Source organism: Mesoplodon densirostris, chromosome 13 (genome assembly GCF_025265405.1).
Source record: "Mesoplodon densirostris isolate mMesDen1 chromosome 13, mMesDen1 primary haplotype, whole genome shotgun sequence".
NCBI lineage: Eukaryota > Metazoa > Chordata > Mammalia > Artiodactyla > Ziphiidae > Mesoplodon > Mesoplodon densirostris.
The window spans coordinates 56037996-56098936 of record NC_082673.1 but is presented as its reverse complement, the minus strand read 5'-3'; the positions used below and the strand labels follow the sequence as shown (position 1 = coordinate 56098936).

The following is a 60941-nucleotide window of genomic DNA, read 5'->3' as shown; positions in this document are numbered from 1 at the left end:
TGAGGTGGACGTTAATATTATTTCCATTTGAACGAAATAAAATGGAAGTGGTGGATCCAACCGCTTAAGGGACCTGCCCGGGGCCTTTCGGCAGAGGGGAGGCCAGGACTTGAACCCAAGTCTTGTTGTTCTTGCTAGCTTTCCAGGCAGCTCCTGGAAGAAGAGATGCAGAGGGCAGAACTGCCAAAGAAAAGTTGGGGGCATCACAGGAGAGGAAGAAAGAGTAGCTGCGGAACTTGAGTGCAGCATAGACCTGCTCCACTCTCCTGTGGATGTTAGATTCTTTCTGGAAAAAGTTTTAGTTTAAGAGATGGTCCTGAGAAGCACCTGGCCCTGTCAGGAGACCTGGGCTCTGGTCCCAGCTGTGACTGGGTGACAGTGCGACGTCCCCTCGTCGGCAAAATGAGCGAGGGGGTTGGCCAAGACGTCTCTCAGGGCCTTTCAGCTCCCAACCTGTCCCTGGACAGCCTGCCTTGCAGAGATCCAGTATGTGTCCAGGGTCGGGGGTCATTGCCGTTGTCCCTCAGAGACCTCGAATGGAAGGTAAGGAGGACACCAAGCTCCGGCCTGGGGGGTGACAGACGGAAAGGATAACTCAACTCACTCTCATGAACAGGAGATTAACATTAATCCTCATTGGGACGGCAGGGCTGGGCCCGAAGAGGCCCACACAAGCGGCCGGGGGAGAAGCAAGGCTCGCAGGGGTGCAGGCAGGGGAGCTGGGCCCACTGACTGGGGGGCAAGATGACAAGAATCAGATGATCTGAGGCTTCGAAGACCAACACTGGGCAGAGCGGGAGGAGAGGCACGTGCTGGGAGACCACCTCTCTGGGTTCAGAAAGACCATGCTGTGCTGTGTACCCACTCCTCTCTGGGAGGAAGAGTGGCTGTTTTTTTTATTGCTTTGCTTTTTGGCCGATATTTCAAACGTGAGCAGGCCAATTGGGAGATGTAATCACGGGCCTTCCATACATGCCTATCAATGGCAAGATGAATGGTCTGGGTGGTGCTCGAATCATAAATAACAGCAGCATATCGGGGCAAAATGAAGAGAGAAATAAATCTATTGGGACTCCAGGGCCATCTTTCCTAGGAAAACATCAGGATGAGAAAGACTTGATTCCTATGCCAGACCAAGAGCCAAAAGTCTGAACGCTCTTCACGTGGCACCAAAGGAGCAAGTTGTTGACCTTGAATGGCTTCAGGACGTGCCCACGTCTGATTCACGCTTGTGTCTGACCCTCCGGTGCCTGGCACAGAACACACACGACTCTGATGGTCCAAATGGGTGAAGGACGGGGGGGCAGCACAGCCTGGCAACCAGACCCCGAATCTGTATCTTTCCAGCAAATTACTGAATTTCTCTAAACCTCAGTTTCCTCATCTGTAAAATGGAGACATAGTAAGAGTGTGGTTGTAAATAGTAACTAGAATATTACACACAAAGCCTAGTGTACCGTGAGCACTCTGTCAGTGACTCTTTGGTACTGCTAATGACTGAAGGAAGTAGCTGGAAACTGAAAATCCATCCCACATGCCACGCTGGTAGAATTAAGTTTTTTCATACCACGGGGAGATACAGGCTGAGGAAGCACGGGTGATGATGATGAGGGAGACGTTATGCTGGGGTTTGGGGCTCCCTAGCCACCCCTGCTCCCCTCTTTCCTCTCTCCACTCCCCCTCAGACTCGGGGAGGTGTCCGCTGATTCAGGCTGCAAACGTGGCAGACACGCAGCCCATGGCCCCCCTCAACTCTGGCCTCTGGGAGGGTGGGGTGGGCAGAGCTGTCTGTGATGATGCTGGCCCAGGAAAAACAAACCCCAGACCCCAGACCCACATTGACCCCAGGCTGAAGGCCAGCTTCCTCTTGGCTACCACTTCCTTCCCCGTCCAGGGTACCCTGTCCCCAGTGTGTTCAGCTAAACGAATGGCAAGCTTTTGGGGGAGCCAAGCTCTGCCCTTAGGGAAAAACAATTCCTACCTTCTCTCCTCTCTGTTCCAAAGGGATGGCTCTGCCTGCCACAGAGAGGCAGAAAACCATGAATGACACATCAAGGAATTTAATGGGGTGAGATATTAGGCTTTGCATGAGAGCCCAAGTTCCAGGAGGACCTTTGAAGGAAATCTTTCTTTCGGTTTGGTGCCTCCTGCCATCCGGCTGGGGTGCCCGAAGGTCTTCAGACGCTGCAGTGCTCTGTGCTCCGGGGACATTTAGTGCCAAGCCAGCCAAGCTCCTCTCCACATGAGGTGCCACCACAGATGCCCCCACCAAGGCGCCCATGGCGAAGGATTGTAGCTGCTTCTCAAAGGCTGCTCAGGCTTGCGTGGGCATGAGGTCGGTGGACAGGACCAACTCGGGGCATCCGAGACGCCTGATGAGACCAAATGCAATCAGACACCCTGACTTCTCTCCGTAGGTGCTTCGGGCTCCATCTCTCAATAGCATCACCAGGGAGTCCGGACCGGGCATCTCAGGCACGGCATCCAGCGCTTAACGCCTGAGGGGCTGAGGCAAAATGCCATCCCAGGCGCCACTGGAGTGTCTCCAGTGGGAGCTTGCAGGGCTTGGCAAAGTACCCATGAGTTACTTAAAGGGACATCAGGACACTGGGACTCCAGGGCCATTAGATGTTGGACGAAAGACAAGTTCCTGACCAGAATATTCAGAAATTAGAAACCAGGCCTGTTTAAAACACACACACACACACACACACACACACACATACACACAAAAACCTTAGGTCCTGCTAATTCATAACACCCAAAAAGAGCGACATTCAAATTTGTGAAAAGTCAGTGAGCGGCAAAAATGTCAGAATCTTAGAAGTGGAAAAAAACCAAAAGTTGCCTGTTCTGGTGATTCTCAGACATGATCCCACGAATGGCCTGTGTTGGAATCACAAAGGGAGCTTAATAAAAATTGCAGATTTCAGGGCCACTGATGCTCAGAAATTTGTGGGGTTTTTTGTTCGTTTTTTTGTGGGGGGTGGGGTTGTGGTACGCGGGCCTCTCACTGTTGTGGCCTCTCCCGTTGTGGAGCACAGGCTCTGGACGCACAGGCTCAGTGGCCATGGCTCACGGGCCCAGCCGCTCCGCGGCATGTGGGATCTTCCCGGACCAGGGCACGAACCTGTGTCCCCTGCATCGGCAGGCGGACTCTCAACCACTGTGCCACCAGGGAAGCCTGAAATTTGTGTTTTTATCAAACTCCTCAGGTGCTTCTAATGACAACCAGGTTTAGAAACCACTGAATCGATCTGCTGCTCCTGCAACTTTCCTGTGGACGTGAATCCCCTAGTGACTTTCTTCAAATGCAAACTCATTTCAGGAGGTCTGGGGTACGGCCTGAGACCCTGCATTTCTAATGCTGATGCAAGACTGTTCTCCAACCTCCCCTTTATTGAAACCGGCAGAACGTGTCTCGGGACTTAGTAGAGCGTCAGTTCTTCTGTCTTAGGGCTGAAGGAATTCAGGGGGAGGCAGATGACAGGTAAGGAAAGAATTTATTAGTACAGGATGCTTGTGAGAGATACAAGCGGGCGGGCAAAGGAGTGGTGCCCTGAGAACTTAGTGGGCTACAGTTTTATAATCAAAGGGAAAGTTGGGGGGAGGGGAAGACCACCTTCTTCCTCATTCTTGAGTAGACGTCACCGTTGCATCATCGGTTCCTCCCGCACATCGGGCAGGGGAGTTTTCTTGGTCCCTACATGGTCAAACTGCGACTGTCAGTGGCACAACAGAAATGAGCAAAAAGGCAAGTAACGTATACTAAAATATGATAAACCATCTCAGGTTTCGGTCTAATTTCATCTTTTCCTTGTATTTTTGTTTTTAGTGTGCACAGAGGAGCATGTCCTAGGAATCATTAACTTACTGACCTCACTGGGCAGGATGTGGGTCTCAGGTTACCATTGTTTTGTTGTTTTGGGGCATGTCTCATGCTTCTGTTGCATGTTTTGTTGCTAAGCAAGCCTGCTTGGTTTTGTTGTTAAGCAAGCCTGCTTTCTCGAGTGATCATTAATTTACAGGGGTCTCCCATACTTTTTTTTGTCTACTTGCAATCCCCCAGTGGGATTAATTATTTGATCACCTACTTTGGTCCTTTTCTCTGTCCCTATCAATATTACCGAGGAAACGGATAAACTGAGCTGCAGGAATGGGGGAGGCTGAGAGAGGAACCGCTGAGTTAGGAGGAAAACAATGAGGTGGGTGGGGATGAGCCAAAGGGAGCTGGAAGCTAGCTGGGCAAAAATGACGGGAGAGTCAGCCCTAGAGCCAGCAGAACACCTCCACTGGGGGATTTCCTTACCAGACAGGAGTCTTGGGACTTGTTTCCTAATGATGGTTGCAGGCGTACAATGGGGAATATTCAGAACCGTGCAAGGCGGGGCTCACCAAAGGAGAAAGGCTCTCCGCAGAGACACCCCACCCCCGGAAGGAGAGGTGGCAGCGGCTGGACCATAGCTGTCCCCACTTTGGCAAGATCAGCTTCAGAGTCTACACGCCAACTGCTGGCACTTATTCCAGAAAGCTCATCAAGCACCTCCCCCATACAAGCGTGCACATGCGTGCACCCACACCCACCCACACACACACACACCCCTTGGCTTCTCAAAAGTGGCACCGTGAGAGAGTCACCTATTCCAAGGGCTCTACCCCCAGGCACAGCTTTTGTTCAGCGCTTGCTGCAGCCCAGCCTTAGCTGCACCTCTTCTGCCTCGGGGCTTTGCACAGGCCTCCCTGGGATGCCCACAAGCAGACCTGGAGGTGCAAGGAAATGAAGACTCCCTGGGGCAGCCCTTGCCCAGGAGGAATGAGAGCTGATACAGAGATTTCCTCTCTCCTGGGCCTCACGTGGACAGTGCGAGGTGCCCTTACTGTCCAGCTGTAAGGGCATGCCTCCACGGGTGACCAGCTGAATAATGCACGCTTCATCGGCTCTCACGCCTTCTCCAGTTCCCTTTGCCCCGGCTCCGCATTCCCGTTCCCTTAGGTCACTTCCTAAAACAAACTACCTGCCCGTAAGCCATCCAGGCTCTGCTTTTGAGGAAAACCACGCTCACACACGCCTCAAGCAGTAGCGGCTAAATCCTGCAGGGCAAGGGAGGAGAAGGCTGGAGACTTCAGAGAGGACCCAGAGTGAGCCAGAATGTTCGAGGCGCTCCCTAAAGCCAGCAGCCCCTGCCCGAGGCTCATACAGCAGTGCAGGGGTGTTCTGAGAACAAATTATGTCTTGTCCAAAAAATAGTTTAAGGTCCTCTGTGAGATGCTGGAAACAAGAGAAGGGAAGATAAAAGAAATGAGGCTTGTTTAGCCTGGAGAAGAGAAAGCAAAAAGGTTAATAACTGACTTCCTAAACGTAAAGTGCTGGTTCTCAATGTTAGCCGACGGAAGCAGGGAGGAGGGGAGCAGGCTGAAGCTGGGGCTAAAGGACCAGGTCGCCCATCAGCATGCTGCCAAGGGGGAGAGGGCATCTTCAGGTGAAGTAATGAGCTCCCCGTCATGGGAGGCATTCAGCAAACTTATTGGGGATAATGTGTATGGGATTTATTCTTTAGATGAGAGCTTTTCAAGTTGTTTCTTCTCTAGGCCCCTCTTTAAAAATCACGGAGCCTTTTCAAAGTAGGATCTTGGGAGTAGGGGTCTGCCCCAGAAGAGGGAACATTGCTAGATCTGTAACCTCATAAACTCCCCCAAGTCCACAACACACACACACACACACACACACACACACACACACACACACACACGACTGAATTGTATTCCAGTTCTGATGTTATTCCACAGCAGGCGGTTTTCTCATGAGGTCTTGGCACCACCTAGTGGCTCCTTAGTCCATTACAACATATACTGGGGATAGATGGTATTGTAGTTTGAACACAAACACCCTCTTTGATTAAGACATCGATTCAACAAAAATATATTAAATACAAGATATGGGTGAGGAATTCCCTGACGGCGCAGTGGTTAAGAATCTGCCTGCCAATGCAGGGGACACGGGTTTGATCCCTGGTCCGGGAAGATCCCATGTGCCGTGGAGCAACTAAGCCCGTGCGCCACAACTACTGAGCCTGCGCTCTAGAGCCAGCGAGCCACAACTACTGAGCCCGCGTGCTGAAGCCTGCACACCTACAGCCCGTGCTCCACAACCAGAGAAGCCACAGCGCACCGCAACAATGACCCAACGCAGCCAAAAATAAATGAATGAATGAATTAAAAAAAAAAGATATGGGTGAGGGACTGTGTTAGAATCTGAGGTGCCAAGGTAACCAAATAAGACATGGTCTCCCCTTCATGAAGCTCACAGCCTCATGGAAAGACAACAAACAAGTAAACAACAAAATAATCATTACACATTGTGCTGTCATCAGGAAATAAATCCATTGTGTGATAGAAAATAATGTAGGCAGAAGCAAGTCTCCCTGAGAAACATTAGGCCAAGCTCAGCAGGATGGGATGAGAGGGACAGGGGTGCAGAAAGCATGGGGGAGGGGTGACAACATTCCATGAAGGCAAAGCACAGCACATATCTGGTGGCATCAAGAGCCTGGCTGGTCAAGGAGCCTAAAGATCAGTGTGTTCAGGGCAAAGTGAAGAGAACGAAGCGGGGTGCAGTGAGGCTGGGGCCAGGACCTAGGAGTGGTCCACGTTCGTAAACACTTCCTTAAGTGAAAGCACACAGGTGGTTAGGGTGGGTTCTTCCAGAACAGTAGCTGGTTGAATATTAATTTTAAAAAAAGAAGAAGGAAAATGCCATTATGTGAACTTGGCCATTGGCTCCAAGGCAGCAGGACCCCATCCGGGGACATCAGTGACAGCTGCATGCCCTGCTGAAGACAGGCTACATCTATCTGCTCCTGCCCTGCATGATAAGCTGATAAGCTTCTGTGTCCCTGGCTAATTGCATTGAACCTCATATTCAAGTCTAGACCACAGGTTCTCAATCCTGGCTGCAAGTCACCTGGAGCTCATAAGAATCCCAGAGTCAGGCAACACCCCTGACTCGTGAAGTCGGCATCCCTGGGGGTGGGCCTGAAGTAGGAGATAGGCCCCTGGACCAGACAGCTGGTGTTTGTCAAATGGAGCAAAACTGAAGTTTTGTCCTCAGCCAGACGAGAATGACACCCGTTTCCCTTCCTTCATTGATATGGAGGGAATGAACTAGCAGTGGGGAATTTCTTGCAGCAAAAATAGAAATGAATTTTCCTTTTCCTGAGAGCAAGGGAAAAAAAAAGGAACAGCGAACAGACTAGAGAAGAAACATAACCTGGCCTGAAAGAGTTAATCACTCATAGTTTGTTTTGTTTTTTAATAAATTTATTTATGTATTTATTTATTTGTGGCTGAGTTAGGTCTTTGTTGCTGCGCGTGGGCTTTCTCTAGCTGTGGTGAGTGGGGGCCACTCTTCGTTGCAGTGTGCAGGTTTCTCACTGCGGTGGCTTCTCTTGTTGCGGAGCACGGGCTCTAGAGCGCAGGCTCGGTAGTTGTGTGCACGGGCCCAGCCCTCCGCGGCATGTGGGATCTTCCCGGATCAGGGCTCGAACCCGTGTCCCCTGCACTGGCAGGCAGACTGTTACTAATCCATCCTGTCTGTAACTAGATTTGTACTTCACAAAGCTAACCTCACTCCCTGACACTATGTAAATTACACTCTGCACCTATCACCCCTAACTCTGTGTGAGTTACATCCTGTGCCTATCACTCCCTAACCTTATTACATCCTGGTGCTTACATTCCCTATGCCCCCTTCTAACAAATTGCCCCCTTCTAACAAATCACCCCCTGCAGGGTCACCATTTCAGAGAGAAGGTCGCCGGCCGATAAACCAGAGACAAATGGACCCAATTACCAGAATACCAGACCCAAGTTACCGGCCTGCCTGATGCCAGCTATGACTGTTTTGAAATAATGCAAAGGAAAAAGAATACAAAGCCTTCACTACTTTGATCCTTATCACATACCCCGGACTGCAAGCCCCGCGTATGAAAGCTCCGATTCCCCGAGGAGGGAGGTGCAGTTCTTGAGGCTCTAGCCTGCTGTGTCTTCCCTTCTGCCTGGCAGAAAAATAAAGCCATCTCTCTCACCCTCCAAAACCTCTGTCTCCCTATTTCTGTTCGGCATCAGTGCACAGAGAAGCCAAGATTTCAGCAACACCACCTGCCACTGGCTAGGAAGAAAGAACTCACCCTGGGCAGGTGGCGGCCAAGACAGCAGTGCAACATTGAGTACTAACTTCCGATAAAAGGAGGATGAACATTAGGGTCACGATAATCAAGCTCCATAAGGAACTGGCAACATGCACTTAAGCGGTGCATGTCCTGCATGGGTTTTTTATACATTATATATTGCTGATGCAATTTTCCTTAAAAGAAAACTGCCGACATACATGTCAATGCCTAGAAGGATATGCACCAGAAAGGTAACTGTGCCTACAACCTGGATGGTGAAAATCCAGGTGACTTAAGTTTTGTTATTGTTGTTGCTTATCTGCATTTTCTAGGTTTTTATGATGAATGTGGATTATTAATATAAAAACGTTACTTATGTAATATTTTTTAAAAGCAGAGCATTATCACATAGACAGAGTTCTGTTTCATGCACAATTCAGGCGTGTAGCTGGTCTCCGGGTGCTCAGCTCACAAATGGGCTGCTCAGGACACTTCCTGACTGAATGAAATCTCTGCTGCTCAACCAGAGGGCAGGAGCCACACTGTACTTATTCGGTTGCTCGGCAGACACCTAGTAGGATCACCATAAACACGTCCATTCATTTCATTGCTATAGAGAATAAGACCATTCCTATCAGTCTTTTTCACAACAGAAATGGACACTTTCCTGTTTATTTATTTATGCAAATTCTGTCATACTGGTTTGCAAGGTATATTTCCCAAAACTAGCATTCTCCAGACAATAGGTATGCAAAAAAAAAAAAAAAGTGGTGGTCTGTGAAAGACAGATTTCCTTCCTATAGGTATTTGCAGAGCCTCAACTATACAAATATTCATTGTGGATCTGCAATAGACGGGTACAGTATATGGCCTTTCCCAAATTTATGTAGCCATGAAACACTTTTTTCCCAGGAAACGTCTCCAGGGACCAGGGCTCCCAGGAATGTATTTTGGGAAATGCTAGTCTATCCTCTCAGCGCATAGTTCTTTGACCTGCCACGACAAAGCAGAGCAATTGTGCCCTGTCCCCTGTGATGAGGGCAGGGCAGCAGGGCCCACGCGGGGTGCTGTACGGAAAGAGACTCAGTGACACAGCTCGCTCAGACTTCTGTCATCAAGCGAGCTAAGCCACAGAAGTGGCTTAGAGCCTAGAAAACAAATGAGGAATGGCCCATCAACTATTAACAACCAAGCACCAGGTGACATTTTAATTTATTCTGCTTACAGAAACCAAAAAAACATTATACTGTTTTTTTCAGTCTCATCTGCGTTGGACACAGATACTTTCAGAGGCAGGGTGAGAGGGAAAATGACAGACGTTTCACTGGCTACTGTAATACTGCTGTATCTCTCCCCAACTTGTCACTCCCAAAGACAGTCGCTGCCAAACGCTACTGCAAAAACACAACGCATTTACGTCAATAACACCTAACTGTACATTTAAATAAAAAATTAATACTAATCCCACCTAAGCTCTGCTAGAAATGTATGGCAGAAAACGACGGAGTAAGAGTATGAGTGAGACATGCACAGCCACTAAAAGCTGATGAGCACCTAGCTTCCCTGCAAGTGACAAAAAGCAGTGATGACGCCACTCTTCCTATGGGGCAGGATGAGACCTCTCTTTTATACCCTGCTCAAAATGTCAGGTGGACAATGGGACTGCATGAACGTTTAAAAGCAGCTCGACATTTTAGCTATCACCTTGCAGAGGTCATCACTGCACTGCACGGTCGCACTTCCCAACATATGTCCCTAAGAACACTGGTCCTTGAAAACAGAATTTGGGGCTCAAAAAGATTTATAAGATACCATATTTAAAAAAAAAGATACTATAGACTATTATCCACTTCTTAGAGAATCACAGTGTAGATTATCACATGGAAGGTTCTAGAAGTCCTTTAAAAAGTGCTTAACTGTATTTATTTATTTATTTACTTATTTACTTATTTTTGGCTGCATTGGGTCTTTCTTGCTGAGTGCAGGCTTTCCCTAGTTGCGGGGAGCGAGGGCTACTCTTCATTGCGGTGCGCAGGCTTCTCATTACGGTGGCTGCTCTTGTTGCGGAGCACGGGCTCTAGCGCGCAGGCCTCAGCACTTGTGGCATGCAGGCTCAGTAGTTGTGGCTCGCAGGCTCTAGAGCGCAGGCTCAGTAGTTTGTGGCGCACAGGCTTAGTTGTTCTGCGGCATGTGGGATCTTCCCAAACCAGGGCTCAAACCCATGTTCCCTGCATTGGCAGGTGGATTCTTAACCACTGTGCCACCAAGGAAGTCCCGCTTAACTGTATTTAACCCAGAACTTCCCACTCTGTCCTTGGACTCTTTTCCTTAGGTAACATACGTCATAGAATATATTTTGAGAAATGCTCCTCTATGGCTTTGAAAAATTCTTTGCAGAAACAAAGCACAGAAAAATTAAGTAACTCCTGGAATCATGCGTTGGTCAACAACACAGAGGACGAGTGGTCATAAAACCACAGACCACCACTCTAGTGCCATCTCAACACTTTTGCCATAAACTGAACCTGCCTGAAGAGAGGCAACAATACATTTTCCACGATTTCCTTCTTTATGGTGTAAAGCGTTGGGCATGCTGATCACAGTACAGAACTGAACGTGGCCCACAGGGGCCCATACTTCATGCACAGAGACCAGATGTTTCTAGTCTTTTCCTCTTCTGTAACAATCAAATCATTAAACAACCGTCGTCGCTTATCACATGACTACAAGATTTTTCAAATAGCCTTGACAGCCCTTTGTTCTTGATAGGACACAAGAAAACAATAGAGCTTCTAATTATTTTCAGCAAGAATTACACAGACCAAGAAATCAAAATACAAAAGCTTTTGGCTATATATGCCAAAAAATTTTTAAGTATTACAGCAAGGACAGGGAAAGATGGAAATCAAGGGCATTACTGGAATGAGGTAAACACTTCATCCATTTGCATAAATACATAATTTTTTTAATTCTCGTTTCCAAGGAATTTAACATGATATACTGAAACGGAAGACAGCAAAAACAACTCTCCAGTTGTGGGACTTGGCAAACACGGTTCTTATCTGTGCCAGGATGTAAACCGACCTCACACCTCAATAGCGATTCTCGCAAATCGATACTGCAGAGAGGCAGGCGGCCTCAGCAACACGAGACCCCTCTCCACTCCTGGCTGGCTGGACAGCATATCCAGCAAGCCCGTCAAACTAACAAACCCCAGGGCTTCCCCACAGCCGACAGCCATGGAAAAATCTCCCTGTGTGACAAAGCCCAGGAGAACTCTGGAGCAGTGAGAAGTCACAACCGGGAGAGGGCCTGACCACAAGCCCAGGGTCAGAGGCTGGTGCCCAGCGGCAGGGTCCCCCTCTGCCAGGCCCTCAGATGCGGCACAGCCTCGCTTCTGCCTCTCCTCTAGTTTCTTCTTCTCCTTCTGTTTCCGGATCTGGCTCCTGAATGGGTCACTGTGCTTGGGCTCCTGGGGCCCACAGTACAGCCGATCCTGGCTGAGCTGGAGGAGGTCCTCCTCAGCTGGAACACAGATCATGGTGTGCGGCTCGGGGCTGCCCTTTCTGAGCAGGGACAGCCTGACCCACACCAGGGCCTTGGGGAAGCGGTCCAGGGCGGACAGGCAGGCCTCTCTGCTCAATTCTTGCCGCCCTGTGCCAGGAGCTCGTGGGGCCGCCCGACTGTCCCCAGAACTGGGTCCACACCAGGCTGACAGCTGCCTCAGTAATCTTCTACTCCTGCATGAAGTGGGAGACACACGTTTTGAGGATATTTTGTTCAAGGAGAAAATATGCAGTTAGAAGACTGGACATTGCTTAGAGTTCATTTGATTTTTTAATACTCTATGGGGGGAAAGGATCAAAACTTCGATTTTTTTAAAAATCAAAAATACACATTTACACACTTGTGTAATGATACTTTTCTTTTTATGTGTCTACTACTCTGAGACTCAAGGATTAAAGGTTTAAAGTTGAAGGCAGAGAAAAATAAGACAGTGGAGTAGAATCTATGGCTATATTCATAGTGAGAGGATTCGAGTAAAAAGGAACTGATGTTTTGATGAAAAAAGAAACTGTAAGGGACACTTATCTGAAAAGTAAGAAGGAAGGATATGAAATTACTGTACAGAAAAGTAAGTATAAAGCAAAGGGGTGGCACTCTTTTAAAATCAGAGCACAGAAGAAAGGGTCAATGATAAGCAGAATCGAATAGCCTGCAGCAGCACTGAGAGAAGAACACATTTTACACAGTAACCTCTGTGATATGACAATATCACAACGAATGGGAATCTAGTCGGCCACAAATGCAGATCATTCAAAAGCAATGGGAAGAAATCTAATTCAACGATGTAAAGAATACTTGCAGGGGTTCTTCATTACTTAAGATCACAATCGTGAGGGGACTGCTTTGTGAGCAAAGACTAAATAAAACAGGTCATAAACTGCCTTGGTTCAGGTCTATGGATGCGATATTTTAAATCATTTCGTCAGTTAGCATCATGCCCCAAATCAAATGTATGTGATTTAGCCTTTTCCCTGGGCCCTCTATGATTCACTGGCTTTCCCTTCCAGAAGGTCCATAAATTCACTTGGGCTTTGTGTAAAGGAACAATGATAACTTTTACTTCCTGTAGCCTGGTCAGTATCAAAAAACAGACAATCCAAAAACGTACCCGGAAGTCGTGTGCACTCACCTCAGAACGCAGAGGAGACCGCCGGTGGCACCCTGGTCCACTCCCCCCTCAGTGCCCGCCCAGGCTGCATCATCTGTGTCCATCACTCCCTTGGGCTCGCTGGAGTCGTTTAGGGGTGTGCCCTCGTCATCAGACAGCTGTCGAGTCCTTCCAGGCGTGGGAGCACAAGGCACCACATCTCTCCTCAGGCTACTCTCCTCACCACCTGGAGAGGAAGCTGCAGGTGATTTGTCTTGGGCCTGGACTCTTGATTCCCAGTCTCGAGTTAACTGCTCCCAGGGACAGCAGAAAGGTGCCAGGGTGCCAAGCTTAACGTAGTTGGGCCGTTTTGCCGGAGGGCGTCTAATGGAAATCAAAGAGGAGAACTAATTTTGAACAATTTAGGATGGATTATCAAAATAACCATGGCCACCGTACTGCATCTCTATTTTAAAAACAAACATACAAAAAAGTTTGCTAAGAAATACGATTTTAAAAAATAATAATAACCAACTCCACTGGCTGAGCTTTTTTGTTTTCTTCGGTTTTTACCGTAATAGATAACGCACCCACAAAGTCGCCCTATGTGCATCACTCCGGGGAGTGCCACTCCTGAAGAACTGCAGGTAAAAGGTGCTCCTGGAGCTGTGCAGTGATGCCCCTGAATACTCACAGGGTTTGAAGTTCAAAAGGTCCAAAAGGGGGACTTCCCTGGTGGTCCAGTGGTTAAGAATCTGCCTTCCAATGCAGGGGACGCGGGTTCGATCCCTGGTCAGGAAACTAAGATCCCACATGCCATGGGGCAACTAAGCAACTCTGAGCCCACGCACTCTGGAGCCCGCGTGCCCCAACTAGAAAGCCTACGCACCGCAACTAGAGAGCCTGCATGCTGCAACTACTGAGCCTGTGCACCACAACTAGAGAGAAGCCCGTGCACCACAACTAGAGAGAAGCCCACACGCTGCAACACAAGATCCCACGTGCTGCAACTAAGACCCGATGCAGCCAAAAATTTAGAAAAAAAAATTTTTAACAAGGTACAAAAGGGGTGATGGTGAAGTTTCTCTCTCACCCTTGACCTCTGGTGACCCAGCTGTCCTCCACAGAGACAATATCACCATCTGTTTCTTATATATCCTTCTAGAGACATTTTATAAACTTACAAGCAGATATGTACATATTTCTTTTTTTACCCATTTTACACAAATGGTGGCAAACCGATTCTGTACTCTTTTGCTTAACTTTATTCATTTAACAAAATATCTTGGAGGTCATTTTATATTAGCATATCAAGACATCCCTCACTCTTTTGCACAAGTCCTATCCCACTGGATGGTTATACCTTAAGTTATTTAGACAGTCCTCTCCTGCAGGACATTTTGGTTATTTTCAAGCTTTTGCTTCTATAAACGATGCTGCCATGAATGACCTTGAACATGTTGTACAAGTACAAGTATATCCACAGGATAAAGTCCTGGGAGTGGAAGTGCTAAGGCAACGAGTATTATTAGCACTTGCAAGTTTGACAGATATTTCCAAACTGCCCTCCACATGGGTGATACCAAATGACCTTTCCAGCAACATGTAAGTGAGGGAGAACCTTCAAAAAACCACAAACTAGTGGGAACCAGGGCCTGCTCTGGTATGTAATGACCCCAAGAGGTAGGGAGCAGCCTGGCCATGGGCCCTTCTGGGCTGGGGTACTCTGTGGGAGTCCCAGCCTGCACCCTCAGGCTGATGGTCTCCTCGGGGACAGGCCCAGACATTCCTTCCCCCCTTTGTTTCTTACTGTGTGCTATGCACTAGGACCTCAAATGGAAATGAACCTGTATGCTTAATCAGAGGTTCAGTTTGAGCCTATATTCTGGAGATTGAACCAAGTGTGTTCTGGCCTCCTGAGAGGGGCAGCTGGTGAAAAACCCTCTCAGGGTACTTGCCTCACCTGGAAACTTCTAAAAAGAGACATGGACAGTTTACAAAAAGAGAGACAAAAAATGGTGAAAACACTTAAGAGTACCCAACCTCACTTGTAAGCAAACAAACAAAAAATGAAAACGGTAAGATGCCATTTTTTCATCTGCTTTGTCAGTATTAAAAGATTGGTAAGGACTTCCCTGGTGGTGCAGTGGTTAAGAATCTGCCTGCCAATGAAGGGGACACGGGTTTGAGCCCTGGTCCGGGAAGATCCCACATGCTGTGGAGCAACTAAGCCCATGTGTCACAACTACTGAGCCTGCGCTCTAGAGCCCGCGAGCCACAACTACTGAAGCCTGCGCGCCTAGAGCCTGTGCTCCACAACAAAGAGAAGCCACCATAACTAGAGAAAGCCCGCATGCAGCGACAAAGACCCAACGCAGCCAAAAATAAATAAATAAATATTTTAAAATTAATTAAAAAAATAAAAGATTGGTAATAGCCCATGTTATCGAGACGTGAGGGAAAACAGGCACCCTCAGAACTAGAGGTAAAATTCTACACTAATACAAATAGCAATTTGTCAATAGTACATCAAATCCTCAAAGCATGCAGCTTTTTTTTTTTTTTTAACCAGAAATCTTATTTATGAGATTGAGCCTAAGGTCCTTCTTTGCCTTCTTTCGCCTACAGCTCCTCTCAAGTGATAGCTCTTTCTTTTTCACACTCCACAGGCCTAGGGGTGGGCACATTCCTCCCGATGCCCCCAGACTGCTTTTCTTCTCCTTCCTGCTCCCCTGAAGCACAAGCCATCAGATAAACCACTGGCTCTCCCTGCTCAGCCAGGGCCTCGGTCAACTCCCCAGGCACCCCATTCCCCGCCACTCTGCCTTCCCCTCCATCCCGACCCATTCTCCATGGCTTCAGCAGCTACATATATCATCCTTCTAGTACCCTGGCCCACCAGAAACTTCTCACACCTTTTACTTCACCCCATCTCAACCACCCAGCCTCCTGGTCGCACCTTACCTTTTGGTCACTGCCAACGCTTGCTCCACCTTAAAATCTCAATTTCAAGTATCCTTCACTCAGAATGATGCCTCCTATTTTGCCTGCCCATTTACCTCTCCACGGCAACAATTCCTCAACCACTGGAACTTACTACGGTAAGTCCCCTACATACGAATGAGTTCCGTTCCAAGAGCGAATTCCTAAGTCCAATTTGTTCGTTAAGTCCAACAAAGTTAGCCTAGGTACCCAACTAACACAATCGGCTATACAGTGCTGTAATAGGTTTATAATATCGATACTTTTCACACAAATAATACATAGAAAAAAGACACAAAAAATAAAGAAAACAGTTTTAATCTTACAGTACGATACCTTGAAAAGTACAGTAGTACAGTACAACAGCTGGCATACAGGTGCTGGCATCGAGTGACCAGGCAAGAAGAGTTACTGACTGGAGGAAGGAGAGGAGGTGGGAGATGATAGAACTGAAGGATCCTCAGCAATAGGAGATGGAGGGCAGGCTGCAATGTCACTCATACCTGATGTTGATGGAACACGTATTCGCATCGTTGAAAGTTCGCAACTTGAAGGTTCGTATGTAGGAGACTTACTGTATTCGTTTACCACTTCATCACTGCTCACTACCGTCCTCACATCTCTCTTCTTGGAAGCCTAGATGCCACAGTTCCTAAGAGAGGCACTCCCTTTACACACACCCCCAAGTCCCTCCCCCGGCAAAGGCCCTCCTGGTTACATTCAACCCTCCACTACCCCACGCCAGCACCTGACTGGCAGAACATGGCTGGAGAAGAACATGCAGTATCCCTGAAGCGTCTCACTCTCAACACAACTTAAGTGGACTCTTACATTTCTTACAAATCTGATACGTTTCTCCGGTCGATTCTATCTTCCACTCTCCCAGGACAGTGTTTATATCAATTCCTCTCTCCTCAAATCTCCAACAGCCTCTCTCCCCCTTATTCCTAGATGATAACCTTGCCTATTTTTCACTGAGAAGACGGTCACGATCAGACTACTACCCAACCTCTGCGCAGAGTCTAGCCTACCTAAATCTGTATGCACATTTTCAGAGTCAGCCTTCCAGCTTACTAAAATAAGACAGCTAAGCCTGATCCTAAGGAACGCCACCCCTCCCCTTATGCCCTGGACGCTACCCCGTCTTCCTCACTCAAGGGCTTTGCTCTTGCCATTTTAGCCTCCCTCCCCTTGCCTGGATCCCTCCCACTAGTGTAGAAACATGTACTTCCATCAGGAATAGGCTCCAGGCTTCCCTGGTGGCGCAGTGGTTGGGAGTCCGCCTGCCGATGCAGGGGACACGGGTTCGTGCCCCGGTCCGGGAGGATCCTACATGCTGCGGAGCGGCTGGGCCCGTGAGCCATGGCCGCTGAGCCTGCGCGTCCGGAGCCTGTGCTCCGCGGCAGGAGAGGCCACAACAGTGAGGGGACCGCGTACCGCAAAAAAAAAAAAAAAAAAAAAAAAAGAAGAAGAAGCCCCACAAGGGCAGAGCAGACTTTGCCCGTCCTGTCCCCTGCTGCAGCGTCAGTGCCTAGAAAGGTTTTGTGACACACGGCAAGTTCTAAGTAAACACGTGCTAATGAATAAATCAGACAAATATGTAGAGATACAAATGGAAAGCTGTTCACAGAAGCACAGAGCAAAAAATCAGAAAGAACCTAATGGGCCACTGATAAATCACACAACAGCCATACTGCATTGGCAAACTACACCTCACTGGGCAAACCTGGCCCCCTGCCTGTTTTTGTATGACCCACGAGCTAGGAATGGTTTTTACATTTTTCAATGGTTGAAAAAAAACACAAGAGGGAATTCCCTGAAGGTCCAGTGGTTAGGACTCCGCGCTTCCACTGCAGGGGGCCCGGGTTTCATTCCTGGTTGGGGAACTAAGATCCCACAAGCCGCGCGGTGCAGCCAAGAAAAAGAAAAAAACACAAGAGAATAATATCTTGTGGCACATGAAAATGCTATGAAATTCAAATAGGATTGTCCATAGCGTGAGCCTGGAACACAGCCGTGCTCACTCATTTATGCATCCTCTGAGGCTGCTTTTGTGCCACATGGCAGAGTTGAGCAGCTGCCATGGAGACCAAAGGGCCCACAAAGCCAGAAATAGTTATCATCTGGCCCTTTACAGAAAAAGTTTGCCAACTCTTGGTTTAGAGTCACATTTATTGATATGGGAAAACTTTCCATAATATACAGCTAAATGAAAAAAGCAGGTTTCAAAATAGTATATGTAATACAATGCCTTAAAAAAATTTGTGTCTATAAAAAAATCTAAAGGGTGAGAAATAAGTATTACTGTCAATTATTATTTAACAAGCATGGAGAAGCCCCTGCACACTATGGGAGGCATAGGATGTACAACACACAACGGCTGCCCTCAAAGGGCTTGTAAACCAGCAATCCAGGAACGTATCCCCGTTCACTCACTCACTCATTCATCCATCATTCAAACAATAGCTGGAAAGCCAAGCAGGGCCTGTCTCTGGGGTTGCAGCAGTGCACAGGAGAGCACAGCTGTGGAGCTCACCGTCAAGGAAATACAACATTCAATTAGTCACCCGTTCATCAGTCAACAAAAAAAAAGGTATTAAGGCCCACTGTGCACTAGGCACTGGCTAGATACTGCAGGTGCCACAACAAACAAGAGAGTTTTTGTGCTGCCAGAAGTCTACAGTTCAGTAGGAAAGACAGGTGCCCTATGTTTCCTTTCCAGAGTATAAAGGAAATAAAGCCCCTCACGGGCCACTCCTCCAATGGAAAAAGAAAAAAGTCTAGATGGATAGATACCAAAATGTAAAAACAGTGCTTATCTCTCTGGATAAAAGGGATACACCAGTTTATAAAGTATTTTTGTATGTTTCCATACTTTCATTAAAACTCCTAAGTATGTACTCCATCTATAGCCATTACGAAAAACACAATTTCCATTTTGACGAAGCAGGGCTCAGCAGCGGGAATCAAGTAACAAGCGCCTGGAACGCAGGTCCACAGCTTAGGTGTACACCATCACTAGTGAAGCAAATAACCAAGGGAAAGGTTTGTAACCTGCATGGGCTATAAAATCTAGATACAGGGCAATCTCCTGACCTAAGTGGTATCTTCTTAATTATGTCTTGGGAATGTTGACAAGTCTAGGAACTCCACATTATATAGTAAGAGTCCCTGAAGCCAGGACAAACATGATAGTTCAATGTGTCTTCCCCTTAAGACATCAAACTAGGGACTTCCCTGGTGGCGCAGTGGTTAAGAATCTGCCTGCCAATGCAGGGGACACAGGTTCGAGCCCTGGTCCAGGAAGATCCCACATGCTGCGGAGCAACTAAGCCTGTGCACCACAACTACTGAGCCTGCTCTCTAGAGCCCGTGAGCCACAACTACTGAAGCCTGCACGCCTAGAGCCCATGCTCCACAACAAGAGAAGGCAATGGAATGAGAAGCCCGCACACCACAATGAAGAGTAGCCCCAACTCACTGCAACTAGAGAAAGCCCGCACTCAGCAACAAAGACCCAACTCAGCCAAAACCAATTAAATAAATAAATAAGTTTATTTAAAAAAAAAAAGAATCTGCCTGACAATGTAGGGGACACGGGTTTGAGCCCTGGTCTGGGAAGATCCCACATGCTGCGGAGCAACTAAGCCCGTGCGCCACAAGTACTGAGCCTGTGCTCTAGAGCCCACAAGCCACAACTACTGAAGCCCGCGTGCCACAACTACTGAAGCCCGCGCGCCTAGAGCTCATGCTCTGCAACAATAGAAGCCACTGCAATAAGAAGACCGCGCACCTCAATGAAGAGTAGCCCCTGTTTGCCGCAACTAGACAAAGCCCACACTCAGCAATGAAGACCCAACGCAGCAAAAAATAAATAAATTTATTTAAAAAAAAAAAAAAAAGACATCAAACTAGAGAAGCCAGTTTCTTACCTTTTGTACTTCTCAAGAAGATTCTTAGCTTGCTCTTCAGCAAAGAGAATCCCAGCAGGGCAGTCTGGGAAATCACCTGGGACATTAGGTGACCTTTTATACTGAGAATGCATTACAGTCTCTTTTAATCCTCCAACTCTTGCACCTCGATAGATCTAAAAGAAATGCCAGAAAGATCCTGTCGTTACACCAACTTAAAGTGAAACTGCTAAATTCTTTGTATGGAGAAAAATGGGAAACCTAAATACCCATCAAAAATAGAATGGATAAATACACTGGGGAACTACCCCATAATGGGTTACCATACAATAGTAAAAATGAATGAAATAGAGCTTCACCAATCAACATGGAAAAATCAATGTTGAGTGAATATTGCAAGTTGCAAAAGCATTTATACAAGGAATAAAGTTTAAAAACATGTCAAATATAGCTATTTTATTTTAGGATATATACACACACTTAAGAAAGCTATAAAAACATAGTGACAAACACCAAAAACAGGACTAGTGATTCCTTTAGAAGGAGAGAGGGAAATGGGATTGGAGAGGGATACACAGAGCGCTTCCAATGAATCTATAATGTCTTATTTCTTAAGCTGGATGGCGGGTGAAAGGTACACAGGTATACCTTCTGTATGCTTAAAACAGTTCATAATTTTAAAGTTAGATTTAAAAATATTCCCACTCCTAAATGATTAACTGAATGTCCTTTGCACTATGCATAATCACTAAAATTAATTATCTGCCTGAATCTAACAGTCTTACATGTCATGTCCTTTATGCTCTCTAGCTCAAAGTAATTATTTAACCAGGAAAAAAAACCACACACATTAGATTTTTAATAAAATTTTTAGCTTCAGTTAACAAAAGAGGAATATATGGAACAGCACTATAAAAAAAAAATGTATTCTATACATCTATAAAAACTAAGTCTTTTGGCTTTTAAACTGTAACAAATTTCAAGTAAAGAAACCTCAACATTTTGTTGCCACTACTATTCAAAAATCAGGCCACTTTTAAAACCTCAAAAATTCAAAAAATGTCAGCACAACTCTTAGTAATGAAAACCGGGCTCCAGGGACTCTATGAAGTATCTCATATCCAGGATTATAGCTCAAAGGGCAGAAAACTAGCACTCAATTTCTAGGTCGTGCGTAAAGTCAGGAACATTTTCAGTGCTTGGCATTCACTAGGAATGTATTTTAAATGTTGTAACTGTTGGTCAGAATTGAAGAGTAACTTACAAATGGAATCCAGAAAGCCATGCCCCAGCCCTTTGGGAGGAGGACATCCCAGCCACTTCCCCAGCCTCGCTGGTCATCACCAGTCACTTTTCCTGGCTGTTGAATCAAAAGTATAGGAACCTTGGATTCATGGGGACCTAAAAAAAGCTGTGACCCGGGCACCAGCAATTCACTCCTCTTCCGGTTTAAATCCTGAAGTGGAAGAAAATTAATTCAAGACAAACAACCCTAGTCTTCCAGGAGATCCTACTGGGTCTCCCTATAGGCAGCTTTAGAAAGTTAAATGCTCTTTTAAAAAGCAAGAAAATGGTGTTCTCAATAAATAAATGCGAGCCATCTTAAGTACAAGGTATTCCTCCCAGGATGATTTTCCTCTATACAAGTGCTTTGGTAGAAAATGCCAAATTGTCTTAAATTAGAATATCCTAGGTGATTCAAAGTAATAAAATAATAAACATTCATTCTGCTAATTCCTTATCTATCAGGATTAATCTTACATTTTGATACTCTGGCCCTACATTTATTTTGGTTAAGATTGGTGGTCATGAAGTAAAAGGGCTATAAACAAGAACTTCTCAAGGAGGGGCAAGTGGGAAAATACTCCAGCTTTTAAGAAAATTTCTCAGCAGGTCTTAAAAGAGAAGATGCTACAAATTATCTATTAAGTGGACTGCAGGGAGTGGACAACAACATCCTTGCAGATTTTTCTTGCCAGCTGGAGACAGGCCTGCCGCTCAGTTGAGAAGACTACACAGGAGACCACCTCCACGCTACAAAGTCTAACTCATGAATACCCTTCATGCATAACCACGTCCCGAGTCTCCTTTTTTTACCTTTGGTCAAGTTTCCACTACCTTCTACATATTGGTAATTCCAAAACATCTATCTCTTTAGTCCCAACTTTTCCTCCTGGGATAGAAACCTGTCTCCTGGACATCTGCTCCTGGGACGTCCTGAGGCCCCTCCGTTTATCTGAGACTAAACTCATCTTCCCCGCTGCGTCACTCTCTTCCTGTGTGCCCCGGCTGGCTGAATGACATACAGTTCTCACAGTTCATTAGCTCATTCATTCATCCTTTCAAATATTTAGTCTTCATTCATTTACTTGTTCATTCACATATTTCCTAAGCACCTGGTATACGCCAGGCACTTAGCTAGAACGTGGGAAGACAGCAGTGACAAGCCAGACCTGCTCTGCCCCTCTTTTAGCTGAGCTCCTAAAGCCAAGCTAGACCATTAGGAGCTAACCCACAGGCCTCCTCCTGTCTCACTAACCATCTTCCAATCAACCACTGAGGCTAGTCAGTTTTACCTTCCAGGTATATGTATTAAACCCCAGCCCCTCCACTCCAGCCATACTGCCACACTTCAGGCCCCCATCATGCCATCTGGACTACTTCAAGGGTCTCTTCTAAGCCCTCTCCAACCACAAGCCCTTTCTCCAGCTCTTCCGCCCCCTTATCCCCATCCCTAGTCACCATAGCACTGCCAGAGTGAAATCTGATCATGTCATGGCCCAACTTAAAATCTTCAATGGCCCCTGCATCTTCAGTCCAAATCCAAAACTGCCTCAAGGTCTTTTATGCTATAGCCCCTTTTGATCTCCTCAGTTCCATCTCCTACCCTACCCTTAACTCCAAGATATGATCTACGTGGAGATTCCTGAACATGCCATCCTGTTTTTGGCCTGGGCCCTTGCCCTCGTTCTCAACTCCGACAATCCTTTCTCCACTGTAGCCTTGGCTCCGGGCCCCTGGACGCAAGAAGCCTGGTTACTTCTGACCACACACCTAAGAGTTAGCTCAAATACCAGCTCCTCCACCCAGGAAGCTTCCCCCAGTTTCCCTAGTCCGGGCTCAGTGCCCCTTCTTTGGGCTTCCTTTGTACTCTGTACTTGTTCAACCTAATCCTAGTCATCTACCTCATTATCTAATGCAATACCTGGTGCTGACAGGAGCTCAATCATTGCGAAATTAATGACAGAGAACATTTAAGGGGGAAAATAATAAAAGAAAAAAAATTTTAAACCATAAGATTATCATTTCAAGAAAAAGTCTTTGTATTAACCTTTTCTAGAGATTATTCTTCTCTAAGAACGGAAAATAGCATGGTATATATCGTAAGGGACCCAAAAATTGAAAATAAAAGGAAGTCTATGGGATTCTATAAAGTATGAAATAACGTTCATGGTCTCTAGAATGATGAATTTCAGCCTGTTTTCACGACTTTACCATTAGTTACCTGATCCGAGATTTTATTCTCTGTGACACTCTTACAGATATCTTGGTTCCAAAGAAAGCTATGCGAACACTCCACAGGCACACCCTCCAGAAGCAGCTGTCTAACTTTCTCATTATCTAAGAGGGAAAAGAAATAGCCTTAAACCACATTCCTTAGATCAGTGAGGTCAAATTCTAAACAAAGCCAGGTGACCTTTTGTTACAATAAACTATTTTATAGGCTCCTCTAGAAGCCTAACTTCTCTAGAGGAATTTATTTACTTGAGTAGAAACTTATTCTTACAGTTGGTTTCATAATCTGTGAAACAACAAAGGCTCCTAAACTTATTTCTTTGACATTTATTTTTAGTCTGTAAGATGCAAATATTACATTAAATTGCCTCTAAATATCTGCCTGATTCCACATTTAAGATAATCACGTTCTAGGCATCACTGCAGAGGCGAACCATTTCTTGATTATATGCTCTGACGGCACAAATCATATTTTAACTATTGGCTTCAGGGCTCTTTATATCATCCCTGACCCAATGGTCTTGAGCCAACAGATACCATCCTGTTCTTCTGTCCTATTACTTCAAGTCTCTGATAACCCCTTTTTATTGAATTGAATTTATTCCTTTCTGTAAAACGTATTTTTCTCAGTCCTTTAAAATGAATATATTTGTTGTGAAATATGTTGTTTCATCCCTTTAAATGAGCTACACCATGCCAGAAAGTACTCTAGTGGGGAAGGAGGAGGAATTTTTTCAGTTATAAACATATATATTGATAGAAGAGACTTCCTACATGCAATTACTTAAACACTAGGGGAAAAAAGTCTTTCAAATCTTATCTTGTTGGACTGAAGAATTAAAAGTAAAAAGTCAGACAACTCATGAGTTTAGGCTAAGGTCCTAAAATGCAACATAGAAAGTCACTCAACCTGCATGGGTCTGATGGCTGAAAAAAGTAAGTTGGAAGTGACTTGGCTATAATGTGACAGATATCAGGGATAAACAAGTTAGAAAAAACGAAACTGATGAAAAGATCTGAGATGAAAGCTCCTTAAAAGCAGCAACTGCTTCTAGTGCTGCTGGAGAGAATAACCAGCAGCATCTCAAGTGACAAGTCATGTACTGTAAAAATTCACACAGCCTCTCTAGGAGCAAAAAAGCCCCATCAAACACCTGTCTGCCGAGAAGGCTTTCTTGTGGAGTGCTGCCATAGATCTGAGTGACAGAGCTGGGATTTTATTCAGATTTGGCTGCAGACAAAAGAGATGGCTAGGGCTTCCCTGGTGGCACAGTGGTTGAGAGTCCGCCTGCCGATGCAGGGGACACGGGTTCGTGCCCCGGTCCGGGAAGATCCCACATGCCGCGGAGCGGCTGGGCCCGTGAGCCATGGCCGCTGAGCCTGCGCGTCCGGAGCCTGTGCTCCGCAACAGGAGAGGCCACGACAGTGAGAGGCCCGCGTACCGCCAAAAAAAAAAAAAAAATGAGATGGCTAATACTTAGGGTGTAAAGGCATAGAAAAGCACAACTTCATCTTCAAATATTCTAAAAAATAATAAGTAAACAGATGAAACAAAGTAGATGGTACATCCAGACAACGGAATATTATTCAGCACTAAAAAGAAATGAGCTATCAAGCCATGAAAAGACAAGAAAGAACCTTAAATGCATATTACTATGTGAAAGAAACCAATCTGAAAAGGCTACATACTGTATGATTCCAACTATGTGAATTCTGGAAGAGGCAAAACCATAGAGACTGTTGAAGGATCAGGGGTTGGAAGCAGTGAGAAAGGGATGAATAGACAGCACAGCTGACTTAGGATAGTGAAACTATTCTGTGTGATACTGTAATGACAAAGCAGAGTATGTCTGAAGGCAAAGGAGGCCTTTTAAGTCAACAGTCTTCACTACTGAGAAAAAAATATCATCAGCTGAGTCAGCACGACCCTCAGTGTGCCCAGAATGACTGTCAATTCCGAGCGTAATTCTAAGTCCTTCCCCCAAGATTCACATAAAGCACACTCTCTTTCATCTCGGACCAAAGCTAATTGACTACATAACTCTAGAATTGTGACTTAAAGGTTGAATAGCTCATCTTCTCCTTTCTTAAATGTATTTGAAGATCACCAGATTTTAAAATTTTCTGAAGTGTTTCTTAGAGAAGCAAAGGAAATGAATAAAAGCTTTAATCATTTGGGATTCAAATGAACCAAAGTTACAGCCTTCAAATTCACTCTATTTTAAATTAAATTTGCAGAACAGTTAAAAAGGCCCAGCTGAAGCTATCAGATATTTTTTCTCCCAAGAGCAGAAACTGAGAAGTCATGGCAATAATGACCAATAACTAGGAACTTGAGAAAGTCAACAGTTTGGGGTACACGGTAATAGAGAGGGTGTAAAGAGAAAGACTAAAAAGAGCCCATGAGCACAATGTAAGGTCAGTATTTTCTAAAGCAAATTCATCTCTGTAAGACAAAGACTAGTTAAAATAATCTTACAAAGCAAACCAGATGTTAAGGAGAGCAAATACTAAAACAACAGATAGCAGAGCAGAACTTGTGTTTTTTAATTTCACCCAGAAAACCAGTTCTTTACACAGTGAAATGCTGTGTTGATGAAGTTGAAAAGATTCGCAAAAACATATTGTTAATATTTATCAAACTCAAGAAATAAATGATAGGACTTCCCTGGTGGCACAGTGGTTAAGAATCCGCCTGCCAATGCAGGGGACACGGGTTTGATCCCTGGTCCGGGAAGATCCCACATGCCGCGGAGCAACTAAGCCCGTGTGCCACAACTACTGAGCCTGTGCTCTAGAGCCCACGAGCCACAGTGACTGAGCCTGTGTGCCTGGAGCCTGTGCTCCACAACAAGAGAAGCCACCACAATGAGAAACCCGCGCACAGAAAGGTAGAGTGGCCGACGCTCGCCGCAACTAGAGAAATAAATAAATAAATAAATAAATAAATAAATGAATGAATGAATTTAAAAAAGAAAAAGAAAGAAATGATCAAGTAAACTTTTTCAAAGCACCTGAGGATATGCATCATCACTTCAGGGTCTTCACTGAAACAGAAAACCATTTCCATCTCTGTACTCTATTCTACTCTCAATATTTCTGACGCTCAAGTGTGTGGGTGTTTTTCCCACAGCAAACAATTCTCTGACACCAGCTGAGTGTCCTACAATTTAACTCAATCCTGAAGCTACCTACCTAGAGATAGCATCAGATCCCACAGGTTAAGGGCTCAGTCCCACAGACAGCTCCCACTTCAGACGCCAATTTTAAGTCCTGACCAACTGGCTATAAATTGGCCAGGTCCAATAGTTTGCTAGAATGGCTCCCAGAACTCAGGAAAACAGTTTACTTAACTACATTACTGAGTGATTTTTTTTTTCTTTTTTTTTTTGCGGTATGTGGGCCTCTCACTGTTGTGGCCTCCCCCGTTGCGGAGCACAGGCTCCGGATGCGCAGGCCCAGCGGCCATGGCTCACGGGCCCAGCCGCTCCGCGGCATATGGGATCCTCCCAGACCGGGGCACGAACCCGTATCCCCTGCATCGGCAGGCGGACTCTCAACCACTGCGCCACCAGGGAGGCCCCTGAGTGATTTTTTAATAAAAGGATACAACTCAGAAACAGCCAGATGCAAGAGATGCACAGGGCAAGGTAAAAGGGAAGGGGTGTAGAGCTTCCATGCCCTCTCTGGGCACCCCACCACCCAGCACCTCCTTCAGCAAACAGGAAGCTCTCCAAACTCCACTCTAGAATTTTTATGGAGGTTTCATCAGGTAGGTACGATTGATTGGCCATTAGCGATTAAGCTTAATCTCCAGCCCCTCTCCCTTCTCAGGGAGAGAAGGGGTGGGGCCTGAAAGTTCCAACATCTTGGTTGGTTCCCCTGGCAACCAGCCCCCAACCTTCCGGGGCTTTACCAAAAGACACCTCATTAACATAAACTCAGGTGTGGTTGAAAGGGGCTTGTTAGGAATAAGAAAAGGCTCTCCTTTTAGCCTTTAAGGCTCTTGTCACTTAGGAAATTACAAGAGTTTTAGAAGCAAGGTGCCAGGAACCATGGACAAACACCAAAACATGTATTTCTTATTACTTCACAGCATCACATTGCTGTATCTTCTCTTTTCCAAGCTCTCTATAATTCCCAGCACACATAAGAAGATAAATTGTTTATGTTATGCAAGTCAGGCAAACCCTTCCTATGGTTTAAGTAGCACCAGAATTGATCTGTTTTGTCCAAGTCAAAACAAAGAATGACTTCAGATATGGAAAGATAGACTGGAAGCTATGTCAGAGAATTAAGACCATCATGACCTTCAAAACAAAGAATGACTTCAGATATGGAAAGACAGACTGGAAGTTATGTCAGTGAATTAAGACCATCATGACCTTAAGATTCTTCTAAGGATTAATCTTTTATTAATTGACCCAGCTCATCAAGGTATATTTCTAAAATTAGTTTTGAATTGTCATCCCAGATGGTATGTTACATTTGTTAATAATATGTGTGTAATACGAACTCCTTAAAAAGTTTACTTTTTTATATAGCTCACATGCTGATACTTCTTCAAAGAAATTACTTAAAACAGGTTTTAATAAAATACAACAATAAGATTGGTGGTCACGATGGTAAAGTAAGACTCTGAACGTACCTTCTCACATGGGCACACCAAAATTACAACTGTTTACAGAGCAACTATCTATGAGAACGTCTTGAAGACTAGCAGAACAGGCTCCCCATGACTAAAGATAATAAAGAAGGAACCAGATAGGAGAGGTGGAGACATGGTAGAGTCAAGACACACACCCCTGGGTAGGCGACCCACAGACAGGAGGAGAATCTTAATTGCAGAGTTTCCCCGAGGGAGGAGGGGGACCAAGCTCCACATCAGGTACCCCAGCCTGGGGGTGCTGCATAGAGAGGATGAGCCTGTAGAACGTCTGGCTTTGAAGGCCAGCTGGGCTTGAGAACAGGAGAGCTGGAGGGCTACAGGAAACACAGACTCCACTCTTAAAGGGTACACGTAAAATCTGCATGTTCCAAGTCCCAGCACAGAGGCAGTAATTTGAAAAGAGCCACTTGCTGATCTTAGAGAGTTTCCCAGAGAGGCAGAAGGCAATTGGGAGTCCTCCTGGGGACACAGATCTGGCGAGGATGTGGAGAAAAGGAAACCCTCATACACTGTTGGTGGGAATGTAAATTGATATAGCCACTATGGAAAACAGAATAGAGGTTCCTCAAAAAACTAAAAATAGAACTACCATACAATCCAGCAATTCCACTTCTGGGTATATTTCCAAAGAAAATGAAAACACTATTTCGAAAAGATACATGCACCCCTATGTCCACTGCAACATTATTTATAACAGCCGAGGTATGGAAGTGTCCATCAACAGATGAATGGATAAAGAATATGTAGTATATATACAATGGAATACTACTCAGACGTAAAAAGAATGACATTTTGCCATTTCCAACAACATGGATGGGCCTGGAGGATATTACACTAAGTGAAATATCTCAGAGAAAGATAAATAGCACATGATATCACTAATATGCAGAATCTAAAAAACAAAACAAATGAACAAACATAACAAAACAGAGTCCTAGATACAGAGAACAAACTGGAGGTTGTGAGAGGGGAGACGCGTGGGGGGGATGAGTGAAATAGATGAGGGAGATTAAGAGATACAAACTTCCAGTTATAAAATAAGTAAGTCATGGGGATGTAATGTACAGCATGGGGAATATGGTCAGTGATATTGAAATAACTTTGTATGATGACAGGTGGTAGCTAGACTTATCTTGGTGATCATTTGGTAATGTATAAAAATATTGAACCACTATGTTATACACTTGAAACTAATATAATATTGTAAATCAATTATACTTTGATTATTAAAAAACACAATGACATAAGATGGTAAGCTTTAATAGTAGAAATTAAATCATGTTTTTCAAGATAGACTTTAATTTTCCTTGGACTGATTTACATTAAGACAAAAGCCTTAGGAAGAATTTAATACTGCCTTATTCCAAAAAAGGGTTTGAGGCAGCAAGAGAAACTAAGCAGAGTTTAACTACAGTTTTGAGATGATTACGACAGTAAACATTTATTGGTGTAGTAGACGCTGTTAACTTTTATGGTTGTTCCAGACCATATTGCTATTAAAAAAGAAAGAGGCAACAATGAATTGATTAAAATGTTAGGCTCCGTAATTAACTAACTTAGCTATACATCTTAAACTCCTCCCTCATCCAATCCACCTTTCATGTAAAGTTCTGGCAGAGTACTTTATTGCCCCCTTAATAAGCTAACTACATGTGAAGGTAAAAAAAAAAAATTCTGAAGTTGTTTCTACACACACCTGTGTCCTTTCTCCAAAAATTCATAAGCTGATTTTATTATTCTTCCAAATAACCGTGTTTAAATGACAGTAAGTACGAGACATGATCACAATTGCTGCAAATCGCAATTTTAGACTAAAATTTTAGCCAGCCCCTACCCATCCCCCACCGTGTCACCCCAAAGAACTCCTGCAGGCCACTCTACTGAGTCTAAACCAAGACATCTTACCCTCCAGCACCTGGGATGGCCTTGCCAGGATTCGAACCTGGATCATCTGTATGGTCAGACAGAGGCTTCCAAAGAGCACAAGACCAGCTGCGGGTGCCGATCCCTTCCTCACAATTAAAATTCTGAAAAGCCAGGCATTTTCAGAGAACCAAGTTTGCAGAGACAGGTTTTACTTAGATACTAAAAATAGAGAACTCAGGGGGAAAAAATGAACATAAGGATCAGGCTACATGTTTACAGCTAAAAGATACTTCCTCATACACATCTCCTTTGAGCATAATCACCTTGAAAGGTAGGCAGGTAAAGACTGCCTTAATTCTTCTACAGATAAAGTTACTTCAGAAGTGTCACAGACAGAACTCTTCTAATGGGACTGACTGCTCTAAATAGTAAGGAAAACCAGGTTGTCTCAAGAACTTTACCTTGGCATTTTTCTGGACTGGGCAAAACTTTGGACCTCTTTTGAGGCAAATTTATTCGTGGATCACCAACTGTCAGTCCCAGAATAGTACCTGCTGGAATTTCTGCTGGTGATGTTATTCCTTTAGCAAAAAAAACAAAACAAGACAAAAAGCAAACAGAAAGTTATTCACAAATACATATATATTTGCTTTTATTTTCAAATTTTTCTAATGAAACTTTCATCTTGGGCTAATTACGTAAAGACACGTATTCCCCATTTTTTTCCCCAAAGATACTTTCAGAGAATAAATTAACGTTCATAAAGAGTGAAGTTTCTTACAAAAAGCATTAAATTAACATAACAGGTTATTTGACGACATGAACATGTATGTATGTTCCTGTCAATAACTACAGGAGCTTCACACACAAATACAATCATGCGAAGGTAAGTAAGATTTTAGTTTAGTAGCTGGCACATGCATTTATCTATAGCAACGGAAGGCCAATTGTTTAGAATACTAACACCTCATTTGTGCTTTCTTGCTGTATTTTAACAAACAGTTACAAGTTAACACGCACACTACATTTAGGTAGCTCAACTGCAAGATGCTCTTTTAACCCATTTCCCACTCTGCCCTTCTTCCCCAGTACAACCCAGTATCCCCCCTGTTATACCTCCCAACAATTCAAAAATGGTTTCCTGTCTGTGATGAAGGGAAACGCTATCAGGATCCCTGCAGGTTTCAATCCACCAACAGTGAGGTGTCTTCTCTGTGTCTTCTCCCTCCTGGAAAACAACAACTCCTGTTCACCAGACAAATCATGGATCAGACTTAATAATTTTGGTTAAAATGGTTGTGCTACTGGCCCCCATCCTTTTTTCCCTGTTTGTGGGAATGAATCTTTTATGAGGGGAACCAGGGAAACCGTCACATCAGACTAATGATTCTTCTAATTACAGACAAGGACACAGGACTATACTTCTCTCAAGATTTCACAAACGAAGAAAAACATTCATGGTTTTCTGAGAGACTACCTACCTAACTGATTGCACACCTGTGGTCTCTGCAGCACAGAGCCAACAAGAGATGCCTTGTTCTTCTCCCACTCTACCAACTTCATCACCACAGAATGAAGCAATAAAATTTTCCTCACCAAAGAAAAACCAAACCAATACCTTTTGAAGAAATCTTCAGCAAAAGGATTTATTAGTACTATAGTATTTCTAGAAATTTCCAGAAAGTTACACAGGTATTTTACTTGCCTTTTTTCTGAACAGAACTAGGAATTGGGAAAGGTTTCAAACAGCAGCTCAAGTACCATAAGCATGCCCAGGAAGAGAACCTACAGCCATGATTCATACCAAAGTTCACTGAAGTAGGATGTGCCCCTACAGATTCTAACCTGTAATACATGCGCCCTTTACCTCACACAAACTCAGGTGGCACAAACTAGGGGTTCAAAGTACAGGCCCTGGAACCAAACTTCCTAGGTTCAAATCCTCCCTCTGCAACTTATAAGCTAGCATGGAGTAACAACTCTGCACCAGGCACTGTGCTAAGCCCAGGGGACAGAGTAAAGAATGGGACTGCCCCGTCCTTGCCATCACGAAGCTCAGACTCTAATGAGACACGAACATCGAACAAATAGGCAAACAAATCTAGACGTAAGTAGAGGAAATGTGCAAGAGGGGATGAAGACAACAGGGGGGATACAATTTAACTTAGGGGATCAGAAAAGGATTCTAGAGGAAAATGATACAGATGCTGAAACTTAAAGAATGAGGACGGCTTAGCCAAGAAGAGTGATAGAGGTGGGACATTCAGACAGGCTCTAAGGGAGGTGAGATCTGACATATTCTAGAACCTGGAAGAAGGCCAGGGTGGCTGAAGTGCCAAAGGCAAGGAGAGATGAGGCCAGACAGACATGAAGGTATAAGATTACCAGTCAAATTAAGGGCTTTGAAATTTATCTCAAATACAATGAGAAGCTATCCAAAAGCTTTTAATCAGGAAGTAGCGTGATGTGAATAAACTGTCAAAATATCACTTTGCCTCCTGCGTGGAGAACAGAGTGAAAAGTGAGAGCAATGAAGGAAAGTTAAGAAGCTGCTTCAGGATCCAGGAAAGGGACAACAGTGTGACACTACTGTGGAAACAGGGAAGAGGGAGAGAGAAGTCGCCTTTTTTTTTTTTTTAAAGTATCTGTCTTCTAACAGCTCAAACTCTGTTCAGATCTATCACCATATTCAACGTGTCCAATCTGCGAGAGGCACGGGCACTGAGAGGTTAATTGCACAAATACAGAAAAACAAACCGAATCTGAACCCAAAATGTCTGATTCCTAATCTAGTCTCTATTCTCCAGACCTGCACTGTCAACATGGCAGCCACTAGCCACAGAGAACAGTTTGAATTTAACTGTTAGTTAATTAAAATTAAATAAAGGAACCAATTCACTTCCTCAGTCACGCTAGCAACTCGGTAGCTACCTGTGGCTGGTGGCTCCGTAATGGACGGCACAAAGAAACATCACCCTCACAGAACGTTCTATTGGACAGAGATGCACTCAACACACTGTTCTCAACCTGTTAGACATCACCCTTAAAACTAGCCCCAGAAAATATGCATCACACAAGTACAAACAAAAAAAACTAGCATATACTTTCCAGGATTTTAGGGGCTCCCTGTTAGCTGCCTATGGAGAAGTTAAGAACCTTGTACAAGACTCAGAAGCTGCAGTGGCAGTCTGTATTTAAATAAGAACAAGTCAGTTTACTTATTACATTCACTTCAATTTGCTCTTCTAGGAAAAGTGAAAGATAAAAGTCTTTGATAATAAGCATAAGTAGGGAAACAAACATTTAGAAGCCATGGCCCAAAATGTTACCAAATTACGTTAGGTTTCACAAATTTGCTAAGAAGGAGGTGACCAGAATAAAACATTACAAGCACGTTTACTCTCACAGTGTGGACAGAAGCAGCCTTGAGTGCTTCAGTTAGGATGCAGTGGGAAAGTGGACCAATCAGCCGGAATCTGTTCATCTCCATCGTCAAATCACTGAAAGAAAGAAAAGGTCTTAAAATGGAAACTTCCATCGTATATGATGTCTGTTTCACCAGCAAAAACAGAGCACATCTTCACTGAAAACAGTCGGTGGGTTCAGAGCAAATTCAACCCATACCTGATTACAATGCCTGTGGTTGGAGAGATCCAAGAATACGGTTGAAGTGGATCTCTAGTTCCATCACCGATGACTTTTTTAATTGGTTTAGCATTTTCCTCATCATCTTTCCATTTTCTTTTCTTGCCAATTTTCTCTTTGGGCAGGTCAGTTTGGCTTTTTCCTTGGGATGGTGTCAGAAGGGGATCAGGGAGGCAGACAGTCGACTTGGTGGGCTCCATACATTGGCACACTGCTTTTATTTCCTCTAAGATATCCTAAGGATACGTTTAAACATTTTACTTTTAAACTCTGGAATTTAAATACGTTTCGAATTTAAGTTGGTTTAGTTTATGTTATTTTTTCTACCTTTAAAAATGTACATTTTTATTCTTCACAAATTAAACTAGATTTATCATCATCAAAAAGGTTTTTTGATTCCTCTGCACTTAGAACAAAAAAAGAACTCTGAAATGTCAAAGATTAATGAAAACAACATGAATACTCTGACCAGTTTTTTTAAAAACTAGTTTAAAAAGGAATTTGGAGAAAATTTACAGTCTACTATATAAAAGCAGTGAGTATGATAAAAAAGGAAAGCTAAGCTAAATGCAGTATTAAAAAATCATCAGAATTACTCAAAACAGATTCTCATCATCAAACAGGCTCTCACAAGCACCTGAATACCAATGAACCAATTCAGGCTGATGGAAGTATTAGTCCCAGTGCACCATTTCAAGCCCTTTGCATAATAAGATTGGTTTTCATCTCTCCTTCTACTTAGGGCTTACTAAAAGTCAGGTCAAGATTTGCTCCACTTAATATTCACATAACTATCCTCCCTATATTCAAATACCAAGCTATTAATCAAACTTTTAGACTATTCAAATTTCTATAGCACTGATTTCCAACAGTAATCAAGAATACAGTAACAGAGTGATAAGGAAATACTGTCAAGGATTATACCTGTTTAAGACTTGGATGAAGACAGATCCACAACTGCCTGCTCTCAGAAGTGTCACCAGGGGTCTTCTCAGCCTTCCAAATAAATGTCACAGGACCCAGCATTTCTCTAGGATATTTATTTGCCCGGTAAAGCATGAGACTACCTTGGCGCTTTCCAGACAAACAGTGAACTGCTGCAAAAGTCAATCCTGACATAAACAAAAACCAAAGTCTAAGATTTCAAGCGCTGAGACTGCATTATTAGTTCCTGATAGACATACTGTTATTTATTGTCTATCTCCATGATGGATGAAGTGCTGGTTTTGATCACTGCTTAGATCAAGAAGTGATCAAAACCACCCAAGAAGTTCTCAATAAATATTTGAGTAAATGATTTAATGAGTTCTGAGTTTCCTCCTGCCTAAATTCACTCCACCAGAATAATGGTTCTCTCGCTTTACACTCAACAATATTTGAAATGGCTTAAAAGCCACCCCAAGCTTTCCTTATATGAACATAGTCATCGGTAACAAGAACTGTCTCAGTAAAGCACGTTTAAATTCCAAAATGCTTACAGCAGACACTTGTTCATGAAATGAATACATATATAAAGACTAAAATAGGACTCTGGGCTTCCCTGGTGGCGCAGAGGTTAAGAATCCGCCTGCCAATGCAGGGGACACGGGTTCGAGCTCTGGTCTGGGAAGATCTCACATGCCACGGAGCAACTAAGCCCATACGCCACAACTACTGAGCCTCAGCTCTAGAGCCCGAGAGCCCCAACTAGTGAGCCCACGTGCCACAACTACTGAAGCCCGCGCACCTAGAGCCTGTGCTCCTCAACAAGAGAAGCCACCGCAATGAGAAGCCCACGCACTGCAAGGCAGAGTAGCCCCCGCTCGCCGCAACTAGAGAAAGCCCGCACAAAGCAATGAAGACCCAACGCAGCCAAAAATAAAATAAAGAAAAATAAATAAATGTATCAAAAATAGAATAAAATAAAACGGGACTCAGCTCGGAAACAAGTTTACCTGTGTCTATGCTACACATTGGAGAAAGTGCCTTCAGTATTTCTTCCTCTTTGCCCTTCAACTCCAAACAACAGTAGTAGGATAAATCCTGCAAAAAGAGGGAGATACAATCAAAAACTTGAATTTCCCTTGAAAATGTAAGCGGCAGTATCCTACTTTTTAGAAAGAAAATGTGTGTTTTATCCCATACTCACAGATAAGTTCGAAGTAGGGTGTAAAAACTACTGCCTGTAAGTAACGGATTATCCCTCTCCAAAACCTAACTAAAGTAAAAAAATCAGAGTAGAATAAGCAAGACAGGAATAAATTCAGCAATATTATGTTAAGGTTGCTCACTTTGGTTACCTAATTCAGGACCTCAGGATTACTGAACACTGAGCCTAAAGACACGCGCGGCAGCTTATCCCATATTTCTCCACTGCTCAGTCTTGACCATGATATCCCAATTTGACCAAGCAATGTACAAGGAAAACTGAGAGCAATCGGAGTAAGGCCGTACCAATTTAAATAAGATGAAGAGAGCTCAGACTGAGCGAATAAAATCAATTACATTAAAGAACTATAATAATGGTTAATGGATACTGCAAGGTTACTGAGTGCCAGCACTGGGCTAACTCCTTACATGGACTGCCATTCAATCCTCCCAAGACCTGATGAACCAGGTACTATGGTAATCTTATTTGACAGATGAGGACACTGAGACAGAGACTGTTACTTGAACAGAGCCAGCCATATCATCAGTAAGTGGAGAAGCTAGCGTTCAAGTCAGGCTCACCGACCCCCGAACCAACCCCTCCGCCATAGCTCCTTTAAGCAATTTCAGTACACGCAGCAACTGAAACTAAAATGATAGGTAAGGCTCTGACAAACTCACATTAATCAGTGCTATCACTCACACACAGAAATCTTCCCAGCAATAGCGATCCACTCTCAGCTGTCAGTGGCAGAGGAACCCCACCAGAGTGTGTACAACTGGGTGACAGCAGAGAATAATGGTTAAGAGCGTGGAACTCTGGAACCAGACCACCTGGGCTCAAATCCCAACTTCACCACTCATTAGTTGTATGGCCGGGGATAAACTGCCCAACGTCTCAGTTTTCTCATTTGTAAAATGGAAATAATGGTAAAACTTACCCCATACTGTTGCTGTAAGGGTTAATTGAGTAAACACATGTAAAGGACTAAGGATTAAGTGAGTAAACACATGTAAAGGACTAAGGATTAAGTGAGTAAACACATGTAAAAACACATGTAACCACATGTAAACACAGACATACATTAAGTACTCAAAAATATTTGTTATTACGAGCTATTATTTTTATTACTTAGGACTAATCAAATGTAAAGAAAATACTTGATAACCTCAGCAAAAAATTCTGTCCAAAATGAGAAGTAACTATATGTCTGCCTTAAAATTTGAGAGATGACAGAGTACAGTGGAAAAAGCAGAGGCCAGGGGAATCAGCTCCCGACGTAGCACTGGGGAGGGCCTATCTTGCTACGTAGGCCACCAACAAGCTGTGCAGCCCTAGGCAAGTCACTTCATCTCTCTGGATCCCAGGCTCCTCAACAGTCAAAATGAAGAATTTGACTATAATCCATGATTTCTGCTGCTGAGTCTTCAAATCAAAGGCTCTTAAAAGGTTCTTGTATTTACTTTACACCCATTAGGATGGCAATTATCAAAAACACAGAAAACAACAAGTGTTGGTAGGACATGGAGAAACGGAAGCCCTTGTGCACTGCTGATGGGAATGTAAAATAGTGTAGCCTCAATGGAAAAAAGTATGATGGTTCCTCAAAAAAATTAAACATAGAACTACCACATAATCCAGCAATTCCTCTCCTGGGTATATACCCAAAAGAACTGAAAGCAAGGAACTGAAGAGATATTTGTACACCCATATTCATAGCAGCATTATTCACAACAGCCAAACGGTAGAAGCAGCTCAAGTGCCCATTGACAGATGAATGAATAAACAAAATGTGGTATATACATACAATGAAATATTATTCTGCCTTAAAAATGAGGGAGGACTTCCCTGGTGGCGCAGTGGTTAAGAATCCAACTGCCAGTGCAGGGGACACGGGTTCAAGCCCTGGTCCAGGAAGATTCCACATGCCGCAGAGCAACTGAGCCCATGTGCCACAACTACTGAGTCTGTGCTCTGGAGGCCGTGAGCCACAACTACTGAGCCCGCGTGCCACAACTACTGAAGCCCGAGCGCCTAGAGCCCATGCTCCACAACAAGAGAAGCCACCACAATGAGAAGCCTGCGCACCACAACAAAGAGTGGCCCCCACTCACCGCAACTAGAGAAAGCCCGTGTACAGCAAGGAAGACCCAATGCAGCCAAAATAAATAAATAAATAAATAAATAAATATTTTTTTTTTAAATGAGGGAAACTGACGAATGATACAACATGGATTAATCTTGAAGACATCATGCTAAGTGAAATAAGCCAGTCTCAAAAGGAGCTGGCTTTTTTATACGAGGTACCTAGAGTAGTCAGATTCATAAAGATGCAAAGTAGAATGGTGGCTGACAGCGACTGGTGGAGAGAAGAATGGGAAGTTAGTATTTAATGGATGCAGAGCTTTGGTCTCGGAGATGAAAAAGCTCTAGAGATGGATGGTGATGACAGTTACACAACAATGTGAATATACTTAATGCCACGGAACTGTATACGTGAAAATGGTTAAAATGACAAATCTGTTGTTATGTCTAATTTACCACAATTTTTTTTAAGGTTCTTGTATTGATTGTTCTGCTACGTTGCTCTCAAGAGGTAGCAGAGGATGCTAATACTAACGGCTTTCAAAAGTTGGCCAAGGGGCTTCCCTGGTGGCGCAGTGGTTGAGAGTCCGCCTGCCGATGCAGGGGACATGGGTTCGTGCCCCAGTCCGGGAAGATCCCACATGCCGCGGAGCGGCTAGGCCCGTGTGCCATGGCCGCTGAGCCTACGCGTCTGGAGCCTGTGCTCCACAACGGGAGAGGCCACAACAGTGAGAGGCCCGCATACCGCAAAAAAAAAAAAAAAAAAAAAAGGTTGGCCAAGGCCATCCTGCCATTGAAAGATAGGCCCTCTGCAAAGAACAAATTCCTAAACATGTACTGGAAGAGAGAGAAAGCTACTGAATTAGCAACTGACCGGGGGCGGGGTGGGGTAGGGGGAGGCGCAGGAGAAGATAGGACAGCCAAATAAATACTATTATGCAGCTCTAAAACCAACTGTCCTCTTAAAGAGTTTAAAACAAACTTCCCAGCATAGATGGGTCTCAAATATCTGTGGTGGTGAATGACTGCTGAATGAACCCCGAGCATGACCAACAAGACCCTGCAGGATCTGGTTCCTACTTATTCTCCAGAACTAATCTCGCCCTATGTTAGCTCTGCTCTCACTCTCTTCATCTTTGTCACAAGGAATTTACTTCAATCCTTCCTTCCTATCTGGCTGCCTCTGCCTTCACCCACTCTGCCATTTCCTTATCCCTCAGAGCTCGGCTCAAGCATCACTTCCATGGGGAAGCACTCCTAATCCTGTTACGAATGGTCACGGTATTGTATAGTATTCCCTTACAGTTGTATATTTGGCTAATTATTTGATTAATGTCAGTGTGCCCCAATAACTTTAGGCTGCTTCATCTCTAGCACCTGGCAAAATGCCTCTTGCCCAGTAATTATTTTTAAAATGAATAATCTTAGATAGGGCTTTGGCATACCATGAACTAGTCTAAAAGTCTAAATCAGAAAGGGTCCAAACGAAAATAAAGGGGAAAGCAATCGGAAAAGCATACCTGAAGGAGGCAGCGGCTCGTCATGGCTCGATAGCAGGCTCTGTGGCTCTTGACTGTCGGCCTCTCTCCCAGGCAGTAGCCCCACCTCTTGACCATGTGAAACCGCTTCGCGTGCCAGATGTGAGTTTCTAGCCATTTGTTCTTCTTTTGTCTCCGGTTAAATTCTAGTATCCGGTTTATGTGACATCGTCGAGCTTTATGGCACTTATTTTTTGAGTGTTCTTTTTTCTGATGAACTGCTTTCTCTGCCTATAGTTTCAAGAAGACAGGCAGATCCTAGTTGGTAACCATCTCAAAACCAAGTTAAATGTTAGGAATTCAAACAGCTAATTTTAGGTGAAGTGGAGTACCTTACAGACTCCATTAGTTTGCTTAATTTTTTAACTTGGTGATTTCTCCAATGAAAGTCGAGGAGGCAACAGAAAGAGTGAAGATTTTAGAAAAAGGTAAACCTAGGAAGGAAACACAGTTCTATCACTTACTAACTGGGCAAGCTTCGGGGACTGGGAAGATTAGAGTATTTATAAAATGTTCAACACAGTAACTCAAACTTATTTGTGGCTATTAATATTAGAAAGCAAGAAAGAATAAATCAAATGCTAGCTTTGTGTTGATCTTTTTTATTGTTTTTTAGCATCTAAGAATATAACTAAACCCAAAACTTAGGACCAAAGATATAAAAGTGGGGAAAACCTGCACATTTCCTATCACTTAGGTACTGACAGACAAATGCTAAATGCTATCACTAGGAAACAGACTTCACATTAAATCTAGAGAGAACAAAATTCCTGTTTAGTTTTCATTCTTCACTTCTTCCATAGCTAAGCTAAACTTTTGTGGGAAAAAACTCTTTTCCGTTAGTTTGTGGGCCCCTTAAGAATAAGGACTTTACCTTAATGGACCCTAACCCCACCACCAGCATAATACCAGTACACAGAAGGCACTTGATAAAGAAATTTTGAATCAATTAGTAAAGACACAGGGTGGTTAGACAATCAAAGAATGTCCAAGCCAAGAATTTTGGTAAAGCCAAAAACAACTGGACTTGAACAAAAAATTAAATCCAAGTTCAAGTTTTCAACATTAAAAAAAGACAAAAGGCAAATACTAGGCATTGATGCTGCCTTTTTTAACCTTCCAACTCTCTACTGGTCACACCCCCAAAGTGCAGAGCTACTTATCTGGTAAGAAGGTCAAATTTTCATTTTAAATCTGGCAGGGGAACGTCAACTGTTTAACATCATAAAGAGAGAGAGGTTCCAAATGCTGTATTTAAAAGTAGCTGTAGGGCTTCCCTGGTGGCGCAGTGGTTCAGAGTCCGCCTGCCGATGCAGGGAACACGGGTTTGTGCCCCGGTCTGGGAAGATCCCACGTGCCGCGGAGCGGCTGGGCCCGTGAGCCATGGCCGCTGAGCCTGCGCGTCCGGAGCCTGTGCTCCGCAACGGGAGAGGCCACAACAGTGAGAGGCCCGCGTACCGCAAAAAAAAAAAAAAAAAAGTAGCTGTAATATCCAACAGCCTGCTAATTTTGGAGGGGAGTGGAAGTGGAGGTGCGGAAGATAATGATTAAACCAAAAGATATGCAAAATGAGCATATTGTTTTTTAGTCTTCATTTTAATAAATTATGTTAGGTTAATACTTCTCAATTTCCTTTAAGAACCACTAACCTAAACATTTACATTAAGGGACACTTATACCTCTTTCTGGGCAATCTCCTGTAACCGTCGAGGAAGGCGTTTGACATTGTGACTCATGGCTCTTCGTCTCATGTGCCGTGGCAGCGTCTGGAAAACCAGTGAATTAGAAGATTTCTGGGCCACTGCTTTCAACATGGCACTGATTTCAGCAGCTCGAGCTTGAGCAAAAGTAGAAGCTGTCGAAGAAAACACCACCATCATTAAAAACTCATCTTGAATTGACACTTTTCCTGGTAGGTTTCAGAAGGAAAACAGATTTGAAGCACATGAGCTTACAATTCACCCACTACCCTAACTCCTAATAGATTAACACCAATAGTAGTTATTTCTGTTACATGATTGTGAAACTAAGGATTCGGTTTTACTTTTCTAATCAGAAAAAATTTAGTTAAAAAATAAGGTAAAAAAGAGTTTTTTTAAAACAGAGAGCTGGGCTTCCCTGCTGGCACAGTGGTTAAGAATCCGCCTGCCAATGCAGGGGACACAGGTTTGAGCCCTGGTCCAGGAAGATCCCACATGCTGTGGAGCAACTAAGCCCATGCACCACAACTACTGAGCCTGTGCACAACTACTGAGCTCATGTGCCACAACTACTGAAGCTCACATGCCTACAGCCCGTGTTCCGCAACAAGAGAAGCCACCGCAATGAGAAGCCAGCGCACCACAACGAAGAGTAGCCCCCGCTCGCTGCAACTAGAGAAAGGCCACGTGCAGCAACTAAGTCCCGATGCAGCCAAAAATAAATATATAAATTTATTTTAAAAATTAGGGCCTCCCTGGTGGCGCAAGTGGTTGAGAGTCCGCCTGCCGATGCAGGGGATACGGGTTCGTGCCCCGGTCTGGGAGGATCCCATATGCCGCGGAGCGGCTGGGCCCGTGAGCCATGGCCGCTGAGCCTGCGCGTCCGGAGCCTGTGCTCCGCAACGGGGGAGGCCACAACAGTGAGAGGCCTGCATACCGCAAAAAAAAAAAAAAAAAAAAATTAAAAAAAGAGGGCTTCCCTGGTGGCGCAGTGGTTGAGAATCTGCCTGCCAATGCAGGGGACACGGGTTCGAGCCCTGGCCTGGGAGGATCCCACATGCCGCGGAGTAACTAGGCCCACGAGCCACAACTACTGAGCCTGCGCGTCTGGAGCCTGTGCTACGCAACAAGAGAGGCCGCGACAGTGAGAGGCCCGCACACTGCGATGAAGAGAGGCCCCCGCCTGCCACAACTAGAGAAAGCCCTCGCACAGAAGCAAAGACCCAACACAGCAAAAATAAATAAATTAAAAAAAAAAAATTAAAAAAATTAAAAAAAGAAAGCTACATGCAATATAATCACAACCATTCTTAAGTGTAATAATCCCACAAGAAAACAAAGAAAAAACAAAATTTTAAATGATTTTGACTCTAGGGGTTTTCTTCCTTAATATTCCCTGTTTTTTTACAAATATGTGACCATAACTATTTTTAGTTTTCTTTATTGAAAAAATGGACTATTTTTTCTGAATAATAAACAGAGCACTGGAGAAACTGAATGCCTCCAAGAAGGCATAAAGAAACACCAGAAGGCACGCTTAAGGTGTGTACAAGGAATACAGGGTTACCAGGTAGTGAGGGGTGACAGTGAAGCGGGGTGTTGGGAAATGAGACTGGAAAGGGCCTAGAGACAGGTACTTACAGGTCTTGGTTGCCCTCAGAGGGCGTTAAATTGGGTTTTATCTTTGGAGATGCCGTGCTGAGGAGCGTGGATGGTGTTTTATACTTTTTTTTTTTTTTTTTGCCGTACGCGGGCCTCTCACTGTTGTGGCCTCTCCCGTTGCGGAGCACAGGCTCCGGACGCGCAGGCCCAGCGGCCATGGCTCACGGGCCCAGCCGCTCCGCGGCACGTGGGATCCTCGCGGACCAGGGCACGAACCTGTGTCCTCTGCATCGGCAGGCGGACTCTCAACCACTGCGCCACCAGGGAGGCCCCGTTTTATACTTTTTAAAAAGGGGGGAGGGAGTGACAAAGATGACTTTAAGCCAAAAAGGAACAGTTCACAAATCAGAACCTCTAAGAAGACAGTAAGAGAGAGGAGGGGGCCCAAAGGAGGGACAGCTAGCAGGCCCAGGGAGGCGCTGGTCTGAGTCCAGGCTGGAGGTGAGACGCGCCCACGTGGACGGAGGGGAGGAGAGAGACGGGGAGGCGGGGCCAAGGCCTGGGCGGAGAGAAGGCACTGGAAATCTGGCTGCAGGAGAAACGGGGAGCTCCCGGTACAATCAAACTTGGTTTCTGTACAAATACCTACCGGTTATATACTTGGGAATCTCCTGAGAAGTGCCCTCGGGACCTGCTTTCCATCCTCCCTTTTTTTTAAAGGTTACCCTTGAGGAAGACTGCTCCTTCGCATCAGACTCAGCCAGTGAATGGTGGGTCGTTTTGGTTTGTCGCTGTCGTGAAGTTCCACAATGAGGCTCTAGTACATTTTCAAAAAAGAAAACAAAAAGCAAAACTGTCACTTTTATCGGAAATAAGGATTAGAGTGTTGGGTGAACACTGATCAGGTGTTTAATCCTGCAACCACCCTGTAAGTGGCTATTACTGTCCTCCCCTTAAGGAGGAGGGATGTCAGGCAGGGAGGTGAGTTGACTTGCCCAAGGTCACATAGCTAGGAGGCAAGCACACTAGCTAATCATGTCAGTGTGACACATGAAAGAACCTTGGGTGTAACAGATATGAGGGAACTTTTCTCCATATAAATAGTGCAATGTGGCTTTTACACCTAAGCTCCCTTAAATACTATAATCCACATGATTTTGCATATGCAGTCTTTCATCATAATTCTCTGGCACACTCAAGTTGAGAGCCACTATGTTAAGAAAGAAATAAAAGCAGAGTCTCTATACGAATGTCTAGGCATTCAAACCATTCTGACTTTAACACAATATCTCTATGAATACAGGGAAAGATCAGTAGAGAATTTTACAGCCTTCCTGTTTATTTCCATGGCAGTGATAATTATTAAGCCCCTATAATCATGAAACATGTTGCAAGGTCTGTCACTGTGAGGTTTAAATGAGATAATGTGTGCTATGGCGTCTCACTTGGCACAGTGGGCATGAATGTTGGATCTGAATCAATTTTCTGTTGCTGCCTGATGAACAGCTATCCCCTTCATATCACTTTACAAGGTTCTAAAATCAGCACACAAGTTAAACGCAGATATGATGAATGCACTGCATTTCTTTTAGGAAATATAGAAGTGTCATTTAATAACTGTTAAGGTACAGAAAAAATATATCAGCTGTAAAATACCTACAGCCAATTCTCATTATTCCCAGCAGTTATGTTCTAGAAAGTCACAGCCAACACTGAACTAGTGAACACTGAACCACTGCTCCTAGAGAAAACAAGTATGTATCTATGTATGTATGTATATATACTTCTTACAGAGATTATGATCTTAAATCATAAGAACAACTCATCCTAGTAGATTCTATTTCCTCTCTTTTACAAGGAGAAAATGAGGTTCAGAAGTGTTAAGTGACCTGCCTGAGGCTGCCCCACAATCGGAATTCAAACCTCTGTGATGGGGCTTCCCTGGTGGTGCAGTGGTTGAGAGTCCGCCTGCCGATGCAGGGGACACAGGTTCGTGCCCTGGTCCGGGAAGATCCCACATGCCGCGGAGCGGCTGGGCCCGTGAGCCATGGCCGCTGAGCCTGCGCGTCCGGAGCCTGTGCTCCGCAACGGGAGAGGCCACAACAGTGAGAGGCCCGCGTACCACAAAAAAAAAAAAAAAAACACCCGGTGAGAGCTGGAGCTTCTTGCACTACACTGCCCTGTCCCACCAGTCTCCTTCCTCTGGTCATCTCTGTATGAAGCTGAAGCAGGAAGGCACTGGGAACCTCCACTGGGAATACCCACATCAGGTGACTCAAAATTTTCCCCACTCTTTGCATGTCCGCGAATGACCTAAGTGACATGAGTATTAAGTTTGGGGTTACAAACTTAGCAACAAGGTGAAATTGCAAATATAAAACTTGCAAATAACGAGGGTCAACTGTATCTATTTTTAACTCAACTCCTTTATCATTTAGATTATGACTATCAAAAGGAGCTGACAAAAGCAATCCGATCCAAATGGAAGTATGTGTAGAGAGCACCATGTTTATCTTACCTTTCTGAGACTGGAAAGGTTTTCCACCTCCATTATGGTACTTTACACCACTATCAGCCACAAAGCCAGAGGATAAAGTCACATTGGTGGGCTGGTTTCTCATTTTCTTAGCATGTTTCCTTTCTTTTGCAGTAGACATTTCTGGAAAGAAAGTAATAAATTTAGTACAGGGAGAAGGAACTTCCTTTCAAAAATAAAAATAAATTTAATGGATAAATGTTCAAGTGACTCAAAACTTGATTCTTCAATATAATAAATCTCCATTTATTATAACTGGATTGATGATATCAAAACGTTATCATGGGGCTTCCCTGGTGGCGCAGTGGTTGAGAGTCCGCCTGCCGATGCAGGGGACACGGGTTCGTGCCCTGGTCCGGGAAGGTGCATAATAGCTTTGGGCTGTGCGTATACCAAAGAAGTACACGGGTGCGGCCTCCTTCCTTAAAGAATTAGTCGTCTCAGGCAGCCAACACTTACTGAGAACTTCCTGTGTCAGGCACTATTCCCCATGCCTCACTCATCTAGTCTCACAACTCCATGAGGGAAACTAGCACTATCCTCATTTCATAAATGAAGAAACTGTAGCACAGAGAGGTCACACGAAGCTTGTGGTTGTATTGGGATTCTAACCAGGCAGTCTGGCTCTATTCACTATTTTTAAAACAAAGAAAACTTAGGGACTTCCCTGGTGGCGCAGTGGTTAAGAATCCGCCTGCCAATGCAGGGGACACGGGTTCGTGCCCTGGTCCAGAAAGATCCTACATGCCACGGAGCAACTAAGCCCACGCGTCACAACTACTGAGCCTGAGCTCTAGAGCCCGCAGGACAGAACTACTGGGGCCGTGTGCCACAACTACTGAAGCCCACATGCCTAGAGCCTGTGCTCCGCAACAGGAGAAGCCACCGCAATGAGAAGCCCGCGCACCGCAACGAAGAGTAGCCCCTGTTAGCCACAACTAGAGAAAGCCCGTGCGCAGCAACAGACCCAACGCAGCCAAAAATAAGTAAATAAAAATAAAATAAATTTTAAAAAAAACTTAAAGAATAAGACCACATATAATAAGAGACTAAATTTTGCAGTATAGCACAATAGGAAACTGGATAAGGGAAAGAAATGTGAATCTGTGAATCTGCAGGAAAAGTCAATGAGAAAATAGGATTTCACTAGTTGGAACTTAGGGAAGAAAGTATTCAGGAATCTGCTTTGTGAATTCAGAAGTGAGGATGCTGGATAACTAGACTAGAATGGGAAGAGACAGTAGAAGGGGATAAAACTGAGTAGGCAAGGGGAGGCCACAACTCTAAACCAATGAAAAAGCCAGAAGTTGGAAAGCCAAAACCTTAGCAGTATGTAGAACAAGATGAGAGGGAATAACGAGGATTTTCTTATATTCCGTTTCAGAAGCAGAGTAGGGCAGGGATTTTGCCAGTCTTTTTCACTGCTGCATCTCCAGGACGTAGTCTTGCACAAAGCAGGGACTCAATATATATATTTGTTGAATGTACATGTGCACGCATAAATGGAGTGAAACGTGCCTATAATGCGTATATTAACAGTAAAAAATATTTAGCCAAGTGCCACCGCTTCTGATACAGCATGACCGAATATCTGCCAAGAGAACAGCTCTGGGGCCATTTACTGGACCAAGACCTATAATCTCCTACCTGAAATCAGATCCCAGTCACTAGGCTTCTGCTGAGATAGAAAGGGAACGCAGAGACACCTTGAAAATCTTGGGGAGCTCTCCCAGAGAAGGGAGCATGGGAGGGGGTAGCTGAACAATGCCCAGGTCTCAGCGTGGTCCCCTCAATGACCCATCTTATTCCTTTAGGATGTGCAAGCCTGCTCCCAGGACGGCCTCTGCCCGGAGGTGCAATGCAGAGAAATGACAGACACAGTGGGCTCGGTCACAGGGGCTGAAATGTAAGTAGATGAAGTAGGGGGTCCCCGGAGAAAGAGAAGCAGGCATGAATTTCTTGACATAAGAGAAGCCATTTTTGGCCCAAGCCATTTTGTGATCTAAGCCTGACCACAATGCTCGCCTTTAAACAGGTCTCAGTAATAGTGATCTTAATGGAACTAAAGAACAAAAGACAGAGCTATCAGGCAAGAGAAGTAACAATAGTAAAAATCAGTTGTAAACTCCCATTTCTATTTCCATGACAAGATTAGCCTGAAGCCCTTTCTTGAGCTGTTTTGCAGAATCTGAACCCCCTCGAGCACTCAATCACCAGATCAACAGAACCAAACCTACGATGATGTTGACCTTTCTTATGACCCTGGAGGTTTCAACTAAAGCTTGGACTCTGTTGACCTTTGCCACAATTTAATGCTGAATTCCCTTCTGCTGGAGCCCCTTCATGAATATGCATGTATCCTTAGCTTAAAACTTCCCCAATTTTTCTGTTGGGGAGATACTGCTTTGGGAAAGATTCCCGGTGTTCTCCTTACTTGCAGCAAGTAATAAATCCTTCCTTCTCCTGATCTTTGTCTTGGTTGGTTTTTTTGGTTTTGTTTAGTTTTGTTTGTCTTGACATCCACCAAGACGTGAACCCAGTTCTTGGGTAACAGAAAGAGGTGCCAGGCAGGGAGAGGGGCCCCTGCGCAGGCAGCAAGAGAAGAGTAGGTCAGCTGGGTGTGAGGGAGAGAATCGGAGGGGAGCCCGGCCAATACTGGGGCGCCGGTGGGGACCGCCACACACACTCCCCCATACTTGCGAACGCTGGCGGACGCCAGTCCCTCACGACCTACCTGCCAGACGCTCCGTGGTCCCGGGTCAGGATGACAATGCTCTACCACAGTCCCCGGCGCGACATGCGCAGCGAGAGAGCTGGAGGGCGCATGCGCCACTGTGACTGCGGCCTCCACGTGGCTCGGAGTCGTACGGAAACTACAACTCCCAGAATGCCGAGCGAACCCCCCTCCCCCGCCAACCAGGGACTCTTTAAAACAGGGATTCTAGCCCCAGCTTTTCAGACCCGTGAGACAGGAGTAGAAGCAGCCTACGTGGTAGTTGTCTCCGAGGGGCGGCAAGGAAAAAGGATTAGCCATGTCGTCTTTGATCAGAAAGGTGATCAGCACCGCGAAAGCCCCAGCGGCCATTGGTCCCTACAGGTACAGGAGGCCTGTGGGAGCTGAGAAGGACGCGGGGCCTGTGGGGTCGGAGGTTGTGGGGTCAGAAGTTAGGGGCTTGGGCCAGTCCGGGTCCGAGCTGCGGGGGGCCTTCGGGGTTCACCGGGCAACCTCATGCAACATGCTGCACCCGGAAACGGAACGCGGGAAAGCGGGAAGCCCACCGAGAGACCCACTACGTGTTATAAAATTATCAATTTTGTATTTTAAATTATAAAGAAAAAAGATAACGGTCTGCAAATCAGGGGAAATGCCATGAAATGAAAGATAGGAAAGTTGGGAGCATGTTGGAAAAAAAACTATAGGGAACTAGAAATTTAGAAATGAGAATATCTTGTTTTCTAAATAACCGTGAAATGGGGTAAAACAAATTTTACTTCTAAATTTAAATTGATATTGTTTTCTTTATCAAAAAAGTTTAAACATTGTGTACCTTAAAACGGTTAAAATGGTAAAAAAAAATTTAATATAAATTTATTTATTTATTTATGGCTGTGTTGGGTCTTCGTTGCTGCGCGCGGGCTTTCTCTAGTTGTGGCGAGCAGGGGCTACTCTTCGTTGCGGTGCGCGGGCTTCTCATCGCGGTGGCTTCTCTCGTTGCTGAGCACGGGCTCTAGACGCGCGGGCTTCACTAGTTGTGGCTCACGGGCTCTAGAGCGCAGGCTCAGTAGTTGTGGCGCACGGGCTTAGTTGCTCCACGACATGTGGGATCTTCCCGGACCAGGGATCGAACCCGTGTCCCCTGCATTGACAGGTGGATTCTTAACCACTGCGCCACGAGGGAAGTCCCTAAAATGGTAAATTTTATGTTTGATGTATATCTTTTATCACAGTTAAGAGAAACAATGGCGGGGCTTTCTTTATCCAAAAACGAATAAATTGCCCTTAAAGTTGATGTGTTTGGCTCTCTTTCAGGTCTCAGTGTAGCTTACGCTTTTTTTTGAGACCTTATCCTAATTCTGATATTTAGTATCCTCATTACAGAAATAATCAGTTCCGAAAATAAGCACTTGGCAGAAAAGTGTACCCTCACAGGTGGATCCTTAATTGACCCTTCAGCAGTGATTAACCTTGTCTAATTACTTATTTTCTTAAGAGTGCTCTTGGCATTGCTTTCTTTTGCTTGTTTTACAGCTTTATTGAGGTATAAGTTACATACAAAATTCACCATTTTAAGTGTAGAGTTCCATGAGTTTGGGTAAATGTATCGAGTCATGCACCTACTGCCACAATCAAGTTTTTGAACATTTACATCACCCCCACAAACCACCCCCCCTTGCAAAAACAATCCCTCATACCCGTTTGTGTTCAATTCCCACCCCTACCCCTGACCCCAGGCAGCCACTAATCTACTTTCTGCTGCTTTTTTTGTTTGTTTTTTCTAGAATTTTATATAGGTAGAATCAAATAATATGTAGTCTTTAGTTGGATCTATCCGTGGGTGTTTTTTATTTTATTTTTTTCCTTTTTGCTATCATGAATAATGCTGTTCTGAATATCCATGTGAAGTTTTCGGACATATTTCTTTTGAGTAGTTGTCTAAGAAAGAAGTCGCTGGGTTGTATGTTATGTGTATGTGGTGGTTTGTTTTTTTTTTTTGGCTGAGCCTCGCAGTTTGCGGGATATTAGTTTCCCCAACAGGGGCTGAACCAGGGCCCTCTGCAGTGAAAGCGCATCCTAACCAGTGGACCACCAGGGAATTCCCTGTTTAAATTTTTAAGAAACTGCCAAACTGTTTTCCAGAGTGTGTGTACTATTTTGCATTTGCACCAACAAAGTATGAAGGTTCCAGTTTCTCCACATCCTCATCAATACTTGTTACTATCAATGATGCTTTACTGTGTGTGATGGCATCATAAGTGTGGCTTTGGTTTGCATTACTCCTTCACTTTTTGTATGTCTTCTTTAGTGAAGTGTCTGTTCAGATCACTTGCCGATTTTTTACTGAGTTGTCTTTATATTATTGAGTTGTAAGAGTTCTTTATATATTCTGAATACAAGTCCTTTGTTAAATATGTGTTTTGCAGATATTTTCTCCCAATCCGTGACTTGGGCTTTCATTTTCTTAAAGATGTCTTTCAGTAAGCAAAAGGTTTTAATTTCAATGAAGTCCAATTATCAATTTTTTAATTTTACATTTTGCTCTTTTTGTGTCTTAGCAAAGAAATCTTTTAGCATTGAGTTTTACAGTTTATATTTATGTTTTACGTATATCCTGGATTTCTGTTCATTGCAGTCAGGCTGTGTTAGTCGACAGGACCATTTACATTTCAGGACAGCTAGGCATGGATCCTGCAAGTGGACAGCTTGTGCCAGGAGGGGTGGCAGAAGAGGCTAAACAAGTGAGTCATTTTCCACATTTGAAGTTCCCTTCTCTACTCCTTCTTAATATTGAGGAGTATTAAGAATCCATTTGGCTGGTTTGTTTATTATAGAGATAATCAGATAAGTACTTTTTAAGTTACTGGTTGACTTAAGACAGTTTTACGTCAGTAGAAAGTGGGAAATGTGATGAATCATTTAACACCCAAAAAAAAAGAGATTTTACTTTCCAAGTTGACCTTAAACCTGAATTATTGGATATCAACTAAACTTATTGTGGTAATGATTTCACAGTATATACAAGTATCAAATCATCATGTTATATACCTAAAGCTAATAAATGTTATATGTCGATTATATTTCAGTAAAATGGGAGGGAAAAACCCTGAATTATTGAAAACATCTTGCCACTTCCACATGGGTTGGGAAATTGTTTTATCAGGGCCAATGACCTGCAAAAAAAAAAAAAAAAAATCCACCACCACAAAAGTAAAAGTCAACATTTTGTTAGAAAGAGAAATATCAAAGGTTACATGCAGTATGTTTTTTTAAATAAGAATGGGGGATATAATTCTAATCCAATAAATGGAATTAAATTATAATTTAATACATTCACTGAGTCATTTGTAATATCCAAAGATAGAAAACAATCCAAATGTCCATCCATGAGGAACTAGTTAAATAAATCATGCTACATCTGTACAACTAAATTCATATGGAAAGATCTCCAAGATAAATTATTATATGATAAAATAAAACCAAGATGCAGAACAGCATGCACAATAAGCTACCCTCTGTGTGTGTGTCTAAGGATACATACATTTATGTTGGTACAAGCATTGACTGTCTCTGGAAGGATATACAAGAGACTAGAAACAGTGGTTACCTTTGATGAAGGAAACTGGGGAGGGGGAGTAAGGGTGGAAGACATCTTTTCACTGTATATGCTTTTTTATAACTTTTGAATTTTTTGTCATATGTATGTATTACCTGTTTAGAAGATTAATTTTTTTAAATCATCAACTATTATAATGTGACCAATCAAAGTGGAAGAATGAATTGAAAAATAATAAATTAAGGACAGGGTGAAAAACTAATGTTTTTCCAAAGCCCAGAATATCAAACATGTACACAATTTACTACTATTGTTTTTTGAGAAAAAGGAAAAAAACCTTTTTAAAATCAAATATTGCTTTAAAGAAAACAGGTTTTAATGCTTACTAGCTCATACTTATCCTCAGAGTGATATGGAATTAGGAGACCCAGTAATAATTTCTGTTTTAGCTTAGTGGACATTGGCTGAGAATTTCACCATTCTAGCACTGAGGAAGAGACTTCAGTCTTTTTCCTCACAAAAGGAGGCAACTTCTCACTGTATTTCAGAAAGATTCATTCCATTAAAGAAAGCCAAGAAACAATTCACTTGTATAGAGGTGGCCTACAAAGAGTAGAATTTCCTAGAAAAGGGAGATTTTTCTGCAACATAGGCTATTTAAGGAGATATTAGTAAAGATGGTTAATTGAATTGAATTAAAGCTTCAATGTAGCATCAGTGCCTTAGGCCTTTCTTACCTCGGTTCACAGGCTCTTACAAACATGGGTGAAATTCTGAAAGCAGCAGGCTGTGACTTCACGAATGGTGAGCAACTTGATATTATTTCACATTTCTGTTTGATATTTCTTTGGTCTTTTTGAAGAACACATGGCGTCCAGTAATATGTCATGCCATATCTTTGTTATTTGAAGTTGGTTTAATTTCAGTCCCATTTTAATCAAGACAGTCCAGAGCCATATACATAATATCAATGAAAAATTAATCATTAGTCAATCTAAGAAAAAAATGGAAACTTTTATTTGACCCAGCCTGAGGATTATAACCTGACAGACTTACAGAAAGATCAGAAGACTGTTCGAAAGAGGTAAGGGGAAAGGCCAGAATATATATGATTTTGACAAAGGGATACATGCAATCAAAATGGCACACATCTTGGTAGAAGGTTACTGCTGTTCGCGAGGAACGGATATCTTAGTTAATGGTTTTAGTGCTTCTCTTAGTATTGGGAATATGTGAAAAACTAGGTTCATAAAATTTTCTCCCGAAAATATCTGAGGGCCGGTTCTGCCAGTTTTCCCAGAGCACAAAGTGCCTTATCCTGATCTTTTCCCTGAATTCCTTTCTCAATGTATTGTAGGTCAGCGACTGCAGTGGCTAATGACTTGATTCTTGTAGAACTGGATGGTGGGCAACAGTCTTACTTTACAATCCCCTCTTTCAATCTTAATTTCAGCCAAGGTTTGGGAGGCATTTGGTGACCAGTTTGTCCCGTGGTCCTAGAAATGCTCATTCCCAGGTCAGGCGAGGATTTCATTAATATGCCACTCAATGTGCTATTACTGGGCTAAAGCTCTGTTAATAGTAGCCAAAAGCCAGGAAATGATTCTCTCTTGTTGCTTCTTCCCATATCTAGAGTTACACTATTATAATCATTGATCCTGTAAACTATATTTTAGGTGAATAATTTCAAGTCCTGTAGTTATTATTTTTATTGGAGGCTCAATCACATTTGAAAATGCAAGAAACAATAATCTTGTAAAATAGGCAGAACACAAGTAATATAGCTAGTGACATTAGTAAGGTCATAAGTAAGTAATGTTATGATCTAAGGGGTTACATGGCTGGCACCAGCAGAAGAACAACTGAACTTTATGGTTGGGCAGGAATTTCTGTTGTTGGAGGGGTCCGGCTAATGCTCAGTGCAGATGCACACTGCACACTAGAGGGGAGAGAGGAGGACTAAATGGGCAGAGAAAAAATTTTTATCTTTAAATTTTTCTTGTCTTGCTTTAAAATATGAATCTTATTTCATCAGTACTGTTTTTTTTAGTAATGTTTTGGATCAGACCAAATAACTAAATAAACCTAATGACAATGTATATATCTCCTAGTGGTAAAAACAACTGTTTTGCTGGCTGACATAAACGACTTCAGTACTGTCAATGACATCTACAAACAATGTAAGTAATTTGGCTTTATTACTATTTTCCATTTTAAAGAGAAATATATCTATTAACCTTAATAAGTGTCCATTATGAATTAGGAATGTTGGGAGATGCTAAAGAAATGGTCATAGATCCTGTCCTAAAAGAATTAATAGCCTGATTAGAAATACACAGTGTCCCCCCAATGAAAACATCCAAGATATTTCTATTGCATTCCCTAGAATAACATACTACAACCGGACAAATCCATTTCCCTAAAGCTTAATTTTGTTACCCTCCTCAGGCTTTCTAAGCCCTCCTAATCATTTTTCAACACATAGATTGTATTTATTATCGCTGTGATAAGGTTTAGCCACCACCTCTGTTCTACTCTCTCAGAATCATTAGCTGGTTAGTTAATATTTCTGTGCCTTGGTTTCCTCATATGCAAAATGGGGATAAAACCTTATAAGGTTGTTGGAATTTTAAATGAGTTAATACAACATGTAAACATGTTAGAACAGATGCTGGCACGTTGTAAACACTCAGTAAGTGTTATCTGTTATTATTAACATTGCTGTCCTAGTGGGGAAAATGAATATCCCTACCACCTGGTGAGATAAGACAAAGATATAACACGGAAAAGGCATCATCACTTATAATTATCACTTTAAAAACAACCTCCTTCATGTCAAACAAGATCAAAGTGTCAGAGTATGTGAGTATTTTCATTTTTTTCCCCAGAAAACTAAGATATTTTTTAAAATATTAAACATCATGGGAATCATGGCAAAATATTTTATCAAATATAAATATGAGCTTCTTTTTTTCCACGTTGCTTATATCTAAGAACTGACACATATCTGAAGCACTTACCAGATTCTTGTTCCTGCAGTGTTGAGTTTCAGCATAGTATCTGAAAACTAAACTGAAATTCTTTTAAATTTAGATTTCCAGAGTAGTTTTCCTGCAAGAGCTGCTTACCAGGTTGCTGCTTTGCCCAAAGTAAGTACACATTTGTCTTAAAATTAAGAAAATTAAAAATCAAGGCCACACATGGACATGAACACAACAGAATCAGAGTACTTAAATTGTGAGAAAAAGTAAAACAGCAGCTATATTGTTTTACTGTTACTTAGAGACTATAAATTGAGCCAGGTCTGTGAGTTCTGCAGTAAAAATTTTACTTTTCTATCATATAATAAAAAATCTAGGGAATTCCCTAGCGGTCGGTCCACTGGTTAGGACTCTGTGCTTTCACTGCCAAGGGCCCAGGTTTGATCCTTGGTCTGATCCTTGGTTGGGGAACTAAGCCCGCAAACCACGCAGCATGGCCAAAACAAAAACAAAAAACAAAAAAACAGTAGACCTTCTACTAGAAAAAGTCATCTGAAAACCAGTGGCTCATAGATTTCTCACCATTCCTGCTTTGGTATTCTAGTCGAACTAGAAGCTCTTCCTGTGCCCCTTAGCAGCACAGTATTTCTACCTATAAAGAAGCAGCTCTTATGGACTTCTGGCAATTTTCCACTAAAGAAATTTATCTTCTATGAGTGGTTTTTTTGTTACTTGGAATGATCAGTATCATCAAATTTATTAAGGTATAGAATGTGATGGAAGGAGCTCCGAACTTGGAGTTATAAGACATGGGTTTGAACCTTGCTGTTTAGTTTTATGTCCTGGGATGGGTTAAACAACCTTTCTAAGCTACAGTGTATCAATCCCCTGCATTGAGAGAACCCCTGATAATAGAGCTGCTGTGGGAATCCCATGAGCTAACATAGACGAACACATTGAGCATGATAACCTGGCCTACTGTAGACTCTTGGTGCATGTGCCCCCTCCTTTACTTCTTTGATAAGTTTAATGTTAAAAAATGCATATGTTAAAAATTGCATATGTTTTTAGTAGGTATTATGGTGCTCTCTTAATTTATTCATTATTTTCCTGACAGGGAGGCCGTGTTGAGATTGAAGCAGTAGCTGTCCAAGGACCTCTCGTGACAGCTTCGCTCTAAGTGGGCCCAGTGTTATTTAGTCTGGAATTTTAATAATGTTTTTAAATTAACATCTTAATTTTTACAGTATTTGTTGGAAAGTGTAAGGTTGACTGAAATATCTGAAGTTATGATGGAAATACCATATAATAAGGGGAATTGAACATGAGTTGAAGATTAATGATGAATCTAGTTACTGATGTTATAAATTACACTTCTTTAACACTCATTACTAGATGTGGGAAAAGAGACACACATTACATAGTTACTCAGAAAAATAAAAGTAATGGGAAATAGCATGTAGAAAAGATGAGTTACTATTCCTGAGAAATAATAAAGAGCACACCTACTTCAATTAAACTCTATTAATTTAATGGTGTGAACTATTTAGTTCTCATGTCAGATACATGATTCTGCTTTTACTTGAGTAAAATTAAAGCATTTAAGTTTGAATGGTAGAGGTAAAGGAGAAGAAACTGGACCAAATTTTATATAGATAATATTTTTCTAATGGAAATAAAATAACATGCAAATTTTCCTTTGTGTGATTCTGTTCATTTATTTTTTTTAAAGTTTAATGTATACACTAAATAAAGGTGGGGGAAATATGAAGTTTAAATTCCAACTTTTTTTCTCAAAGCTTACTTCTGGCTTTACATTTTTACACTGGTAATAAGGCTATGTATAACCATTTTGTGTTTGTTCTTTAAAGTCTTTTAACATTTTTAGAAACTACTACATGAATACCTCCTTGTTGTAGAATAAATTCCAACACAGAATTATGTAGATTAAAAAGTAAAAGTCCCAGGACTTCCCTGGTGGCACAGTGGTTAAGGATCCACCTTCCAATGCAGGGGACATGGGTTCGATCCCTGGTCCGGGAAGATCCCACATGCTGCGGAGCAACTAAGCCCGTGCATCACAACTACTAGAGCCTGCGCTCTAGAGCCCGAGCCACAACTACTGAGCCCGCGAGCCACAACTACTGGAGCCCATGCACCTAAAGCCCGTGCACCACAACAAGAGAAGCCACTGCAATAAGAAGCCCGCACACCGCAACAAAGAGCAGCCCCCGCTCGCCGCAACTAGAGAAAGCCTGCACGCAGCAACGAAGACCCAATGCGGCGAAAAATAAATATATAAATAAATTTAAAAAAAAAAAAGTAAAAGTCCCCCTCACTCACTGGCCATTCCACTTACCTCCCCAAAGATGACCACTGCTAAGAGTTTTGAGTGTAACCAGCAGATAGTTTTCTATTCGTTATATACTTAATCATCTAGTTTGGTTTTGGCTTGTTTACATAAATGGAGCTTTACTGTATATATTATTCTACAGATTGCTTTCTTCTTGTCTTGAAGGTCTTCCATGTAACTACCTATTGATCTACCTCATTTTTAAAGCTGTTGCGGAGTCATCTTTTGTGTAAATATACCTTAGGTGATTTAACCATTGATCCAAACAATTCCATATTTGCAAAATTATCATATCAATGCTGCTGTAACATTCTTACATACACACATAACATTTTACATATACCTATTTATTTGAGGTTAATTGAGAAATGTCATGCTAATTTGAAAAGTTTGGTAAACCAAAAGATAATATCAGAAGCACTTGGGAAGAGCAGTTATAACACATTGACTAGAGATGTATTAATGTCTTTTGTTACCCGAATGTTATTGACAGAGAGACATACCAATATCACTTAATAACAAATCACCGGCCATAGGAGTTAGTTTCTGCACAAATCGCCCAGTCAATAACGAGTTTAAGAGCACAGACTTTGGAGTAATTCTAACGGGATTCAAGGCCCAGATCTACCGCTTATTAGCTGTATGATCTTGAGCTAGTTATTTAACCTCTTTAAGTCTCAGTTTCCTGAGAGATAATAATTGCACCTTCTCAAAGGGATGTTGTAAGGATTAAATAAGATAATGTATATGGAAAGTACTTAGCAGTGTCTAGCATACAGCAAAGGATCAAAAATCTGTCACTATTCATCAGTATTTAATAATTATCGTATAGAATAATGTGCTAGATGGAAAAGTTTCTGCTATTTACATACTTAAATTTATTGACATAAAAGATAAGGATGAGGATTCTTCAAGGAGGTAGAGTTGGGGAGTATAGCACTATGAGTTAGTTGATAAACAAGATTAGGCCCTGAAAATTATTTTAGACATTTTTACATGAAGCAGTACAGTACAGTAGTCAAGGGTGTAGGCTCTGGAGCCAAACTGTTGATTTCAAATTCTATTCCACCACTTATTAGCTTTGTAACTTTGGGCTAGTTACTTAAGCTCTCTGCTCTGTTTCTTCTGTAAAATATCTCCTTTGTTTCATCTGTAAAATGGGGATATTACTAGTACCTACCTTATAAAGTTGTAAGGTTTAAATAAGTTAATATGTATAGAGCACTTAGAATAATGCCTGGCACATAGCTATGATGATAATGATAGAAACCTTTCTGTTATTTGGCAATAAAAAGAAATGAGGGAATTCCCTGGCGGTCTAGTGGTTAGGATTGGGCACTTTCACTGCCATGGACTGGGTTCAGTCCCTGGTTGGGGAACTGAGATCCTATAAGCTGTGTGGCACAGCCAAAAAAGAAAAATAAGCTATCAAGCCACAAAAAGACATGAGGAATCTTAGATGCACGTTACTAAATGAAAGAAGCCAACCTAAGAAGATAACATACTGTATGATTCCAACTATGTGACATTCTGGGAAAGGCAAAACTATGGAGACAGTAAAAAGATCAGTGGTTGCCAGGGTGGCAGAGGAAGTAGGGGAGGGATCAACAGGTGAAGCACAGGAGATGTTTAGGGCGGTGAAACTACTATGTATGATACTGTAATGGTAGATACATATCATGCGTTTATCAACCATAGAATGTAAAGCTCAAAGAGTGAACCCTCATGTAAACTAGGGGCTTTAGTTAATAATAATGTGTCGGTGTTCATCAATTGAAACAAAGGTACCACACTAATTAAAGAGGTTAATAATTGGGGAAACTGTGCAGTGGGGAGGAGGAGTATTTGGGTACTCTTTGTACATACAAATGCCCTAGAAAATTTAAACCTTTTTTTTTAAGGACTGTAGTAATGCAGTCTGTGGTAGACTGTTAAGTGAAAGGTCTTTTCCCTTTCAGTTAAAACATGTTGCTCATAGTTAACTGCTATTGCCTAAAAATATAAAGACTTAGGAAAGGGCTTCCCTGGCAGCACAGTGTTTAAGAGTCCGAAGTCTGTGTACTGCAACGAAGAGTAGCCCCGTCTCACCGCAACTAGAAAAAGCCCACGCGCAGCAACGAAGACCCAATGAAGCCAAAAATAAATAAATCATAAATAAATAAATAAATAAATTTTTTAAAAAAAGACTTGGGAAAATCAGCAGGTGACAAACACCCCCTGCAAAGTGTGCTTGGAAAAATGTTGGCAGGTGATGAAATTTGTCTAGGACAGTACCTGAGTTTATGTTACCCATCAAAACTGGTTTATTATCCACCACTTCACACTTATCAAAGAAGCTATGTAATTTATATCCATGGTTTAAACAATAATAAAATGAACATCTACGTACCAAATCCAGCCCAAGAAAGGAACATCACCAATACTCTGGGAGCCCTGCATAAGCCATTACCCTCACTTCTGCCAAAGGTAACTACAGTCCTAAATTTTATATGAATTGTTCTTGCTTGTCTTTATAGTTTTGCCATTTAGAAGTTATGCATTCAAATAAGAAGTGAAGATCATTTAGTTTGGCCTGATTTTAAATTTTATATTAGTAAAATACAGAATATATTTGTCTGACTTGTTTTCACTCAATATTATGGTTTAAAAAAATGTTAAACATCTAATACCAAGCAGATACAAAAGAATGTTGACCACCCACGTTCCTACCACACAGTTTGAGAAAAAGAACACTCTTACTGCTATATAAGACCAGATATGATGCTCCAATCCGGATGTCCCCTTCCCTCCCATCTCAGAGGAAACCTGAATTTTGCATTTATCATTTCTTCTTTCTTCTGTTATCAAATGTTTGAATCATTGAAATATTTTAAGTCTCTGAGCTGAAACGAAAATGAAATCATATTTGCATTGTTATTTGTTTTTAAAGGAATGTCTTTGACATGTCACCATTGAGTATGATGCTTCCTATTGGTTTTCTTTTAATAAATTTATTTATTTATTTTTGGCTGTGTTGGGTCTTCGTTGCTGCGCGCGGCCTTTCTCTAGTTGCGGGGAGCAAGGCCTACTCTTTGTTGCAGTGCGCAGGCTTCTCATTGTAGTGGCTTCTCTTGTTGCAGAGCACGGGCTCTAGGCGCGCAGGCTTCAGTAGTTGTGGCTCGAGGGCTTAGTTGCTCCTCAGCATGTGGGATCTTCCCAAACCAGGGCTCAAACCCGTGTTCCCTGCATTGGCAGGCGGATTCTTAACCACTGTGTCACCAGGGAAGCCCCACTATTGTTTTTTATATATCCCTTTTATTAGATCAAGAAAATTTCCTTCTAGACCTACTTTGCTAAAAGCCCTTCCTCCCTTCCTTCTTTCCTTCCTTCCTTCTTTCCACAAATACTTAATAAGCCAGATATTGTCATGTGCCGTGATTTCCGCAATAAACAGCCTAAAATTCTTGCCCTCAGGGAATTTACACAAACAAAGCAAGTAAATTATATACTAGGGAAATATATATCATAGGGACAGAAAATAGATTAGAACTTACCAGGGGTTGGGAGTAGCAAGCTATGAGGAGCTATTGCTTAATGGGTTACAGTTTATGTTGGAAGAGATGGAAGAGTTTTGGAAATAATTGGGATGGTTGCACAGCATTGTGAATGTATTTAGTGCCACTGAATTGTACACTTAAAAACAGTTAAAATGGTAAATTTTGTTATCTATATTTTACCACAATTTTTTAAAGTAAGAAAGAAAAACCAGACACAAAAAATTATGTTAGATTGTTAAGAGCTATAGGGAAAAGCAAAGCAAGGGGAGTTGGAGAGTATAGTGGACTGCAGGTTTAATAGGGTCAGTGAGAAGGTGACATTGGAGTTTAAAATGGTTGCTGAAATTTGTTGAATTTTTCCTGTTATCTATGAGGTTGTGATATGATTTTTTTCATTCAATTTGCTAATATGGTAAAATACAACTATAGTAATGACTTTTTTATAATGTAGAACCAACCTTTCATTCCTAGATAAATTCAACTTGGTCAGCATATATATTATAATGTATGTTTTATACACTGAAATTCAGAATGATATATTTCTTTTGTTGTTTAGGATCTTTACATTTATGTTCAGCTGTGAGACTGGTTTTTGTCTTTTATAAAAGAGTTTATGGTTGTAAATATCTATCCTTGAATGTTTGATGGTGTTTACCTATAAAACTGTTGGGTCTTGGTATTTTCTTTGGGAAAAAATTTTAAATTACTGATTCAATTTGTTTCATGGTAACAGGAACATTCAGATTTTCTAGTCTTTACTTCAGTTTGGGGTCATTTACATTGCTGTAGGATTTGTACA

At 42.9% G+C, this 60941-nt stretch overlaps 2 protein-coding genes across 5 annotated transcripts; one reads left to right on the top strand and one right to left on the bottom strand.

Annotated features, from left to right (window-relative positions):
- Positions 1-11111: 11111 nt before the first annotated feature.
- Positions 11112-47818, bottom strand: POP1 (POP1 homolog, ribonuclease P/MRP subunit). Of its 4 annotated transcripts, none has more exons than XM_060116175.1 (16): positions 47735-47818; positions 44983-45123; positions 43114-43281; positions 40842-41017; positions 39145-39393; positions 35346-35433; positions 34336-34523; positions 33391-33647; positions 33155-33266; positions 30883-30994; positions 30228-30347; positions 23221-23336; positions 20980-21171; positions 19737-19891; positions 12865-13206; positions 11112-11908 (listed from the first exon to the last, which is right to left on the bottom strand). In XM_060116175.1, the coding sequence occupies exons 2-16, from the start codon at positions 45119-45121 to the stop codon at positions 11254-11256; spliced, it is 3069 nt and encodes a 1022-aa protein (XP_059972158.1). In that variant the 5' UTR covers positions 45122-45123; positions 47735-47818; the 3' UTR covers positions 11112-11253. The 4 variants fall into 4 exon arrangements, with proteins under 4 accessions (XP_059972158.1, XP_059972160.1, XP_059972161.1 ...); XM_060116177.1 differs by having other exon boundaries at positions 33167-33266; XM_060116178.1 differs by having other exon boundaries at positions 33173-33266.
- Positions 47819-47906: 88 nt separating this feature from the next.
- On the top strand, positions 47907-55937 carry RIDA (reactive intermediate imine deaminase A homolog). Its single transcript, XM_060116109.1, has 6 exons — positions 47907-48097; positions 50352-50457; positions 52022-52076; positions 53384-53452; positions 54366-54421; positions 55371-55937. The coding sequence occupies exons 1-6, from the start codon at positions 48033-48035 to the stop codon at positions 55431-55433; spliced, it is 414 nt and encodes a 137-aa protein (XP_059972092.1). The 5' UTR covers positions 47907-48032; the 3' UTR covers positions 55434-55937.
- Positions 55938-60941: the final 5004 nt, after the last annotated feature.

Excerpts from the sequence above, each read along its gene's own strand:
- POP1 (XM_060116175.1), bottom strand. The coding sequence starts at position 45,121 with ATGTCTACTGCAAAAGAAAGGAAACATGCTAAGAAAATGAGAAACCAG. Across the intron at positions 39,394-40,841 it reads AGGAGATTGCCCAGAAAGAG|GCAGAGAAAGCAGTTCATCA; the intron begins GTATAAGTGTCC and ends TTGAAACTATAG. Across the intron at positions 33,648-34,335 it reads TTCATCCAAGTCTTAAACAG|GATATCTTAGAGGAAATAAA; the intron begins GTATAATCCTTG and ends ACGTATCCTTAG.
- RIDA (XM_060116109.1), top strand. The coding sequence starts at position 48,033 with ATGTCGTCTTTGATCAGAAAGGTGATCAGCACCGCGAAAGCCCCAGCG. Across the intron at positions 53,453-54,365 it reads CAATGACATCTACAAACAAT|ATTTCCAGAGTAGTTTTCCT; the intron begins GTAAGTAATTTG and ends TTTTAAATTTAG. Across the intron at positions 54,422-55,370 it reads AGGTTGCTGCTTTGCCCAAA|GGAGGCCGTGTTGAGATTGA; the intron begins GTAAGTACACAT and ends TTTTCCTGACAG.